Raw genomic sequence first — 69,426 nt, 5'->3', positions numbered from 1 at the left:
GTCCGTTGAGACTTTAAAAATGATGAAGCTATTGGAAATGAATTGGTATTGCAGATGTGATCACTTTATTGTTTGATCAACGAAGATATATATATATATATATATATATATATATATATATATATATATATATATATATATATATATTCTCTTTATTCATGAATGAGTTTGGGTAGAAGGAAATCTAATAGGCTTGCTCGGCCAGGTTCACTCGGTTGAGCGCCGGTCGCGCTCCTTGGTTTTGGGGCATGACAAACTTGGTATCAGAGCCTAAGGTTTTAAAGTGTCCTACGATGTCTCGGAGCCGTGTCTAGTAGAGTCCTTATTATCGATGTGTTGTCGACCACATCTATAATTAGGATGCTACATGGGCATTTAGGAATAATACCCTTCTTTGATATTCTGAATCGTGCGATGAAACTGGTTGTGAAATTGTTCTTCTTCTAACTCATACGTTGAGGTTCGAGGTAAGGTTAAATGTTCTTTTGGTTTATTCCAAGTAATGTTGTCATGTGACATGACGAATGGGTAAAGGTATGAATATTAAACATATGGCACATGTATCATGTTGAATGAATGGTATGGCCATATGAGACAAGTATATATTACCATGAGCATACTTTATATGAGAAGAGTGCTAGAAGTGATTACCCACCTCCAAAGAGGCATTGACGTGATAAATGAGACCTAAGCTTAACTAGTACATGTGAATAGTGTGGGAACCATGTGTATGATTCTAAGATGTAAATTTGTTACATAGGCACGTGATATATGAAAGGCATGGCCTGGAGAGTAATGATAAATGTGTAGGTCTCGCACGGGAGACAAGAAGTTATGAAAAGAGAGTCAATTGAACTTACAATGAGAAGACCCTAGCACTATGAATATTATAAAAATCTCAGGAATGTGCGAAGTGGTGTTACACTCCAAAAAGCATATTGATACGAGGGATTTGGATCCCAGGCATGTGTGGCTGAATAAGAGTAAAGAACTTATGAGGTTAATACCATGGGGACTTAAATCTCCCTAATAGTCAATCATATACAAGAGAACTAGAGATGTGAAACATGTGTCCGTCAAATTGCTAAATTCAAGACTGATGTCGAAATGTGAAACATTCACCCCAAGTGGGGAAGGGAGGACCATGTTGAGGGTACTTAAGTGCAATAAAACGAGAGTAGAGCCATGTAGCTATGATGTTTGGATATTTTGTTGAAGACATGTGTAGTTTAGAAAAGTGGTAAGGGATAACGTGATTCTCTGAAAGGAAATGCAAAAGATAAACCACTAGTACAAAAATAATATGAAAGGTTAAGAAATGTAAATTCTTCGTACGTGGCAATATATATGACAAGGTCAATGATTCTAGAAACTAAGAGTAAGGTTTGCAAAAGGGTTTTATACTTGTTAGAGAGTCAGGGACAATGAAACCCAAGAAAGTAATATAAATTAAATGAGAAAGGCTTGCGAGTTCATAGAATGAGTTAATCACAGATTTGCGATTTAGCTAAAGTTCCAAGGCTTTAAGAAAGACAGAACGAGTGTGAGAGATAAATGTGATGTTATAAGAACCCAAGAGTGCATTTGGGTTTGATGGAGAGTCTCTTAAAAATCTTACAAGCAAGGAAGTGTTAAGTGATACACGGATGAACACACTTTCCCACGGATATCCCAACAAGTGTCGAGAGGCAAGCAGGATGAATTCCCAACTAAGGGAAAAGACCACGTAACATATGGAAGAACGCATGGCTATTCACTAACTAGGAAGAATGAGGCGAGAAGAATTGGAAGAGAAATTTGATATAGATGTTCCACTAATGATGAAATATAGCAAGATGATCATTTATGCCTCTAGGCAATTCAAGAATCATGAGAAAAACAATCCAACACATGACTTAAGACTTGCGGCTGTGATTTTTACATTAAAGGTTTAGTGTCACAAATTGTATGGGGTCCAGGTGGTCATATTCACAGACCAAAAGATCCTTCAATATATTTGCAAATAGAAGAAATTAAATCTAAGGTGGAGAAGATGGCATGAGTTATGTAAGGATTACGATATCAATATTCTATATCCTCCGGGGAAGCCACTATTGTAGCGGATGCTCTTACCCGGAAATCTATGGGTAGTTTGGCTTACTTGGAGGCATGTCAAAGGCCGTTGGCCAAGGAAGTTCATCGATTGACTAGTTTGGGAGTTCGTATTGTGGACTCTAATGAAGGAGGGGTAATTGTACAAAGTAGGGCTGAATCATCGCCCGTTGTGGAAGTCAAAGAGAAGTAATACAATGATCCATTTTTGGTGCAATTAAAGGAGGGGATTCAAAAACTTAAAACAATGGTTTTTCTCTTGGCATGGATGATGGTACACTAAGGTACCAAGGACATCTATTTGTTCCAAATGTGGGTGGTCTCCGGGAAAGAAAGCTCACACTTCTAGGTATTCTGTACACCCAGGTTCTACAAAAATGTATCATGATATTAAGGAAATCTATTGGTGGAATGATATGAAGAGAAATGTGGCGGACTTTGTGGCAAGATGTCCGAATTGTCAGCAAGTGAAGGCCGAACACCAAAGGCCCGGTGGGTTGGCACAGAACATAGAAATTCCAATGTGGAAGTGAGAAATGATTAATATGGACTTTGTGGTATGATTACCGTGCACTCCGCGCAAGTTTGACTCAATCTGGGTTATTGTGGATCGACTCACGAAATCTGCACACTTTTTTCCGGTTAAGTCTACCGACACAGTGGAGCAGTATGCTCAGTTGTATATCAAAGAAATAGTCAGGTTGCATGGCACCCCAGTTTTCATCATTTCTGATCGGGGAGCACAATTCACTGCTAATTTTTGGAAGAAATTTCAGCAAGGTTTGGGTACTCAGGTGAATCTTAGTACGGCCTTTCACCCGCAGACTGACGGGCAGACAGAGCAGACTATTCAAATGCTTGAGGATATGTTGTGTGTTGGACTTCAAAGGTAGTTGGGATGATTATTTACCACTTATAGAATTTGCATACAATAATAGCTATCATGCTAGCATTCAGATGGCACCATTTGAGGCTTTATATGGTAGGAGATGTAGATCTCCCATTGGGTGGTTGGAAATTGGGGAAACAGATTTGATAGGGCCAGACCTTTTGCATCAGGCTATGGAAAAAGTTAAAATCATTAAGGAACGGTTGAAGACTGCTCAAAGTCGTCAGAAATCCTATTCGGATGTTCGTCGTAGGGATTTGGAGTTCAAATAAGATGATTGGGTATTCTTGAAAGTTTCCCCCATGAAGGGTGTAATGCAATTTGGTAAGAAAGGGAAATTGAGTCCGAGGTATGTCGGACCATACAAAATCATTCAGAGGATCGGTGAGGTGGCGTACAAGCTTGAGCTACCACCTGAGATGCCATTAGTACACCCGGTGTTTCATGTGTCAATGTTGAAGAAAGTAGTTGGAGATCCGATACTCATTGTTCCGGTTGAGACTATTGAGGTAAATGAGAAATTGAATTACGAAGAGATTCCAGTTTCTATTATTGATCGGCAAGTCCGAAAATTGAGGAATAAAGAAATTGCCTCAGTAAAAGTGTTGTGGTGAAACCAACAGGCTGGAGAGGTTACTTGGGAGGCCGAGGAAGAAATGAAGAAAAAGTATCCTTATTTATTTGAATGACCATGTATTTTAAGTCGTGATCTAGGAAAATTATAAAACTTACTTTTTATGAATTTTGTATCATGTGAACAATTGGCATTGAGGGTGTTCCTTTCTGAATATATATTGCTTATGAGACCACATTTGGTGTTGTTTTGTATTATATTACGTCGTTGGAATACGTATATGTTGTTAGGATATGTTTCTGGGGCTCTCTGACATGTGGATAGGCCTAGTTACAAGGAAAACTCTGGCGAAATTTTTGGAAATTTTGGGAGTTAGTCAAATTGGGGCTGCTCGAATATGGTATGAAACAAACTGAGTAGCGTAAGAAGCTAATGATGGTTTTTAGCCTCATTCGAGGACGAATGATCCTAAGCGGGGGAGAATGTAAGGCCCCGAAAAACTTTTCTAACGATTTATTATTTTAAAGTACGCCAACGGTATTTGGGAATAACGTGTTAGAGTATTAAAAGAGACCCATGGGATAGAACCACATTGTTTCGAAATGAAACGTATATGTTTAAGGTGTGTTGAAACATACTAAGGAGTTTTGTGAATGGAAAGAATTCGTGTGGCACAAGTAGGATACATTAAGTGGAAAGGATGTCTCAATTCGCACAAGATCCTACTTCAAACGTATGCTGCTACCAAAGTATAGCTACTTATGAGGTGATCTACCTATAAAATTAAAGCCCTTTGAGTCTAGTTTCTAACGCTTCAAACCGTTTGTCATTCGGACATTCCTACAAGAAGTTATAATCAAATTATTAAAGGTTGGCGGAGGAGCCTGCGGATGCGAAGCATCCAAAGCCGCGTCCGAAAGAGAAGCTGGCAGTGAAGTGTTGCCATAGCGTCCAGGTCTGCATCTGAGCTTCAAAGAGGAGTGAAGTGGGGATGCGAAGCATCCAGGGCCGCATCCGAAACCTAGAAATCTGGGCCTATAAATACAAGGTCGGGGAAGGGGAATATTTTGAGTATTTGGGGGTTAGGGTTCTTGAGGTGAATGGACGATTTTGAGCTCAAATCAAGTCCAATCAACCAAGGTAAGTTGTTAATGATGTTTTGCGTTGATTATTACTCAATATACATGATTTCTAATATCATTCTTACATCCAAATACAAGATCTCATCATCAAATCCTCAAGAACACAAAAATCACCAAAGTTGTGATTTTTCAAGATTGATCTACTAGAGGTAATTCCAATGCTTCAAACTCGTTTAATATGAGTAGTTAGAAGTATTTGAAGCATTTGTTACAAGTTTTAAGGGTTGAAAGATTGGATTATAAAAATCTAGTTCATGACATGAATAGTACTTTTGAGAAAATAAGGGAGAAGGTGAATGGTAATCTTGGCGATGAAATTTATGAATACATTGAACCTATGGGATTTGTTACTAATATTGGTCTCATTGGATGTTGTTATTGTAGATTGAAGTTGATTAGTGTAGTGCATCGTTGTAGTATCATTAAGGGAAGAATTTGAGGTATGTTGGCTAAACTCTTCTTTAAGAGTTGGAATTCTCATTATTCTTGAGAGTTCCGATATGTTGATTATAAATCGAGTATTCCGATAAGTTTTGTGATGAAGATATATGTCAAATTTGTATTTCAAATGCTCTTATTATATTGCATTATAAATTGAGGATGTGTCCCAAACCATGGATTACGTATCCACATGTTATAATTTCTAGTCGTGATTTATGTGAAAGGTGTTATGTCAAGTTGTGTAGAGATTTTGATTGTGATACACCTCCACCCGCATGCATTGGGGTGAGGCGGCATGACCGCTTTATGTGGGGATTATGGTATAGAGATTGTGATTGTGATACACTTTCACCCGCATACATTGAGGTGAGGCGGCATGACCGCTTTGTGTGGGGATTATGGTATAGAGATTGTGATTGTGATACACCTCTACCCGCATACATTGGGGTGAGGCGGCATGACCGCTTTGTATGGGGATTATGGTATAGAAATTGTGATTGTGATACACCTCCACCCGCATATATATTAGGGTGAGGTGGCATGACCGCTTTGTATAGGGATTATGGTATTGTGGGACTGCACCTCCACCCGCATACATTGGGGTGAGGCGGCATAGCCGCTTTATGTTGGTATTGGTATCGTTGATGCATTTCCACTCGCATACATTGGGGTGAGGCGGCATAGCCACTTTGTGTTGGTATTGGTATCGTTGATGCATTTCCACCCGCATACATTGGGGTGAGGCGGCATAGCCGCTTTTTGTTGGTATTGGTATCGTTGATGCATATCCACCCTCATACATTGGGGTGAGGCGGCATAGTCGCCTTGTGTAAGTTCTTAGTACTGTGGTTATATATCCACCCGCATACATTGGGGTGAGGCGGCATGGCCGCTTGATTAGAGTTGTGGTATTGTACGTACACCTCCATATGCATACATCGGGTGAGGCGGCAGGGCCACTTTGTGTGAAGATGGTTACATAGGATCTCATCTTAAATCCTATAAATGTTGTTGATAGCTTTTAATAAGCTTTCTATGGTTGAGACAGTTATCTACATTATTCTATTGTCGCACTAGTTCATCATAATTATCTTGTATTTCTAAATTCTTAAATTGGTATTTAGTTTTCATACTAGTACTATTCGACGGTACTAACGTCCCTTTTGCCGGGGGCGCTGCATCTTTAAATGGATGCAGGTGGTTCCACAGCAGGAGACATTGATCAGTGATAGCAGTACACCTTCTTCCCAGCTGACTTGATGAGCCCCACTTCATTACGGGGTCATGAATCCTTTGTTCTTTGTGTATTTTGTTTGTGGTATAGCTGGGGCCTTGTTGCCAGCATTATCATTGTACTCTTCTTTATCTATAGAGGCTCTGTTGACATAGTGTGGGTTGTGTATTGGTGCTGGAAAAGACAAAATATGTTATATTGTGGTTGTATTACCTGTCCGTTGAGACTTTAAAAATGATGAAGCTATTGGAAATGAATTGGTATTGCAGACGTGATCACTTTATTGTTTGACCAACGAAGATATATATATATATATATATATATATATATATATATATATATATATATATATTCTCTTTATTCACGAATGAGTTTGGGTAGAAGAAAATCTAATAGGCTTGCTCGGCCGGGTTCACTCGGTTGAGCGCCAGTCGCGCTCCTCAGTTTTGGGGCGTGACAAAAGGAAACTCTTACATCACATTCTTCAAGAGAATATCCTATTGACAATTTATGGTAATTCTAACCATTAGGAATTATCCAATGAATCGGTTCAATGATCATATCTCTATATGTATCATCTATTTATGTTATTTAGTTAATGAGATCAACTAATCTTTATCCCATAAAGACGATCACATAAATATTGATCTAACCGGATTACTAATGTCCAAATTAATAATCCTACGATCAAGAACAATATTTAGATTAATTGTAAGAGACTTTACTCTCATTATCATGATCTCCATCATGATGACAAGTCTCAAAATTTAATTAAGGACTTTATTAAATTAATCAAGCAATTAATAATAAATATGATAAACGAATATCAAATGCCATATATTTTTATAAATAACATTCACAAAAATATGTTCAAATCATCAAATATGAGATTGTATCTAGGACATATATAATATATCCCTAACAGCATGAGATTTGAGAAATGCATAGTGACAACTCTTTCTCTTTTCCAAAATTTGCACGATTTCTCCTGCAATTATGAATGAACACTCGTTAAAAAATGGAAAGTAACAAGAAAAATCTCCTCAACATAAAAGACAGGATGATTCTTGACAAGGTTTTTTCTTCAATATATAGATGATCAAGCAGTGAACTAGCAAATGTGATTTAGAACCCAATTATGAGTATATGAAGTGCTTGTTTTATGGCACTTTACAAAAAAATCATTTTGCAGTAGCATAGTTTGTTTCGTATCTACTGATTTTTCTTTAAAAAGATAATGACTTAATAATGATGTTATGGCCTTGGTTTAGTAGACATTCAGCTTTGATGGGATATCTGTTTCGAAGTTTTTTATTTTTTCAATAACTATGGACACCATAGTCTTCCTTCGATCCATTCAACAAAATAGAAGTTTCAAATTTAATTTTCTTCTTTACCATGGAAGCTTTTCTTCTAAGGTTCATGGTCGCCGTGGAATTTGAATGAGTTTAGCTTTTACTGTTGGATTTTTGTTTTTTAACAGTGACACAAGAGTGGCATGTGTAGTCACCGTTAGATTTTAACCAAGTACCGTTAGTAAGACATGCTCCACACAAGGGACTAAAGATGCTTAGGTTAATATTTAAAGGATAAAAGTAGATCTCCTTTTCAAAGATAAGGGATAATTTTGGTTAAAATACGATTTTATAATTGTATTAAAATACGAACCTTTAAAATTCTCTATATTATCCCACGACCTCCTCTTATTCTACTATTATGTTGCATTTCTCAATTTCTTTCTATTTAAAATAACATATCCTTAGTGAAGACTTAACTAAAGAGGGACCGTTGCAGTTGGGTGCTAGGTGTTCCTCCGACTTAAATTAAGGGTTTTATATTCGAGCCTTGAAAATGAAATTATTTTTAATATTTAACCCAAAAAAAATACTTTACGTCTAAAATGAGAATCCTCAATGCGAATTAAGATTAACCTGACTCCCAAAAATAGACCAAAAAATAGGACTCAGGATTAATTGGCTCCCAAAAATGGGTATGAGTGAGAAACCCCAAAAAGAAAAAAAAAAAGGAGAGACTTAAGTAGGAACTTTTGGGAACAAATGTTGCGTAGTAGATTTTAAGAGACGTTAGCTTATTTGGCCAAGTTTCTCCAAGTTTAAAAGTATTTTTTTTAAAATTTGAAGTGTTTGGCCAAGTTTTCAGGAAGAAAAAAAGTGATTATAAGGAGAAGCAGAAACAGTTTTGGAGAAGTAGAAAAAAATTGCTTCTTCCCATAAACTCTTTTTTTATAAGCACTTTTGAGAAAAATACACTTATAAGTATTTTTTAAAAGTTTGATCAAATACTAATTGCTGTTTAGAAATACTTTTTAAATTAATTAACCAAAAATAAACTGCTTCGCACCAAAATACTTTTCCGGCTCGGCCAAACGGGCTAATGATAGAGAAATAACAAAAAGTACAAGGCTCTGTGGATAAATATTGCAACTTCATCGGATTTTTCCAATCTGTCAGGAGTCTTATTTCATCTACACGACAGAGACGAGATTAAGACGAAGCAAAACAAGAACTTAGTAGAGACAATACGGCGTCGTAGAAGATCGCAGACCACCGTCACATACTCTGATACCAAGCTGTTCCTCTTCTCTTCGCCGTCGCATCTTCGAGTTAAGCATCAACACGTGCCTTATTTTATGTTTAATTAGTTAATCAGCACTTTCCAATTCGCTGAAGATTGGGGATCGGTGAATTAGTTTGTCCAAATCGGTGGATTAAAATTATATTTTACTCCACTGGTTTTGATTTTTTGCTAGTTGACTTAATTTAGTAGTTTTCTAGATCACTCTTTGTTTCTCTATGTCAATGAAACATATATATATATATATATATATATATATATATATATATATATATATATATATATATATTCGAGCCTCTAGTGTATAGTTCTGGTACAATTTGTAACATAATTTAGTAGTTTCCAGATCGCTGTTTGTTTCTATATGTGTGATTGAAATATATATTCGAGACTTTTGTAACGGAATGCTGGTTGACCATAGGGCTAGAGGCTCATTAGAAAGCTTTTAATTTCCAAAATCAACTTAGAACAAGATTAAGTTGAAAAAGCAGGACTGCAATATTTAAATTTGAATCGCCAAATATTCTGACTTAAAAGGTTCATACTACCTTATGCTCAAAAGATTTCGACAATGCAGGGGATAAATGAATAGCTTAAAAGTTAAGAAGGTCTATCAAGAAGTATGCATGCGAAGTAAACTTCTGTGAAGATAAACCATATGAAGGTAGAGTCATTTTGGAATTTTTTATTTCCTGGAAATGCTTGAGTATTGCAATCTTACTTCTGAACATAAAAAATAATTTAAGTCCTCGCAAAGTCACTGATTGTCCAAGTAACACATTTCTCTGTTCAGTAAAGAGGATTTTTGGAGTGAAATTTTGAGTCCTTATCATATAAGCGGACTTATTATTGCGTTAAGTTAATTGTAAGATTGTTGATGAGACTAACTCAATTTCCAACCTTAATCTCTATCATTGTAGATGTCCATCATGCTTGTATGAATAGGAGTCAATGCCACCAACTCACCAGCACATGAGCATGAGCACATGTATATGTACAAATATGCATAGATGTTTTGGTGTAGAGAGAAATCCCAGTGTGTTGTGATAGTTGGCTTGATTTTTGGAATGATTAATTGTATAATGAATATTGATATACTTTAAAATGTACATATGCATAAATGTTAGTATTATTTGATTTCAATGTGTATTAACATGGCTCTTTTTTTTGCAGCTTCCTTGAATCCTTTGTAAGCTGTGAGGTATTCCAGTCCATGCTTGCTGATTAATTCTATCATTGCACTGGAGAAATTAGGCCTGGTGTAATGGACTCAGGATCTGCTGATGTATCAGATTCACAACCTGTTACGGCATCAAATGCAGCAAGGTCTACTGCAGTGGATTCTGCACCAGGCCAGTCAACAGAGGAGGTGCCTTCAAAGCTCTCTACTTCAGGCATCTCCTCATGGGCCAAAAATTTAAAAATTCCACAACCGTTCACTGGGTCCCAAGATGAACAATCATCTGGAAATGCTGCCAAATCAACCTTTGCTCGTTTCACTGGTGGGTTTGGAATGCGTATGTCCCCTAAGTCTCCTACAGATGAAAATTCTGAAGGAACATCAACATCGCCATCCAGTTTTATTGGAACATTCACCAAAGGATTAGTTGACTCTTCGAAGAATGCAGTGAAGGCTGTGCAGGTTAAAGCGCGACATGTTGTATCCCAGAATAAGAGAAGATACCAGGTAAGCTTTTTATTTCTGTTAATGTTTCAAGTGTTCTTTTCTCATTCTTACTATTTTATTTAATTTTCATTTTAGGATCATCAACTAGTAAGACAGTTTTGCCTCTTCCTTATCCAAAAAAAAAAGAGAGACTGTTTTTCCTCTTTTCTTTTTCATTGAACTTCCTCTCTTTGCAAGACCTCTGTCTGTAGGCTGTAGGTTAGAACACTTACCTAATATAGGATATTGCACATCTATGCAAGACGCATAATTAGGATCAAACTAACTGCATTCTTTTATGGCTCAGTGATGCCAACACATCATTCTTGGTCTCCAATTGTAGGAATCATGAATGTTTCTGTTATATGCCTTTGTGTGAACTATTGACTATGTGACACAGAACTCCTTGCGGTGGATGATAGCCTGATAAGTAGTAAGAAATATTGGTACAATAAATTCAAATGGTCTGTACTATAAAAATAAATAAATAAATAAATAAAAAAAATAAAAAATAATAATAATTCAGGTGGCATCGTATAAGAGCGGGGTGGTTGAAATGGAGGCTTGCTTATGGTATTTTGTGTTACAGAAATGTGCCACCTAAACTTAAGGGCAAGTTCTACAAAGCGGTAGTTAGACCGGCCATGTTGTATGGAGCCGAGTGTTGGCCAGTCAAGAAATCTCATGCCCAGACGATGAAAGTAGCAGAAATGAGGATGTTGCAATGGATGTGTGGGCATACTAGAAAATATAAGAGTGAATGAATATATTAGGGACAAAGTGGGTGTGGCTCTTGTGGAAGAGAAGTTGAGGGAATCGAGGCTGAGATGGTTTGGTCATGTGAAGAGGAGAGACGCTGATGCCCCAGTTAGGAGGTGCGAGAGGTTGCCCGTGGCGAGTCAGAGGAGGGATAGAGGGAGGCCTAAGAAGAACTGGGGTGTGGTGACTAGGCAAGACATGGCTATGCTCCAACTTACCGAGGACATGACCCTCGGTAGAAAGGTGTGGAGGTCGAAAATTAGGGTGGTGGGTTGATAGACAGTCTAGAGTTTTGCCTTGTCTTACTAGTAGTAGTAGTACTATTCGGGTACCTTCCTATTCCTAGTCCCTTGTTTCTATACGGTATGTCAGTATTAGCAGTAGGATTGGCACTATTCTTGTAGTTTCATATCCCTGGATCTCTGTCATTATTCGTTGTATTATTTGCTTACACTGTCTTATTACATTGTTGTTGCTATTGTTTCTCTATTGCTCCATTTTTTTTACGTTCTTGAGCCGAGAGTCTTTCGGAAACAACATCTCTATTTTCATAGGTAGGGGTAATGTCTGCGTACACACTATCCTCCCCAAACCCTGGGTTGTTGTTGTGTTGTAATTCAGGTGGCAACCCAATGGGCATAATGGAATATGGTAATCACGGCCATTAAAGCTGGAAAAAAAAACAATAGGGTATGTTATTAAAAGGACTTGCTTACCTTCCATGCGCATGGTACCATTGGATCCTCTTGGATAGAACTTTTCCTGTGGGAGCAGACCGCAGTAGTATATATCTTGGTCTCTGCGCTACATAGTATTATTAGCTTTCTTGATCATTTTGGCATTTGCGGGAATTCTTCTTGTGCACCTTAAAGCATCTTGCAGTTACGTTATTTAGATATTTTGCAGTTTTATCTTGGCAGATCTAAATTAAATAAATAAAATAATACCCTCTATAGTAGCTTAAGCTTTTAGATAAGATGGTCACATGATTCAATGTTGTATTAGAGTAGGCAAAGGACTTAGATTCGAGTCTCTACGCCGTACCCATGACTTCATGCTTGGCATATGTTAGGCCCGCATGTGACGGGACATGGTGAAGACCAAATAAAGATGTCCTCTCTCTAAGTGTTAAGTTCTTTGTTGAGTAGTCGCACAAATCAACACAGATGTTCATTCTTTTTTTGGAATATATTTCTACTTTATATATTAACATGGCAGTATCCTTTTACTAGGAAGGAGGATTTGATTTGGATTTGACCTACATAACAGAGAATATAATTGCCATGGGCTTCCCTGCTGGTGATATGAGCTCTGGCATTTTTGGCTATGTTGAGGTCAGGAAGCCTTATTCTTCAACTGCTTGAAGTCAAATAATTATCATGTTATGTGATTGTTCCTAGTTTGATTACATTAAATTTGATATCCAGGGGTTCTACAGAAACCACATGGAAGAAGTCATTAAATTCTTTGAAACTCATCATAAGGTAATAACTTCGAAATCTTTGTATTTTGCCGCAGTAGCTTCTTGATACTGCTTTTTAATAAAGTCTTACCTTATCAAAAAAACTTGTGCAGATCTCTGGAAATCCACTTGTCCTTTTATTTTATTGTTATATTGTTATATTTGAAATACTCCGTATTATCTATCACTTTGGTTTTGCAGGATAAATACAAAGTGTACAATCTTTGTTCTGAAAGATTGTATGATGCTTCTCTGTTTGAGGGAAAGGTGTGTCCCATTCTTTCATCAAGTTTCTTATTTTTCCTGTTTACTTTTCCTTACTTTCATTTGTATGTGCACGTAATAAACACATACCCTACTTTTGTTCTTCATGAATGTACAGTGAATATGTGAATAATGATTTACATTTACTACACTCCTTTGCATTCTAAGCAACCATTCTAAACAACACATTTCCAGTAGTTCAAGAAGTTCCAAAATGTTTCATATGTTAGTTTACAGCTATGTATATAGTGTAGTCTTGTCCCACATTGGAATAGGAATAGTATGTCCTTGTATAGTATAGCTATAAATAAGGACCTCTTGTATTGTATTGAACATCCAATATCAATAACATATTTTCTCCCGTGCCTTCTCACATGGTATCAGAGCAATTGTGAGAGGTTTATCGCTGTGCATAAATTCCAGCGATTCCGGGAAGAGAAATCAGTCAGCGGAAGTCTTTTTCCGGCGACTCTTTTTTAAGGCTGTTTTGCGTCTGCTTCGTCTCTGTCAGTGTTGTGCAAAATCCAACACTACCACAAGAGTCGTCATTGTCCGGCGACCAAACCCCAGTGAAAATCTCCGGCAGCAGCCTCCTCACGCGCCTCCGCGCGCCACCAGAAGCTCACGCGCGTGAGCTCACGCGCCTGCGCGTACGACCACTTCCGGCCATTTTTTGAAAAACTTCCTTCAGAACAATTGGGTCGTCTGGTAATTCCGATCCTACCCCTACTGTTTTCATTTCATTCCGACCACTTTGAGTTTTCCGGCAGCTACAGTACTATTCCGACAGCTACAGTAAGATTCCGGCAGCTACAATATTTCATTATTCTGTTTTTGTGTTTCCTTACTCTGTTTCAATGGATTACAGTTGATTCTTTCTCTTATTTGGTAATAATTTGCAACAATGTCTTTGGGATTTGATGCTTTTGGGTCTAGAAACATGAGTTCTGGAAGCTCTAGTGCTATTATTACCTTGGAACCTTTAATGGGAGGTTCAAACTACTTAGCTTGGGCTTCATCTGTCGAGTTGTGGTGTAGAGACCAAAGTGTTCAAGATCATCTAATCAAACAGTCTAGCGAAGGAGATGAAAAGGCAATAACACTTAGGGCAAAAATCGATGCTCAGTTATGTAGCATCTTGTGGCAATCTATTGATTCCAAGTTGATGCCCTTGTTTCGTCCATTCTAGACATGTTATTTGGTTTGGGCAAAGGCACGCACCTTATACACTAATGACATATCTCACTTCTATGGTGTGATATCGCGGATGACAAACTTAAAGAAGCAGGAATTAGATATGTCTACTTACTTGGGTCAAGTACAGGAAGTCATGGAGGAATTTGAGAAGTTGATGCACGTTTCTGCTAGTGTTGAAAAACAACAAGAGCAGTGACAGAAGATGTTTCTCGTTCTTACCCTCGCTGGACTTCCTAATGATCTTGATTCAGTACGCGACCAGATTTTGGGTAGTCCGACTGTCCCGACAGTTGATGAATTATTCTCTCGATTACTCAGTCTTGCTGCAGCACCAAGTCACCCAGTGATCTCATCACAGATACTTGATTCCTCTGTTCTTGCATCCCAGACAGTGGATCATCTCAAACTATGGAGCATAGACTAGGAGGAAGTCGTTTTGGAAGACCTAGACCCAAGTATTTTTATTGTCACAAACTTGGACACACTCGTGAAATGTGTTATTCCTTACATGGTCGTCCACCCAAAAATGCTTACATTGCTCAGACCGAGACTACAGGTAACCATGGATTTTCTTTATCTAAAGAAGAATATAATGAGCTCCTTCAGCATCGAGCAAGTAAGCAGACATCTCCACAAGTAGCCTCAGTTGCTCAGACTGATACTTCTGTTACTGCTAATTCTTTTGTTTGTGTTTCCCAGTCTAGCACTCTTGGCCCATGGTCATGGACTCAGGCGCTTCTGATCACACTCCGGTAATATATCACTTTTGTCAAATATTGTATATTCACAGTCTCTTCCCACTGTTACTTTAGCCAATGGATGTCAAACTAAGGCAAAAGGAGTTGGACAAGCTAATCCCTTATGTCCCTGGCTGTCCTTTTAGTCTTGCATCTGTTAGTCGTTTGACTCGTGCCCTCCATTGTGGTATATATTTTATTGACGATTTTTTTATACCCTCCATTGTGCCCTCCTTTTATATTCGCATTTTTCGCAGTGATAATGCCTTAGAATATTTATCTTCTCAGTTTCAACAATTTATGACTTCTCAAGGAATTATTCATCAGACATCTTGTCCTTATACCCCTCGGCAAAATGGGGTTGCTGAGAGAAAGAATAGGCACCTTATTGAGACTGCTCGCACACTTCTAATTGAATCTCGTGTTCCGTTGCGTTTTTGGGGCGATGCAGTTCTCACAGCTTGTTATTTGATTAATCGGATGCCTTCATCTCCCATCAAGGATCAGATTCCGCATTCAGTATTGTTTCCCCAGTCACCCTTATACTCTCTTTCACCCCGTGTTTTTGGGAGTACATGTTTTGTTCATAACTTAGCCCCTAGGAAAGATAAATTAGCCCCTCGTGCTCTCAAGTGTGTCTTCCTTGGTTATTCTCGTGTTCAGAAGGGATATCGTTGTTATTCTCCAAATCTTCGTAGGTACCTTATGTCAGCTGACGTCACATTTTTTGAGTCTAAACCTTTCTTTACTTCTGCTGACCACCATGATATATCTGAGGTCTTACCTATACCGACCTTTGAGGAGTTTACTATAGCTCCTCCTCCACCTTCGACCACAGAGCTTTCATCCATACCAACCGTTGAGGAGTCTAGTGTTGTTCCTCCTAGTTCCCAGCCACAGGAACACCACTCTTGACTTATCATCGTCGTTCGCGCCCTACATCAGGCCCAACTGGTTCTCGTCCTGCCCCTGACCCTGCTCCAGCTGCGGACCCTGCTCCTAGTACACCGATTGCACTTCAGAAAGGTATACAGACCACACTTAACCGTAATCCTCATTATGTCGGTTTGAGTTATCATCGTCTGTCATCTCTCCATTATGCTTTTATATCTTCTTTGTCTTCGGTTTCCATCCCTAAGTCTACAGGTGAAGCGTTGTCTCATTCAGGATGGCGACAGGCTATGAGTGATGAGATGTCTGCTTTACATACAAGTGGTACTTGGGAGCTTGTTCCTCTTCCCTCAGGTAAATCGACTGTTGGTTGTTGTTGGGTTTATGCAGTCAAAGTTGGTCCCGATGGCCAGATTGATCGACTTAAGGCCCGTCTTGTTGCCAAAGGATATACTCAGATATTTGGGCTCGATTACAGTGATACCTTCTCTCATGTGGCTTCAGTCTGCCTTTTTCTATCTATAGTTGCGGTTCGTCATTGGCCCCTCTATCAGCTGGACATTAAGAATGCCTTTCTTCACGGTGATCTTGAGGATGAGGTTTATATTGAGCAACCACCTGGTTTTGTTGCTCAGGGGGAGTCTCGTGGCCTTGTATGTCGCTTGCGTCGGTCACTTTATGGTCTAAAGGAGTCTCCTCGAGCCTGATTTGGTAAGTTCAGCACGGTTATCCAGGAGTTTGGCATGACTCGTAGTGAAGCTGATCACTCTGTGTTTTATCGGCACTTTGCTTCAAGTCTCTGTATTTATCTGGTAGTCTATGTTGATGATATTGTTATTACTGGCAATGATCAGGATGGTATTATCAATCTGAAGCAGCATCTTTTCCAGTACTTCCAAACTAAGTATCTAGGCAGATTGAAGTACTTTCTAGGTATTGAGGTTGCCTAGTCTAGCTCAGGTATTGTTATTTTTAAAGAAAATACGCTTTAGACATTCTTGAGGAGACAGGGATGATAGGTTGCAGACCTGTTGACACTCCGATGGATCCGAATTCTAAACTTCTGCCAGGACAGGGGGAGCCGCTTAGCGATCCTGCAAGCTATAGGCGGTTGGTTGGAAAATTAAATTATCTCACAGTGACTAGACCCGACATTTCTTATCCTGTGAGTGTTGTAAGTCAGTTTATGAATTCTCCCTGTGATAGTCATTGGGATGCAGTTGTCCGCATTATTCGATATACAAAATCGGCTCCAGGCAAAGGGTTACTGTTTGAGGATCGAGGTCATGAGCAGATCGTTGGATACTCAGATAATGATTGGGCAGGATCACCTTCTGATAGACGTTCTACGTCTGGATATTGTATTTTAGTAGGAGGCAATTTGGTGTCCTGGAAGAGCAAGAAACAGAATGTAGTTGCTCGGTCTAGTGCAGAAGCAGAATATCGAGCAATGGCTATGGCAACATGTGAGCTAGTCTGGACCAAAAATTGCTCAAGGAGTTGAAATTTGGTGAAATCAGTCGGATGGAACTTGTGTGCGATAATCAAGCTGCCCTTCATATTGCATCAAATCCGGTGTTCCATGAGAGAACTAAACACATTGAGATTGATTTTCACTTCGTTAGAGAAAAGATACTTTCAGGAGAGATTGCTACAAAGTTTGTGAGGTCGAATGATCAACTTGCAGATATTTTCACCAAGTCTCTCACTGGTCCTCGTATTGGTTATATATGTAACAAGTTCGGTACATATGATTTGTATGCACCGGCTTGAGGGGGAGTGTTAGTTTACAGCTATGTATATAGTGTAGTCTTGTCCCACATTGGAATAGGAGTAGTATGTCCTTGTATAGTATAGCTATAAATAAGGACCTCTTGTATTGTATTGAACATCCAATATCAATAACATATTTTCTCCCGTGCCTTCTCACACTCTTTGCACAAAATGATATGAGTAACTTGAATTCTGCTTAAACTATTACACCTATTGGAATTTCCTTTCCGGCCTTTTTTTTGGAGCTACTACTAGTATGACATGCAATTTTAATCTTATTTCCAATCAGATTGTGTGATATAGAGTAGGAGATAATTAAAGGAGTGTATGGTGGTGGTGAACTTAGATCGATAAGTCTATGTTTTTTTTTAAAATGAAGTGTAATGTATAAAATATGTATAGATATTGGGTAAGTGCTTAGTATTGAACTGGGAACTGTCAAAGTAGCCCCACCAAACTAAACCAGACTGAAATAGTCAACTTAGTTTTCAAATTTTTGGCTTTTCATGACTTAGAAATTTGTGACCCATTTGAGCAAACTAGAACTGATTAAACTGTCCAAAATCCCACTCCTATATTTATATAGTGCTGACCGTGAAGTTTCTTGATTCTCTTTTCTTTTCTTGTACAGGTTGCTTGTTTTCCATTTGATGATCACAACTGCCCTCCTATTCAACTTATTATATCGTTTTGTCAAAGTGCATACTCATGGTTGAAGGAGGATATCGAAAATGTTGTGGTTGTGCATTGTAAGGCAGGAATGGCAAGAACTGGTTTGATGATCTCTAGTCTTCTTCTATACTTGAAAGTAGGGCTTTCATATTCTTTTGATTCAATAAATCGTAAGATTGTTATCGGGTCTTGTGTTCAGTGTTAAGACAGTTAAGTTTATATGGTCTTCTTGCAGTTCTTTCCTACGGCGGAGGAGTCTATGGATTACTACAACCAAAAGAGATGCGTAGACGGAAAAGGACTAGTTTTGCCGAGCCAGATTGTATGTTACATGTTACTCTTTTTTAATTCCCATGCGCCTCCAATTGAGTACTGACAAATGATCTGCCTTTTTTGCTAATAGAGATATGTCAAGTATTTCGAACGTATCTTAATGTACTTCAATGGAGAAAACCAGCCTGGCCGCAGGTACAACCCTTAATCCTTCTTGCATCAAATCAAGGCCGGCTACCGTTGTAACTAATAAGGCTTGTGTCGTAGGCCCCCAAATTTGGAAGGGGGGGGAGGGGGGCTTTTTTTTTTAGAAATAATAGGTTTATAGATATTGAAATAAAATAAAATATAGTTATTTTAGTACAACAGTAGATTTTTTCATGTAAAAGGAAAGAAATTTTTTTAGACATGTAAATAAAGTAACTGTTTAACTTACTTAAAAATGGGTTGTATGAATAGTTTTTCTAACGTGTGAATTAGAATTGATTTGACAAGGTAAATAGTATAAGTAAAAGATACTATATACTCAATCAATTAAAAATGTTGATTCAATTTTTTTCAACTATTATTGCTTATAGAATAATGTTAACAATTCCTATAATAACTCAGTGGAAGAAGTTTTTCAAAATTAAAATTGATAAAATCTTAGTTATGATCAACAATGTATCAAGAAAGATTAAATACTATACTATCAATTGAAAAGGAATTTTTGGAAGAATTCGATTTTGAACAACTTTGTATCTCAAAAAGCTAGAAGAATTGACTTCAAATACACACCCACACGCACACACACACGCACACACACACACTTTGGCTTTTAAATTAGTCCTCATATTAAACTTTGGCTTTAGGCCACATATGTGCTTGAGCTGCCCCTGCGTCAAATGCACTTTTGGATTTTCACTCTGATATAATTGCAAGAGGAAAAATGTGGTCAAAGATAAAGGATCTAATTTTACTCCTTGTCAACTGCACTCTTACAGGTGCATGCTCAGAGGATTTCGCCTCCATAGGTGCCCTTATTGGATAAGACCTTCTATTACAGTATCTGATCATAATGGTAACTTGCATCCTTTTTCTAGATTATTATTTTAAGTTAAAATTATACTCCTGCAAAGAGATAGCTACATCCAATGTTAATTCAGTAGTTGCTATCATTTGCCTGATGTGATTTGAACGAGTTACTCTCGGCATTGAATAACCAGTATCCACTTGGAGTCTGAAAAGGCTGGCAGAATAAGTTCTGAGATGCCTACGAGTTACAAAGAAGTGTTGTGCAGAATTTTCCTAATATTGTGCTAACAGTTTTGGAGTTTTATCTGCAGTACCTTCTTTTGTTGCATTATAATCTCTGCTGTGCGTTTCCTTCATGATGGTTTCTCATTGGTGGTTCATTTATCTGCAGGTGTGCTCTTCTCAACAAAAAAACATCCAAGAACCAAGGATCTATCGGTAGGTTTAAGTAATGTGTTGTGTCATGTTACTGCCTACATATTTATAAACTACTACAGCATTGAGGTCCATACTAGTATTGGATTCTTAATGAGGGGTCGAAGCTGCTGTATTAATTTCTGATATCCCCGAGGTACTAGTGTAGCTTGTGTCTCTTGTTCACGTACATCTATATTCTTAAAGAGGTTAAAAAATAAGCCTTATACTTGTGTACCTCCTCATTTGCTGCTAACAAGCTGGTCCTAACAAGGGTATCAATATCTTTATAAATTGTTGAAGCTGCTCTTCGTCCAGCAATTAATACCTTTTAGCTGGTGCCTATAATTGTTCAAGCTCATCCTCTTTGTTTCTCTTTCTCATTATTATATTATGTGTTTCTCACAGCCTGAGGATTTTTGGTTCAGTGCACCAAAGAAAGGGGTTATGGTTTTTGCTCTTCCAGGTGAGCCTGGCCTTGCAGAGTTAGCTGGGGATTTCAAAATCCATTTTCATGACGGTCAAGGAGACTTTTATTGGTAAGCTTACCAATACTTAGAGCTTGAAGGAAAATTGCATGCTTTTATGGACCATTAAGTCAAATAATAATTCTTAAGGACCTTAAGTTCCGTAGTATCTTCTGGGCACTCCTACAACAACATCAACCCAGTAGTAATCCCACTAGTGGGGTCTGGGGAGGGTAGAGTGTACGCAGACCATACCCCTACCCGGGGTAGAGAGGCTGTTTCCGGGAGACCCTCGGCTCAGAGACAAAAGACTTCTGGGCACTCCCGATTCCTGTAAAAGGATATTATATTTCCGAATTTTCCCTTTCTAATCTTATGCATAATGGGCTATTGCTTGCAGCTCTTTTACAATTCTTTCGAACTACAAATTTTATTTGCATAGGGGTGTGCAGTGGCTCCTGTATTCAAGGGGTGTCAAGTGACACCCCTTCGTCGGTACTTGACACCTCTTCGTTGGGAAATTTCCCTGTATAACTGGGTAAATTTTTTTTATGTATATATACTACATATTGACATCCCTTGGCTTTTTCGTTGGTTTACTTCTTTATATTTCAACCCCCTTAATGAAAAATCCTGGTTCTGCTGGTTCTGCCACACTAGGTGTGTGCTGAATATTGATAGTAAAGAGGTAGTTTTATTGCTGAATTCCACCCTTTGTGCCACCTTGGCATGCTTTTGCAGAAATCATTCTGTACAACTTTTACAAATTTTACTGTATGATATCTTTTGCCTCTCAGTCCAGCTTACTATCTATGGTTTCATTGCTTTTCTTCGACTAGTAACAGTACCACCATAGTGGGACAGAACAAGTACTTCTTTGTTAAAAGAATGGTCATGAAATATAATAAGAACCATTCAAGCAAAATACTATTAACATGATGCTGGATAAGTCGAGTGTATATTGTCTATGTTAACAAATTAGGGCTTATTAAATTACAAATTTTCGAGTTATATATTTGTGACTCTGACAACCAATATTAGTTAGAATCCCAAATTTGCCTTTTACATATATTGGTGTTTATATGCAGCTTTAAGTAGTAAAATTAACTTAAAAAGTTTTAAGTAGAAAAAAATTAATTTGAAATAAGGACTTGGAGAAAATTTGTGTTTATAAGAGTGAGGACTCTTTGGAATAAGGGTTTGGGAAGTTATATTTTGCCATCACTCATCAACAAAGGCTTCATATTGTACTTGACATTGGGAAGAAAAGGATGAACTGGGATTTGTCAGTACATTTATGTGAAACCTCTCTGTTTGATTTACTAGTTTTCATCCCCACTGCTTAGCAAGACACAGGGGCTTGCCTCCTAGGTTGGAACTCATATCCCTCTCGTGATCTTTCAGTTGGCTGAATACAACAATGATAGAGAACAGGAAAGTTCTAACCACAGGCGACCTTGATGGTTTTGACAAGGTAACTTCTTTAGTCAATTCAGTGGATTTTGCCAATATTACTGATTTCAGTAATATTGGAATTCAGAGCACTTCTTCCATCTCTCTATTATATAATGTCTTCATTGCGTGACTGTGTGATATGCTGGCCTTATTGTGCAGAGAAAATTACCATCACCTGGTTTTCAAGTGGAAGTAGTCCTTGTGGACTATGATGCTGCCTTCCCTGCTCGACCCCAATCAGAAACTGCCACCAAAGAATCAGCTGACAGTTCAAGTGCTAATCCTGCCCCTGGATCCAATCCTACCTCAGGCGGTGAGCCTGCTGCCAGAAGTAACACGAACCAACACCCTGGGAACAGTGACAAGGATGACGTGTTCTCAGACAATGAATCTGAGGAAACTGGAATGTCAAAGACTAGACAAACTAAAGCTGCTTCTGAAGCTAGTGCTCCTGCAGATGCAAAACCCCTTGGGTCCAAGAACAATAATGATTCAGATAAATTATCAAGCTTGACACATAAGACAGAGCAAGTCTCGTTGGGAGGCACAAGCTCTATACACAGCGAGCCTAAAAGAGATGGCTCAGTTGGAGCTACATCTGGTGTTGAGGTTTCCAATCCAGTTGGAGGAGTGAGTGATTTCAAGGTAGTTGCAGCTGATGCATCTGTTTTCTCATTTGGTGATGAAGAGGATTATGAAAGTGAATAAAAAGGTCTGATGGGCAAATTCATCAAGATGTACATAATAGCTTGTGGGTGCTAGGATCTAGCTTGTTGGATTCTGTTCATTTCATTTATTTTACTAGCATTTTACTTGTTCATGGTTTGCATTTGATTATCAGTTTGATAAAGCTATGCTGGATGTGAAGTTGTGTTTAATTTGCAATAGCGTTATGAAATTTGTAATAGAACTATCAAATGTACTTTACACTGATTTCCATGACTCTGAAAAACTGGCTCCCTTTCCTACAAGGCTGTTGGTATTTGGAGTGCCAAAATATTGATGTGGCTGAACTGGCAAAGATAGTGCTTCAATTAGTGTATTCTTGTAGGAAAGAAAAAGTGAGCCCAAATAAGCATATGATATACAGCTCAGAAATATGATTAGCAGCAGCATATATCGTTTTAGTATACATGTATCTTAAAAGCATTTGTCGATAATTCATTATCAAAAATCAAAATATACTGTCCATAATTTTCTACCCCGACTAACCTATAAATTGATTTTAAATAGTTCCCTTGTTTAAATTATTCTCTTTCAATTCTAAGGGTGTGTTTGGTATGGAAGGAAAATATTTTTCAATTTTTCCATGTTTGGTTGGCTTAAATATTTTGGAAAATATTTTTCTCATGAACTCATTTTCCTCCAAGTGGAGGAAAAATATTTTCCCTATCAAGAGAGGGAAAACATTTTCCAAAACTCTTCTTCAACCTTCCCCATCCTATTCTCCATCTCCACCAATCCCCCCCCCCTCCCCCCCCCACACCCCCCCCCCCACCCTTAACCCACCCACCCCTCCCCCAACCCTGCCCTACCCCCACCAGGAATAGAAACCCCCCCCCCCCCCACACACACACACACTCCTCACGCGCGCTCTGTACCCCTAACACTCCCTCCCCCAACCTTGCCCTACCCCCACCCTAAATAGAAATATTATTAAGAGTACTTTTTTTCACGTTGTAGATAGAGTATTTTTTTTTTTAATTTCAACAAAATTAGTATTTTCTTTTCATGAGGTAAAAAAAAGTATTTTCTTTCATTCTAACAAAAAAAGTACTTTCTTTTTATGATATAGAAAAAGTATTTTCTTTCATTTCAAAAATAAGTAAAAAATATTTTTGTATTTCAACAAAATGAGTATTTTCTTTTCATGATGTAGAAAAAAAGTATTTTCTTTCATTTTAACAAAATGAGTACTTTTTTTCATGTTGTAGAAAGAGTACTTTCTTTTTTAACCAAAAAACAAAGGTATTTTCTTTTAACTTATGTAGCACAAATTTCAACGTTATTTTTGCGTTAAAAAATAAAGCAGCACAGTAGTCCATTTGGGTTTGAGTGAATTTTTAAAAGAATAATCAAATTCTTAAAGAAAATAAAGTCTAGAAAACATTGAGTATTTGAGGTTGGGGCATAAAAATTATTTTTCTAAAAAATATTTTTTACTCTCTAAACAAACACTAGAAAATATTTTCCGAAAATTATTTTTCACTCACCAACCAAACAAGAGAAAATAAGTGATAAAACTACTCATTTTCGAGAAAAATATTTTCCTTCGTACCAAACACACCCTAAATTAAAATTATATACCCAAAGTCATTTCTCACAAGATTTGCAGGTAATCAAAAGGCCTGCCACAACCAGAACCAACCCAAACTTCACGAAGAAATTTACGAAAAGCAATTATTTTGTTTCATGTAGTTAACGCCTTATTAATTTATTTTCCGGAAAAGAAAAGTTCCTGCGAAAAATTAAAATATTTTTCTTAAGGCAATGGTTCTAATCAAATATCTTGAAACTCTGAGGTAATTACGAATTAATGAGCTCGCATATTGGTGAGAATATAGGGAGGGAAAATCATTCTACCTCAAGCTACCCTATGATAAAGTAACATGTACAATGCTGTTTTGTACAGTTCCATTCAATTTCAACTTTATAGTTATTAATTACATAGTATATGATAGAACGACCTTAGTCTTCTTATAATGATGCAGACCTTTCTTCTTAATTAATCTTGGTGAAATGACCTGAGTCTTTATTTATTTATTTTAAAGATGCAGATATATGCCTTCTCCATCATATTATTTGATGGAACATTATTAGACCAATATTATCATTTACCAAGAGAAATACAAAATACTCCATCCAAATAGATCAGATAAAATTGGAATGATATGCAAAATATTACTCCAATATTGACTCTATAAATCGAGAAATGATCTAAATTTAAACTTAATCAATGTTGGCAATTTGTTTCAAAATTGCTAGCTACTAGTATAAAGTATTTACCAAAATAATTGATGAATTTCCTTGTAATTTAAAAGGCGTATATCTCAATTAATTCAGTCACGCGGATAGACAAACAAACTGATAAAACTGCACACGCTTTTCTGTTCCTTGGCCGTGTTTGCTCATCGACGACGAAACCGCCACCCGCCAGTCTCCGCCGCCTTAAATCCACGGCAGAAAGTCTATATATACGTAGCGTAGGGGGTATTTCCCAATTAACTTGTGTCAATATCAGTAGTAAAGAACAAACCCTTCAAATTTTCCATTTTCCCGTTACTTATAGTTCCCTGTCATTTTCAACCCGTTTCTTCTCAATATTTTTCCTGTTTATCCCTATAAAGAAATTCTATCATTTTTTCTGATTGGAAAATTCCTAAATAGTGATAATTATAATCTTCATTCTTCCATGTCGATGATATCTGGCATCCAAGGCCAACTTCTAGAGGTTACGGGTATGAAAAGTTTCATGAATTTATGATAAAAGAGAATTACCCTTATATTGATTTTTGATTAATTAATTTGGTTCGGAATTTGAAATTATTTTTGCAGTGGTTTCATGCAACAAATTGAAGGACACAGAATGGATATCAAGGCAAGATCCCTATGTTTGTCTTGAATATGGTAGCATCAAATTTCGTACTCGTACTTGCACAGGTTAATATTTTTTTTTAATTATATCTTGTAATTGTTTGTTCTTTTGTATTGTAATTTGTGAAAGTTTACTCCTTTTGTTATTGATTTGTTCTGGAATTAATTTGTAGATGGTGGGAAAAACCCTACATTTCAAGAGAAATTCGTGTTTACGCTCATTGAAGGGTTGAGAGAGATTAATGTTGTGGTTTGGAATAGCAATACCCTTTCCTATGACGATTTTATAGGGAGCGGAAAGTAATTTTCTCAAATTTGTTTAAATGTTTGTTTCACGGAGAGTAGAGTACTAATATTTGTTGAATTTCCTAATTATAGGATTCAACTACATAAAGTTCTCTCACAAGGATATGATGATACTGCTTGGCCAATCCAGACCAAGACCGGCAGGTAAATTTATCAGCACTAATTTTTCCTATTTGCTCTAGTGACAATGTGTGTTTCTCTTTTTGTTAAGTTTGTATATTAATGATTGGTTTTGTTGACGAACTCAAGCTTTTGTAACCTTAGGATCACTGTTAAATCTCTTCATTTTGTCACCTAAACTACTACTAGTAAAGATTGAATAACTACTTTGATTTCTTCTTGCTGCTTTGCCATTCATAAATATTTGAACTCAAAGTTACCTTTTTCTTTATTACGTTAAATTAGTATTCTTGTACATCCCACTTTGATAAAACTTAGTGTTATCTCCTACTATTATATTCTATGAACTCTTTTATACTAATGAGATTGGTTTCTCCTAACATAACAAAGTACAAATCTATTGTTAAGAACACCTATTCTGAAAGAGCTGCATCGCTTAAAGCAGAAGAGATTTAAAAACAATGAAAATTTGGTACAAATCCCCCCTGCATTACTGTGATCAAAGGCAAGTATCATAAAGTTATTGAGAAATCTGAAGGGTCTAGGACCCTGCTGTAATTGCATTTGAACCATATAGGAGAATATCTTGTTAGTCCAACGCCAGGAAAATAATAACTTAACTAAAGACTTACAGAAAGTCATTCCATCAATTTTTCTGTTTGCCTACTTCAGATCATTAACCTACTGATTGTAATAAACATTGTCACTTGTGCCAAAGTCAAAGGATATAAGGGCCAAGGGGCGGTAACGTACTGTTTTGCTTTTTAAAGGCCTGCGAGCTGGGAGTGGGTTAAGTTAGTTGATATTCATATCCGGTCCTTTATTAATAGTGATATCCTTCTATGTTCTTCTGTTTCTATTTCTGAATGTACTTTATTTGTTGGTATGGAAGATGTATGATCAACCTCTTTAAAAGACTATGAGATGGTCTTTTGAGTCCATGAATCAGGGTTTTGACTGATCCATCTCATTTCTTTCACTTTATATCTTGCGAAGTATTTGACTAGCTGTTTGCTGCAGTTTAGAACCTTGCTTATATTTGTTTCATGTTAGTGATAAGCTTGTATTATTTCTGGTTTTTACCTACTTGGGCTAAGGGCCTAGAGTGTTTGTAAAATTTAGCATTTTATAGTGTAATCTTTTGCTGAAAATTATTTAGAACTAGTGCCATTGCTAGAACTTTTTCTTCCTACTAGGTCATGAATTAGTCATTTTCACGAGTTAAAATCTATCCCTTTAGACGTGCATTCTGTGTGGGCAAAGACCAATGACAGACATGATAGTTTATCTTGCGGGCCTGGGGAATGCCTCAAGTCAGAAGTAGAGTTGAGGTTTTATATTTATTAATCGTCGGGAAGAAATTCTTAGTTGTTGTTTTGGCCTTCTAAAATAAGCCAATTCAACCAGATGGATAAACTTTTTGGTGATCCTTGGCATAGAACTGGTAATAGAAGTCGGTTGTTTACGGTGCCAGCTCTTGACAGATTCTTGAAGGTGAAAAGCTGGGTTTCAATTTTCTGGAGTATATGATTCCGTATAACTGATAGAAGAGAGCTATTTTTTTTGGATAATCTGTATCTTTCCTGATGTGGAGTCAAAAATATTCCCCTGGGGAGTGCGTGTCTTTTATGTGAGGAAAGTAGTAAACGCAAAAACATCAGCATGCTTTTTTTATCTATTGTATGAAGAACTAAAAGCAGACAAAGAGAGTTTCACCCATAGGCATCTGCCTCTTTTCCTAGATGAATTGCGCTCTTATTTTTTTCTCACTGTAACCTTGGGGGCACCCTTGCTGTCTCACTTTTTCTAGTTTCAGATTTGTGACCCTTACTTTAGCAATCAAGGTACCTGCAATTAGACCTGAAATTTTATCTCCGACTATGAATCTGTGTGTCATATGGAACTCGAGGACACCATTGTGATTAAAAGGAACCTTCATATAGGACTCTGTAACTATCTAAATAAGCAATCAATTCAATTTTGAGATTCTCTATATTTATCTCGTTAAATTGAGTGGATGTTCGGTGGTCATTTTGTATTGGCTCTTGGAGTTGTAATTATTGTAGTCTCATTACTTGCAGGCATGCTGGAGAAGTTCGACTGATAATGCACTATGCTAATGCCAATGTAAGTAGTACTGTGATCTGCGGAACTCTCAAGAGACCCATAGTCATCTTTCTAATATATTTTTGACATGCTTGCTCTTTAAATTCCCAGAAGCCAGCAACAGGTTATGCTCCATCAGCTCCACCATACGCAGCACCCCAACCTCAAGCACCTATGTACTCCGTGCCTCCACCACATTTAGCTTCTTATCCACCAGCAGCGGCTTATCAAACACCATCTCCATACCCTTCCTACCCGCCTCATTCAGTTGCATATCCACCAACCCCATATCCTCCTCCTCAAACGACTGCTTATCCTCCAGCTTATCCACCACCTTCGGCATATCCTCCCGTATCCTATCCACCACCATCGCAGGACTACTCTTATCCTCCAGGTGACTGCTTGACAGTTAATTTTTTCCCTTTTCCCTCTTTCCTAGTTTCTCTATAAAAGCTGATTGTATCTTTTAATTTTCTTATCGATCAGGTCCATACCAGGGAACATATCCTCCTCGACCTTACTGAGGCCACATTCCGACAAGCTTTGGTGAAGAATGTGCATAGTTGCTTGTGGGGAGAAAAACAATAAGATATGAAATGTGCATATAGGTTTTTACTGAAAACATTTCGCTTAGGCATTTGTATTTTTGTCTAACATCGAAAATTCAAGGCTTGGATAACTTGTTTGTGGTAATTCTGTCGGACAGTAACCGATCTTGTAGTTTACTGGGTTCAATCATGAATGGTAGAAGATATTCAACATTCAGCGACCTCTATAGCATGTATACAAACAATATGTGCCCAGTGGGTATTTGTTCTTTGCCATCTCAGTTTCTGTTTGCTTCAACTAGCATTCTATTAAGAAGGGAGCATCACCACATATATGCGAAATATCAACTTTGGGGGAAAATAAAAACAGCGTTCCAAATAATAGCATGTTCTCCTAAAATCAGTTTATTTTGAGAAGTGTTTTTTTCCAAAAGCGCTTTCCTCAAAATTACTTTTGGTGCGAAGCAATTTGTGTTTGGCTAATTAATTTGAAAAATACTTTTAAGCAATGTAAAAAAATGCTTCTTAAGTGTATTTTTCTCAAAAGTGCTTTCAGAGAAAAAATATTTTTTTCTGCTTTTCCAAATTTAAAAGTTTGGCTAAACACTTAAACTTTAAAAACAAAAGTACTTTTTCTTAGAAAAACTTGGCCAACCATGCTATGCTTATAAGTTTGGGATGGCTGTATGAATCTTTGTTGTTGCCCCCATTTAAATGCAAATCACTTACTAAAGATATTATCAATGCTTGCATGTTTTCTTTCTCAGAACAATTTATGATGATGATAGTCGCGTCAAATCATGTTGAAATTTGCAATAATCCGATGAATAGACATATGAACTAGAAAAATCAAATGGTCGTTTTGACCATGTTAAACCACTATCAATTGGCCATGTTAAACCAATTGGCCGTTTGGTTAGCAGGAAGAGATAGACAAAGATAGGTTTGCGATATCTTATGGGATTAGTTGTCCTACCTTGTATCATTTTAATTCAAACTGATTTTCCGGACTAATTAATAATCATAATTAAATGTAAGATAAAATAATATGGCATTTTTTCCGAATTTGTTATCCCTATTTTTCCAACCAAACGACCCCTAAAACTTTAAAGTCTTTCTTCTCGGGAGAGATTCAACATTTCACTGTGTAAAGTGCTGAGATGGCTTTCGGTGTTCCACTATCATTGCCCTTTCAAGTGAGTTGTGTCCCATTACACCAAATATATTGGATTCAAAAGTCTTGAGTAGTCAACCTCAGATGGTGCTTACTATTTTTCGTAGTTAGTAAAAAGCATACCCCCTTCTGACTTTTGTCAAATTCTCATGTGTGCTCGTGACTTTCGTTAGTATTTCCTTCAGTTTTACTTGCTGAGGGATGAGTTAAATGAGAATCCATTTTGATATAGCCTAGAAAAACTTACATTTTAACTACATATGATAACATGGCAGATGCATCAAGAAATTGAAACGCCAAATAAATATTACAAGTAATACCCATTAAGCCTTTTGTATCCTTAATTTCTCTAACTCTTACGGAAACGGATTGAGTTAGTAGTGCCTAGAAAATGGTACTAAATTCATCAAAGAGGGATGATGATTGCTCTAATTTAAAGTTTCTTGGTGTAATTCACTTGAAATTTTTGTAGGTTTATGAAATTCAAAAGATTATGTTAGCGTCTGTTAAATCCACTTGAGTGCATATACGCTGGTGGGAAAGAAACAAATCAAAAGATTTGATGTGCGTTAAAATTAATATATACCAATTTAAGTTATACACGTTAACCTATTATAATATGTGACTTACCATAAAAATTTACGTGTAATTTGCTTATAAATGTATTAATTGTGTAAGTATCTATCATACCGCCAATGTATCAAAATTAAACTCTTTGTGACTAAATTACTCATTGGTAAGTCAGGAGCATGATAAATCAGGTTCAACAGGGAGCCATAGAGATTTGGAAGGTAAAAGAAATGATGGAATGAATTTGGCATAGGCGATTTGGTACGGTATTTTGGAGTGAAATGAAGCAACAACCCCTCCGAAAAAGGGACCTATTTTGACTTTAGAAAAATAATGATGCAATAAGATGGGTCTTTTTTGTGTTGATATGTTAGTGATTGCCAGGCATTATCACTATTTCATCTAAAACTTAATGATGGCATTATAACCTTAATTAACACTATAAAACAGCTGTATAACTAACTCTGTCTCTCTTTTTTACTTTCTTAGTTGGTTTAGGCTGGCCATTACCTCAAGAATGACCCCATTATCCTACTCTTCCGGTACAGATCCAGGATTTCAAGAGGATGTGTACACTGTTGTGAAAAAGTGTATCTAGAATTTGTATTTGACAGGGTTTAACTTTAGTCTCTTACCATGAATACACTTACACTTTTGAAATTATAGGTTCAAAATTATATTTTTTTTGAAATTTTAATAATTTTCACATATATATCTATATTCTGTGCCGAAATCAAGATCATTCAAAGTGGGATTTGAACCGCCAATTTTAATTGTAGAGGTGCACCCAATAATAATTGCACCATAAGAGTCTTTGAGCATGGGTTTACGCACATAAATTTAAGTAATTTAAAAAAAATATAACATTATTATACATGGTTTAGGGAGAGGAGTATGAGTTCACATGACCCTATATCCATCAACATGGATACGCATGTCTCTGTTCTCTTAATTGCAAATGCATTTAACTAATAGACCCCTAATCCATTCTTTAACCATGAAAATTTTCTGTGCAATAGTTGCAACGAGAATCATATGTCCAAAAAGAAACATAAGGTTAGAGCAATAAGAAAGTCTACCCTAGAAGGAGAGTAGAACAAGGAAATGTAATTCCATTAATTATCACTAGAGTATTATTTACCAATTTTTTACTTCATTAATTATCACTAGAGTATTCTAGTAGTACTACTACTATGATTCTGTTGATGCTAACATAAAAAATTCCAACCCAACAAATGCTGCAGAGAGTACGTCAAAAAGACAAGAGTACTGCCTGCCAAAGACGAAATCATTTATGACTTTTGAACTAGGACGAAACACACAATTTACTTTTTAGCTTATTTTATTTAATTCTTGTTTGTACAATTATAATTTCCCTGGTAATTATTGCTTGCATAGAACCTTATTTTTCTTTCCCTAAGACACGAGAGTAGCAATTTTCTTAGATGATTATTAAAAGCTTACTCTTCTAAAGAATAAAAGCAAATCATAATGCAATTATTTGTTGAAGTACTAAATATAAAATGCCTTAATTAATTTTGAAAGATGTGATTATTGGGGGAAAACGAGACACCCTAACGGCAGCTTTGGAAGCTACTCTTTTGCCTATTGCCTCTATTAACTCTACAAAGTACAGGACACTTAAAATCAATCAAAAATCCCTCTTTTCCCAACACCATTCCCCCTATTTTCGACTTTTCAGCTTCCTCTACTAAAGTTAAATCCTCCCTATCTATGTGTATTCCATGTTTCATGGAGTATCTATCTACATATAATACAAAAGAGTATAACTTATATACATTGTGTATACGAAACTTTTAAGGTATGCAAAAGGATATTTCTAGATTAACTTTTTTAAGTTATAAAATTTATAATCTTGAAAGTAAGATAAATTATTTGCTAGAACAAATACCGAATAATACAAAATTTTTTATGTTATGTTGATGGTATATATAATTTAAACTTAATACAAAGCATACACGTTGGAGAAAACAATTCCAAAGTATTTTCATGAGAATGTAATACTGAAGTATTTCCAGTTTAGTTAAAATTACCATTCCCAGCAAAGGCTTATCCTACGCTTGAACGGGTCAGTCAATATGGTTAAATAAGTAGTAATATAGTAATGCTATCATGAAGATAAATATACTTCAATATATGGCACTCGTGTTAAACTTTGTCTTCTTGCGGATTCCAATATTGTTTAACTGAGGTCTATTGGCATAATAACATGATGTACATTTTCATTATTCTTCTTCTTATTGGAAATCAGGTTAAGGAATTGATCTTTACCCAACTAGAGCATGTTTGGAAAGCACCAAAGAATGTGATTGTGCGGTTAATTTCGCGACCGTAGAACGGTTCTGCGGACAGCATAAGCATCGTAAAGTGGAGCAGAGAACGAACAAATGTTGAAAAAATCATTCTGCTATCACATAATCGATTCTGCTGCCCACGCAATCGATTATGCTGCCCACATAATCGATTCTGCTACCACATAATTGATTATGCTGCCCACGTAATCGATTATGTTGCCCACATAATGATTCTGCTACCACATAATTGACTTCAGGGATCAGTTTTGAAAAATTTCTTATCCGACCCTATTTTGATATAAGACCTTAGGAGGTCATTTTACAAGGTAAAATCTGAATTTTTTAGAGAGAGAAGAGAGCTATATTATAGAGAGAAGAAGAAGACCTAGCATGCTAATCATCCATTATTGCCCCAATCTTCAAGAATCAAGGAAGCCAATCACAAGATCTTCATCTAAGATGTAAGGTTCTACTCCCTAACCCTAAATTTTGGGATTTAGACTGAAGGTAATGATTCTTAGGTGTGGGAGTTGCTCCTTGTGCATGAATGTAACCATAAGGGTGGTAGGGAGGTTATTTAACTAAAATGAGTAAACTCTTGGTATTGAATTGGTTGTGGGGTGAAGAAAATCTTGTAGAAGAACCTTGTAATCAAATTTATACACCAAGTGTTTGATAAAATACTTAAAGGAGGTGAACCCACGAATATCTTCCTAATTATAGTTCAATTTTGTTATGTTTCTAAATAGATTGAAAATGCTAGGATTTCTTGAACATTGTAGTAATCTAAGAAAAGCTCAAGCACAGTATGTTGGCTAAACTACTCTTTTAGAAATGAATTCCATGATGTTCCCGTAAGTTTCAAGCATTATTGACTCAAGTTTCTTATTCCCATGTTGCGAGTTGTTCCCAATAAATTTGATTGTCCTGAGTAAGCAAGTGTCGAGAATTATGTATTCAAAATGTATTGCGAATATTCCTATCACATTATGTTATCATTCATGAATGTGTTCAAGAATGATATGTGTATTAAAATGTTATGGCTTTGAGTTGTGTTTTAAATGAAAGTCCATTATGCTTAACTAGGAAAGAATACCCCATGCATCTAAAACTCCTATTGCTCATATGTGTACCTAAGGTCTTGAGTTGAAATGCCTTGTTGTTGATAATCTATAAGGATACTTGAAAGTAAAAGAAATGGTTTGTAGATGTAAATCGTGGCCACCGTGCCCATAATAAAAGTTGTACTTGTAGCCAATGGTGCTAAGAAAATGAAATGATGTGAGAAAGGTTATGAAATGAGCCTTGACTCAACTGTTCCAAGTTGACTTCGAAGATAGAATTACCTAAAAGTTTATGTACTCAAGTCATGCACACATGTGGTTGTTTTAACTAATGCTATGTTTTGTGAGTAATTTCAATGTGTTTTGCGTTCTTACATATTCGTGAGTGGAAATTGTGTACTGCCCTTTTTGGGGAGAAGTATTTCAAAAATAAATGGTGTTACTCATTTATGATCTTAACTTGTGCTTTGATTACCAATTATTTTACTCCATTTCTTGGAAATTTTTTTATTGTATTTAAAGCCTTAATTACTAATGAACCTAAAGTTGTGATCTCCGAAATATTCTATATGTTGATATTTATGATAATGATCCATAAAAGGAAAGATATGAAAGTGTGAAATATAAAATACGGCCATTGTGCCACGAAAGAAGAATCATATGTATGGCCAAGAGAGCCAATGAAATAATGATATTGTAAGTGGTTGAAAGTACGAATGAAGTGATATATGATGTGAAAGGTTATGATATGAAAGTATTTGTACTTTTGTTTCCAATGTGTTATAAGCTCCTACGTTCTTATGAATAAAGGCGATGTTGTTCCTAAATATTTTAAATGCTCTTAATGTTCTATGATCACCCTTGGCAAGTACAAGTAAGTGATAATATGAACATGAAATGTGGTCGCTTGCCAAGATGAGAATTGTGAGGCATTGTATGTCCCAATGGTTTCAATCATAGTATGTATGCTTCTAAAATAATCAATACAAATAACTTTGATGTTAAGTCCCCAAGAGTCATGAACTTAGCTAATGACCTCAAGATGTCAAGTGAGTGAATAACGAGATGAAATGAAAATGTCATATGCTAAATGATGATGAAACTTAAGAAAAGAAATTGGGCTCATGTGCCATAGAAATCGACTAATTGATTTACCATGCATGTGCTAATGTAATGAGTTGTGTTTCTTCATGATGAGTATGAACATGAAGTATTCCAATGATATGGGAAATTACGACCATAAATGTAATGTTAATCATGTCGCTTTGAGTTTATATATGGCATTGTGATATACCTCCACCCGCATATATTGGGGTGAGGCGGCAGGGCCGTTTTGTATAGAGATTGTGGTATTGTGATACACCTCCACCCGCATATATTGGGGTGAGGCGGCAGGGCCGCTTTGTGTAGAGATTGTGGTATCGTGATACACTTCCACCCGTATATGTTGGGGGTGAGGCGGCATGGCCGCTTTGTGTGAAGGTGGTTATAGAGGATCCCCGACTTAAAACCTAGTAAATGTTATTGGAAGTTCTTAATAAATTTGCTTGACTTTAACGGCTATCTAAGCCCTTTTATTATTACCATGATTCATCATATTCATGTTGTATTTTCAAATCCTTGAATAGGTGTATTGTATAAGTGAACACTATGGACAGTATATGAGACGCATATGTGTATAATATGATATGTGAACACTAAAGGCGGTCTATGAAATATATATGTGTAAAATAAAAGAGGGATATGGACTGTCTAGTGAGACACATTGTTAACATGGACAATAAGTTCCACTTTTATTGGCCTTGTTTGTACATGTTGTATCAATTTTATTATATTATGTATTCCACTCATAATTCATATGGCTCAATTGATCCCAAAAGATGTTCAAAATGATGTAAGTATAAAAAAAATTGAAATTTGATTCTATGGGATGTTTCGTAGTTTCTTGATGTGCTTTATTTGCCTCTTATTTGAGTTATCGTATCTTCATATATTGTTTTGTCTGCCTTGCATACGAGTACTATTCCACCTGTACTCACGTCCCTTTTGTCGGGGGCGATGCATCTTTTAATGGATGCATGTATACTTCTACAGGATGATATGGATCTTTGATAGGGATCTTCTTCAATACTCAGCTTATGGTGAGCCCGCTACAGTTCTAGTGGGTGTTTGGGTCTAGTTCATTTTATGTATTTAGGTATATATTGTCATAGAAGCTCTATGTACATTGTGGATTATGTGCTTAAAGATTTGAGTTTTGTCATGTGTTTATGTTCACAGTTATTTATGAGGCTACGCACCCACCATGAAAAAGATTATAGGCCATTGAGCCAAATGTATTCAATTTAAAAGTCATGATCTATTGATGTTTTGATAAATCATGAATGAGTTATAATGAGATGTTTATGTAAAGTAGGCTTGTTCGACCAGGTTTACTTGGTTGAGCGCCGGTCGTGCTCCCCAAGGTCGGGGCGTGACACTTATTTTTAGTAGTATTGGCTTGTTATTTCACATTGCATGTTGTTCATTTTTAGTTAGAATTGATAGATTAGTTTTGTCAAATATTTGAATAATGTTATGACATTATATTTATAAATATTAATTTATTTTATCAAACATGCATTCCATGATATTCTTACAAAACGTATGTTTTTAGTTTTTGTAATTAATTAAACAAAGTATTATTAATTTGGAAAATATATATCAATTATCTTTACAATATTAGTTATAAACATATGGTTACTAATTAATGTATATTCAAGAAAAAATATGCATCTTAAATACCAAATCTAATATCATTTATACTTTAAAAAAATCATGTATAGGCATTTATTTATTATATTAACTTTTAAATTTTAAATTTTGATAATTAATTCATTTAAAATTTAATCTAACTGTGTAATTATACTTGTGCAACCAAATAACACGCTTGTAATTATACTGTAATTACGTTATGGCAAACAAACAAGTCGTCGTAATTACTATATTGTGTAATTACTAGGTTGTGTAATTATTACCCTACTAATTACACCAATTCCAATTATCGGATGACTTTCCAGACATACCCCTAGTGAATCAAATTAATGCGGAGTAGGATAAATTAGGAGAGAAAGCGGCTGCTTCCTTTAAATGGTATATACCCAATTGACATCGAGAAAAAAGAGAGGTTGAATTGAAAAAATATATTATATGTATCTTTATATTTTTACCTTAAATTATTAACTATCATAAATAAATATTATTTAATATAAACATCAAATGTTAATAAATATTTTCTAAGTCTATAAGGGATCGTTAGGTTCAAAACAAAATTATCTTAGGATTTATCCTAGGATTATAATCATGACTATAATGTCATCTTTTATCCGTGATAGATAATATCAATAGCTTGGTATAATATTTATCTAAACGATGGATAAATGCAATCTTAAATCTAATACTACGGAATTAGTATCCTAATCTAATCTAGGTAACCAAATCTATTATGAGTCGTTTGGTTGGGAAATAAATTATTCCAGGGTTAATTATCTCGGTATTAGTTATTTCGGGATTATTATCCCATCATTTCATAGGGATAAAAACAATACTACAATTTCAGGATAACTAATTTCGGAATTAATTATATCACAATTTTATCACAACCAAATGTTTGATAAACTCATCTCAAACATAAGTAATCCATGATTAATTTTTTCAGAATTAGTTATTCCGAAATTGTTATCCTACTCTCTCATAGGGAAAAAAATAATACTATAATTTCAAAATTAATTATACCGTAATTTTATCTCAATTAAACATGAACTAAACTCATTAAATTCAATCTCGTGATTAATTATCTGTTTATTACCAAACGAGCCGGTGTAAGATGAGCCTTGCCTTTTCAAATTCTCTGTCATGAGAAGATCCGGCTTGGTGTGTGTGCCTTTTCTCCATTTTCTGCAACATACTATTACTACTACATAGTATATAAAGTATGTATATATATCCCCTTCTATTTTGTATCTTTATACATATCCTACACTGCTACTAGTTATTATTTTATTTTTACCATTCCAATACCAAGAAAGTGGAGTATAGTAAAAAAACCCAAAGCCCCCAAACAAAAATCATCGAAATCTCCTCCTTTCAGTCCCAATCTCAAATCAAAATACATACTCCTATTACTACATATAAAGAAAGGACAAGCGTGACATCCACTCTGATAAAATCTCTTTCTTTTTCTCTTCCTTTATCTTTCTTTCTTTTTTCTTTCTATTTTTGAGAAACGAGTCTCTGAGTAGTACTCCTCCTATAGCTTTTCTCTCTTCTTCACTCTTCTTCCCTTCACACCTCCCACAACACACAATCAGACAAAAAAGAGAAAAAAATAGAGATACAAGAACATGAAAATGAGTATGGTGAAAAAGTTCTGTTTTGTATAATGAGAAAAAGAGATTTATATACATCTCTTCTTCTACTCCCTTCTTACTAGAAGATGGCAATAGAAAACAATGAGCAACAAGAACTATCTCAATCTTTCCTTTTAGATGCTCTATACTGTGAAGAAGAAGAAGAAAAATGGGGAGATTTATTAGATGATGAGACTATTATTACACCACTCTCTTCAGAACTAACAACAACAACAAAGCCTAATTCTTTATTGCCTTTGCTTTTGTTGGAACAAGATTTGTTTTGGGAAGATGAAGAGCTTCTTTCACTTTTCTCTAAAGAAAAAGAAACCCATTGTTGGTTTAACAGTTTTCAAGATGACCCTTTACTCTGTTCAGCTCGTGTAGATGCTGTGGAATGGATTTTAAAAGTGAATGGTTATTATGGTTTCTCTGCTTTGACTGCCATTTTAGCAATCAATTACTTTGACAGGTTTTTGACTAGTCTTCATTATCAGAAAGATAAGCCTTGGATGATTCAACTTGCTGCTGTTACTTGTCTTTCTTTAGCTGCTAAAGTTGAAGAAACTCAAGTTCCTCTTCTTTTAGACTTTCAAGTAATAGCCTTTTTTTTTCTAACTTCTTTATTTTACCAAATTCTTGAAATTTTCATTTTATAAAACATGTTGATTTTTATAGGTGGAGGATGCTAAATATGTGTTTGAGGCAAAAACTATTCAAAGAATGGAGCTTTTGGTGTTGTCTTCACTAAAATGGAGGATGAATCCAGTGACCCCACTTTCATTTCTTGATCATATTATAAGGAGGCTTGGGCTAAAGAATAATGTTCACTGGGAATTTCTTAGAAGATGTGAAAGTCTTCTTCTCTCTATTATGGCTGGTAATTATTGAACTCATATCAGTTTTTTTTTCTTTTTGTTCTTTTTTGAATAACAGTTGTGGAATCTTATTTTGACTAAAGATTAGATTTTTCGATGATAACAAGTAAAAAGAAAAGTAACAGAAGAAACCCCTTTTGATTTTTGGACATCTTTGCCTAATAATACAGATTGTAGATTCGTACGTTATATGCCGTCTGTATTAGCCACTGCAATTATGCTCCACGTTATTCATCAAGTTGAGCCTTGTAATTCTGTTGAATACCAAAATCAACTTCTTGGGGTTCTCAAAATTAGCAAGGTTAGTTCTATTAATTTGTCTTTTACCATTTTCTTGATTGTTACTGTTTTTTTTTTTTTTATTCTTTCATGTTACACCCCAACATGGTGAAAATTTAAAACAGCCATTAAGTATTATACTATGAGCATATTCCAGAGAATTAACTGCAACCATTTACTGCTTTTACTGTACACAGGAGAAAGTGAATAATTGCTTTGAACTCATCTCAGAAGTTTGTTCTAAGCCCATTTCACACAAACGCAAATATGAGAATCCAAGTAGTAGCCCAAGTGGTGTAATTGATCCAATTTACAGCTCAGAAAGTTCAAATGATTCGTGGGATTTGGAGTCAACATCTTCATATTTTCCTGTTTTCAAGAAAAGCAGAGTACAAGAACAGCAAATGAAATTGGCATCTTCAATTAGCAGAGTTTTTGTGGAAGCTGTTGGCAGTCCTCATTAAAATCAATCACCTAATTTATCTTCTCTTTCTTATTACCAACTATGGTGGTAATAATATTTATTCTATTCAGAAGTATTTACCTTTAATGTCCTTTTCAAAAATTACATGATAATGGAAAAAAAAGAGAAAAAGAGCTTAGCTGGTGGTTGCAGTTGGCAGAGAAGAGGACTGGCTTTTTTGCAGCAGTGTAGTCTACTACTGGAAAGCAAAGAGAGAGGAGAAAAGACAGAAAATCTGCACTATTTGTTTTTTCTCTATTCATATCAATCCTCTCTTAGGTCCTTTTCATGCATGCATACTTTTGATGGACATATTTTATATATTTACTATAATCATAAATTCTTGAATATTTTGTTAATTTTCTGTATACCCCTTCTCCCCTTTAATATCCTTCTATATCACTACAGAACATGTGAATTAGAATCTGAAATGCCAGGAAAATATTGACGTAGAAGTAATAAGACTAGAGTTTAACTCAGAGTCTTTACAATCAACATTGCAAAAAACTTTTTACACTATTAGGTAACCTGTAACACTATAAAAATGTGATATGTAATCTTGATATAAGGCATGTTACTTGTTACGATAGATAATGTGACATGGTAGTGACATGGTAGTGTACATTTTTTTTACACTGATGAATATTTAGTTAAACTCATAATATTATAGAAATGAATATAATTGCCTAACGATTTAAGTTATGTACTTTTTACTTGAATTGGGCAATTTATCTAGTCATAGTATATTCTCACTTTGTTCTTAAGCTAATAAGAACATAGAAAAGAATTGACAAGTGAAGATTTTTATAATCTTTTGGTAATTTAAATGTTATTGTATATTATCCCTATAATTTTCACGTGGTAAGGTTATATACAATCGGTGTGATTGTATTTTAAACTTTCTAACATGATTTGAAGATTTATTTATTATTGTATGTCAATTTCATTAGTGTACCAAAACATGTATACAATGTTGTACCACAGAATTTAAAATCATTGGAAAAAAAAAATGAAGTTGCTCAAATTCCTTAGGTCCGACCAATTTTTTGCCATAACATGCTAAATATCAATTCGAGCTTAATATGTCAAACATCTTTTGTAAAGTTGCCCTTCACAAAGAGTCACTAAAAATGATGTTAAGGTAAACAAATTTCGATTGCTTCAAATAAAAATACTGTTATGTTATAATGACTAATTTGAGACACTACTCTAGAAAAAAAGTAGATGTCAAATGTGAGATCACAATTTCAACTGATTACTTTGTACGTAAGCCGAGTTTTTTATATGGTAAAAGGCCAGGCAATCAACTCCATGATGTTTCACAATAGAAATAGAAGAGGAATGATAAAAAGATTGTTTGATTCTTAAGATAGATAGGAGTGATAAAAAAATTGTTTGGTTCTTAAGATAGATCATGCGTTGAACTTACAAAGGTTTTGAAACTCTTTGACCACTAAACTATGCTTTTGAGTTGTTTCAAACATAATATATAGAGGTAAAAAATATATTTTATCATTATATACAGTGTAATATTTTGACGAAGGGGATTCGGGTGAACCCCCTTCCGTCCCCCTAAATCTGCCCCTGACACTTGGTCGCGTGCAACAAGAGTTTAAGTGTATACATTATTAGTCTAAGAAATTTTTTCACCCTCTGATTATTTTAGCAACCAATTTACCTTATTTTCAAGGTTATAAATCTTCAAATTTTTAAGAAAGCTTAACCTGTGAATATTTTTGAGTAATATGATAGTACAAAAATTTCCTACATTATTGATGTATATCACTTAAACTCGTGCAACAATAAGAAGATTTTGTGCAAGAATAAGAAGATTTTCTTATGATTATTGGGTAAATTGTGGTATAGGGGACAAGCAAGCATGGCCAGGATACGAGAGAATTAAGCCCAAAGTAGAGAGAAGAATATGTTTGGATGTGAATGGGAGACAAAGGGGTTTTGTCGGACATTGGTTTTTTTTTTTACTTTTGTTTTCTTATTCTTTTATTTCTAGAAACTAGAATGATGTGTGTGTATGTCTCACTCTCAGTCGAATGGAGACCTTTTGGAGGGATTTTATTTGTAGTTATCAAGTGGGTTTGACTTTGACCTCATTTCATTATTTGCCCCCTCCCTCTTCCTTTGTTTTTGGGGTGTCCCATTTTTTCTGTTTCTCTTTAGCTTTTTCCATTTTTATGTCAACTAATAAAACAATATTTTATTTTTCATGAGAACAGAACTGCTTCACTATCTCTGCAAGATAAGAATAAAATTTAAGTATATAATATTATTTCTGGACTCCACGCTATTAGAATACACTGAATATGTTATTGTTAAAATAAAATAATATTTAGTATAAAAGAATACCAATATATAAGTTTAAAATAATTATACTCTTCGATTGGAATTGAATGAGGACTCAACGCCTTCCTCTGCCTTAACTTGGTAATAGATTCATTGATGTAACATTATTCATATTAATTGTGGAGAAATAGAGCATAAATTTGGTGCTTTTGAAAAAGGGAGATTCCACTCATCGCCTTTTTGTTTATTTCAAGGGAAAAAGAAAGTAGAGCAAACAAAGGTTACTGATATTAAAAACAAAGTAGAGTGCAAAAGGATTACTGAAACATATTACAATCACTTTAATTTTTAATTGAATCATCTTCCAATGAAGTTAATCTCTGATCGAATTTTTACTAGCTTGTACAGATTGTGTAATCCTAATTACAAAAAAGTCAGGAGCCAAATTGGATTCGTGAATTTCTAAAGAAAAATATTGTTTTTAATACTTAAAGCAAAAAAAAAGAAGAGGAAATTTAGCAGCCTTAGGAATCTGCCAGGAATTGGAAATACAAAAAACTACGACCAATTTCTCATTGTTTCAAAAGGATTATGTCATTTGTCATCTCAGACTTGCATGCTGGACAAAATCATCAATTGCAATCAAGTAATTTCTTCTTATATTTTCCCCTTCTCTTTCAGTTTGGTAAAAGAAATTTTATCTGTATATGATTGTGGTATTACCTAAAGAGTCAAACCTTATGGGGAGTTACAGTTCTTTCTGTGTGGGATGTACAAATGGAAGCTTTATTTCAAAGAATGTATGAAACAATGCCTTATTTCACACGGAAAAACTGATATTTTGTCCTTGGACTCCAGATGTTGTCCCTCTGTTTGAGATCGAAATATTAGTAATTCTTTTTGAGCTAGAAACTGTAGAGCAAATTGAAATTGCTTGAAAACTAAGAAAGGAATGAGAAAAGTAATTCATATTAAGCTGCTAAATAGAATGATTTTGTCGCTCTGTTTGTGATAGAAATTGAATTACAAGTTACAACTGCCAAGAAATACATCAACTATCTTTAAATTAAGCTGCCGTATAAAATGAAATTTCCAAGCAAAAAAATACTAAGTGATATTTTTTTATATGTTCAAGTTTGGTGGATAAAGTTATTTGATATTTGGGATCATGGGATAACATATACTTTGGAAAATTAGCACAATTATTTCGTACACGATAATATCTTTACATGTGCAATTAGACACGGGAGTAGTAATGTCATGTGACAGTGCGCCATCGTCCAAATAATATTAATAGTAACAAAATCCAGACCCTTAGGGGTCGTTTGGTTGCCAGTTAGAGTTATGCAGGTATTAGTTATACATGTATTAGTTATCGATGTATTAGTTATACATGAATAAGTAATGTATGGATTAGTTATGCATGTATTAGTTATGTAGGGATAAGTTATGCAAGGTTGAGTTATGTTGAGATTAGTTATGCATGGATTAATTATGCGGAGACTAGTTATGCGGTAGTTATATAAGAATTAGTAATATAAATATAATGTGAGTGTTATTTATTATTTGCTTACTTTATTTTATTAAAATTGTTAGTATAGTTTAAATATATATTTTAAAATAAAAAAATACAAGTTTGAATAAAGGGTATTCTTGTCATTTTGTATTTTAATACAAGTATTACTAATACATGTATAAGTTATTCCACTTTCTACACTGCATAAATAATATATAGATTCCCTCATAACTTATACATGTATTAGTTATGCGGAAAAGAAAAACATGAACCAAACATTGTATTAGCAATGTTATATTTTATGTGGAAAAGAAGAAAAAACAATCAAACATTGTATAACTTATGCTAGCTTCTACGTGGAGATTATTTTTTCCCCTTCTTTTAACCAAATAATGTATAAAGTTATCCTAGTTTTAATACATGGATAACTTCTCTCTAACCCGCTACCAAATGACCCCGAAGTGTTTAGCCTCAAAATCAGATAACAATTAAATTTGTAAGTGGTTTTAAGGATACGTGGATTAACTTGACACAAAGCGATAAATTAAATTGTTATTGAGTAAATAAAGATAAGATAAATTCAAACCACACGAGTTGGATAATTTCAGCCTTAATGGAATAATTGCCCTCGAGCCGGGTTCACCACGACCAATGTCGATAAACAAAAGAACAAGAGCTTAAAGACAGAGAAAATAATAATGTATTACTTTTGAGTGCGTGTTACACTGTGTCAAAATGAATTATTAGACCCCCTTTATATAGTAGGGGAGTCCTATTTTAGGTACAACTCTATAAAAGGCAAAATATCTTTGGATTCACTGATTGCCGACTCCTTATCGATACGTGCCGAGATCCCCGCCGTAATATTCGGCCGGTCCCGGATATTTCGGTCTTCTGTTGGCTATACTGGATTGTTTGACATTGTTCTTCGAAGTCGCTCGAGGCGAGGACCGATTTCGGGATCATGGCCTCGATATTCTCGAAGGTAGGCGTCATGCCCCCGGGTTCTAGTCCGGTGGGACTTAAGCTCGATTTCGGTCCCTTATTGCCATATTTCAAGCTTGACTTATCTTGTCGGAGGATAAGATGCATCATGAGCTCGGTTTCACCCGTATACAGATAGTCTCCTCATTTTTTGAAGAGTAAACGATGAGAAACGACATGAGCTTCTGACTCTTGCTTCGATGCATCGTGACAGAAACGACAAAAAAACTGAAACGTCTCGTCAGTCAAGTCTTATTGACATTAAATGCATGTCAGCCTCTGGTCGGCCGTCCCTGGATGCGAAACGCATCTGAAATACTATAAATACCCCCTTCTTTGTTCATTTTAACTTTATATCCAAACCTTCTACCCTCGTACCTTTAAGATTTCAATACTTTCTAGCACTTTTACTCCGGTTTTTTGAGATCCTTCGCAAGAATTTTTACCCGTCTTCATCTTAGGCCATCAAGTCCAATCTTTCAACTTTCTTTCTTTTTCCACCTTTCTTGGATTTTTCTCCATTTTTTAAAGAACTGGCAAAGACTTCAAAAACCGTTCCCCAGGAAGAAAACCCTTCTACTTCGCGGTCGGCTACTGAGACCGAGGAGACCGTTTAGCGCGCTGTCGTCGACAAACCAGTACCTGAACCCCCCTTTGAAAATGTTTATCCCCGGGGAATACTTGGTCAACGTCGATTTCAAGGTTGAAAAACCTTCCTCCTTACAAGGCCGGTATGAGGAGGTCTCGAGATACATCTGCTCGATTACTGAAGAAGACCTCCATTCGGTCCGAAAAGACTGCAACTGGGCCGATAAGGACATAATGATCCCCGACCCCAATGAAGCCATTACCACCCATGTCGAGGGATACCTAAGTGTTTATACTTATCCCTTTACATTGGGTTCGGTGGACCCGGTCATCATAGATTTCTGTAAGAGGCACGCGGTATGCCTCTGTCAGATTCATCCTTCACTCTAGACGATCGTGATCCTCCTCCGGTTCTTTGAGAACAAAGTCGATGGGTGCTCCTTCACTATCGACCATCTTCTTCGCTTATACAATCCCCGAATCTTTCGGGGGACTGATAAAGCTTGTGCGCCGGGCCAGTAAGGCCCCGTTTTCAAGTATTAATGAGGACCGGGATCGGGGCTGGCAAGGCCGTTTTGTCCGAGTGAGGACTTTGGACTTAATCTAAGCCGAGTGCAGACCATTCCCCGAGAAGTGGAATATCTCACGTAAGTATGACTTGCTTTCGAATGTCGATTTTACACTTACTTCTCTTTTTCTTACCGATGTTTTGTGGTGGTGCAGCTGTTGCTCGGGTACCGAATGCCGAGCGCTCGTGGCGCAAGCTCTCGAAGGACCGTTGGGAGGCCCGTTCCATGGTGAGACTTCTTTCCCGAGTAAGCAGTATTAGGATTCCTCTTTTAATATTAAGCCCTTACTCCGTTTACTTCTTTTTGCAGGCTTATCTAAGGATGTCGAGCTGAGGTCTCTAGCCGGTGGTGAGGACTTACCTACCGAGTCCCCAATTCCGAGACAGGCCGAAGAGAAGAATAGAAAAAGGGCTCCGAGTTCCCCGAGCTCGAAGAAAAAGAAAAGAAGAAGAAGGCTGGTGCGTAAGTCAAAAGAAAGCACCAGTGCCCGAGCACCATCTTCGGATTCGCTCTATCGGCTGCGAGACAAATCCGAAGAAGAAGAAGAACCCTTTGTTCTGGTGGCCTACGTGCCGTTGCAACTTGAAGGGTAGGGGGCCTTAAAACTAAAGAACCACGAGGCCGATCTGCCTTAAGCTAAAGAGGTAGACGAGGAGGCCTGGGCCGAAGCTTCCCGGTATGCGGGCAGTTCTCCGAAGGAGGCATTCGGTGTGTTAGACATCACCGAGTCACCCTCGCTTACTGAGTCTATGTACAACAAGGCCCAAACGGCGAAAGAATGCCCCAACGAGGGGGCCCATGGGGAGGACGACCCTTTTCGCAACTTTTTTGATGACGTGGATTCCACTGCCACGTAGGACGTCACCGGATTGGGTGACTTAGAGGTACCGAAGAAGAGTCCATCTTTTGGAGCAAGTTGGATTACCTCGAGCTAGAAACTGATCAACCGGTTCCCTGCCCCGAGTGTCGATCCTAACCTGAAGCGATCCATCATCATCTCCGTTCCGGAGGATACCCGGGTTCTTTCTGCCCCCCGTAAGGGTGGCTAGTTTCCTTTGGTGCGTGGTGACCGAGGAAGACCAAGCCAAAATGAATGAGGTAGACACGCCCTGCCTATTCAACAAGGCACAACAGGCATTGAACCGAGTAACTTTAGACAACTCTCGATGATTTCAATTCCTCCTCTTATACTTGAACTAATTCATTGATAATCCTTATATTCTTTTTCGTATTTGTAGGCCTCGGTGCTTCACCATGAAACTTTCCTCCGATATCAGGATGAGTTGAACCAGCTCAAAGCCGAAGTCAGAGGGATTACTGAGAAGAGAGATACCTACAAACTTCTCAGCAAGCAGCATGAAGGAGAGGTTAAGAGCCTTCGAGCTGAATTAGAAGTGGCCCGGAAGGAACATGCCGAGCTGGTTGAACAGGTAAAAATCTTTGAAGTTAGTGACGATGAGCTAAACACGATGACTAATGATCGGAACCTGCAAGTCCAGCAGAAGATTTATTGGATTGACCAACTTCGAGCCGAGATGGATGCAGTCAAGGTCGAGGCCGAAGAGTGGAGAGGCAGGATGGACCGCCTGGCCTCGGAAAAGGAGACTGCCCGGGCGTAGTTGGTCTCGACGGAGGCCCAACATTCGAACCTTCCTTGGGCAGCAGTCCCCGAGTGAGGTGTCCCTTGGGCTCGATGTCTTCGGGGGATCAAATGTAAGAAAGAACATTTTTTAAGGGGAAAAATATTTATCCGCAAGGTAGAAACTTTCTTTCAATGTTGTGAATAATATACAAAGGTACACATGTGTTTTTCAAGCATTGTGTCCGGGCTCGAGTGGTCTATGTGGTCACGGTTCATTCGATCGTTTGTCCCTTACAGTAAATCCTATCCATCGAGCCTAGACTATTCGAGCACAAAGTTTCTTTCCTTGCCAAAATCATTTTCCAAGGGTGATGCCCCCAGTGTTCGAGGTCGATCATAAAGAAGCCTCATTTATTGTTGACAACCGATCTTTGATTCTAAGTTAGCACGATCCATTGTTGCCTCGTTAAAAACCTTGTCGGAAAACCCATTTGGGACAAAACCGGTTCAAGGGAAAAAGTGCAACACGTGCTTTCAGGCCTAAAAAATTGTATTGTTCTTTGAAAGTTACCTCCAAGTGTTAGTCAAAAACGTAAATAAATAAAAAAAGTAAACGAGGTCGTACCTTAGCAGTAATATCGTTTTAAGTGAGTTATGTTCCAGTTGTTCGGTAGTCGCTCGTCGTTCATTGCTTCGAGCTTGTATGACTCTTTCCCAATGATCTTGATAATTTGATACGGACCTTCCCAGTTCAGTCCCAGCTTTTCTTCGTTCGGGTTTCGGGTGTTTAATGTGACCTTCCTCAACACTAACTCCTCGATATTGAAGTGTCGAAGGTTGGCTCTTCGATTGTAATATCTCTCAATCCGTTATTTTTGGGCTTCCATCCGGATGAGGGCGGCTTCGCGCCTTTCATCTAATAGTTCCAGGCTCATATTCATGGTCTCGTTGTTTGATTCTTCGGTTGCATATCGAAACCTGAGACTCAGTTCTTCGTCTTCGACCGGTATTAGAGCTTCGGCGTCGTAAACCAACGAGAACGGGGTAGCTCATAGGACGTCGGGAAAGATTTCTTTCTATTTTCTTTTGGCGTCGGTCAATTTCTTTCTGAGGTTTTGGAGTATGGTTTTGTTCGTGGACTCCTCTTGCCCGTTCCCACTAGGGTGATAGGGTGTCGACATAATTAATTTGATCTTATGATCCTCGAGAAACTTGCTTACTTTGCTGCCGACGAACTGCTTCCCATTGTCACACACAATCTCGGTCGGTATTTCGAACCGACATATTATGTGGTCCCAGTTGAAATCAATGACTTCCTTATCCCTGACTTTCTCAAACGCTTGGGCTTCCACCCATTTAGAAAAATAGTCAGTCATAAATAATATAAATTGAGCCTTATCAGGTGCCCATGGAAGGGGGGCGACGATGTCCATCCCCCATTTCATGAGTGGCCGGGGTGACAAGACTGAATGTAGTAGCTCCCCGGGCTGATGAATCATCGGAGCATGTCTTTCACATCCGTTGTATTTTTGTACGAAGTCCTTTGCGTCTTTTTCCATGTCGATCCAATAATAGCCGGCTCTGATTATTTTCTGAACTAGTGATTCGACGCCCGAATAATTTCCGCAGGTGCCTTCGTGGATTTCCCTCATAACGTACTCGGTGTCTCCGGGTCCTAGACATATTGCGAGTGGGCCATCGAACATTCTCCGGAATAATGTACCGTCTTCGAACAGGCTGAACCGGGTTGCCTTCGTACGCAGTGTCCTCGATTCTTGAGGATCCGAGGGCAATTTTCCAGTCTTGAGATATTCTATATATTTGTTTCTCTAGTTTCAAGTTAGGCTTGTTGAGTTTATCTCGGCATGACCTTATTCCACTACGGATCTCATGAGTTGCACGACCGCCCCGAGTTGAACTCATCATCATCGACCGACGATTCCAAGTTAGCAAGGGCATCGGCTTCGCTGTTTTGATCTCGAGGCACGCGTTGTAGAGTCCATTCTTCCAAGGCCTGTTTGCATTCCATGGTCCATGAGAAGTTATTCTTTTTCTTCAGCAGTGAGAAGAAACGGTGGCTCTTGTCGAATGACCTCGAAATAAATCACCCCAAAGCGACTATACGTCTGGTTAACCTTTGTACGACCTTCACGTTATCCACAAAACTGATATCTTCGATGGCCTTGATTTTATTGGGATTGATGTTGATCCCCCGAATAGATACCATGAACCCGAGGAATTTACCGGACCCGACTCCAAATGCACATTTCTCGAGGTTCAGCTTCATATTGTATTTCTTCAATATGCCAAAGGTTTCCTGCAAATGTTTCAAATGGTCCTCTGCTCGTAAGGACTTAACCAACATATCGTCAATGTAAACCTCCATTGATATTCCTATTTGTTCTTCAAACATCCGATTTACTAGGCGTTGGTAAGTGGTACCGACGTTTTTTTAGTCCGAACGACATCGCGTTATAGCAGTAGGTGTCGTACTTGGTGATGAAGGAAGTTTTTTCCTGATCACCCTGGTCCATCCGAATTTGATTGTACCCGGAATAGGCGTCGAGAAAACTGAGGATCTCATGGCCGGGCGTCGCATCGATCATGCTATGGATGTTAGGCAAAGGGAAAAAGTCCTTGGGACACGCTTTATTCAGATCATTATAATCCATATACATTCTTAATTTGTTCTCTTTTTTTGGGACTACTACTATGTTTGCTAGCCAGTCCGGGTATTTTACCTCTCGGATGGATCCTATTTTAAAGAGTTTAGATACCTCGTCCTTTATGAAAACATGTTTGATCTTGGACTGGGGTCTCCTCTTCTGCTTGACCGAGTGGGACTTCGGGTCCAAGCTTAGCTTGTGAATGGTTATTTTCGGCGGGATTCCTGTCATATCAAGGTGGGACCAAGCGAAATAATCTTCGTTAGCTATAAGAAATTGAATGAGTTTTTTCCTGAGCTCGGGATTCAACCCCATGCCCAAGTATACCTTTCGAACGGGCAAGTGTTTGATCAATACGACTTGCTTCAATTCCTCGACCGTCGATTTGGTAGCGTCGGAATCATAGGGACCTATGAAAGACTTGGGAACCCCGTAGTCGTCGTCCTCGCCCATCTCATGCTTCTCCGGTTGGGACGAAGTCGGTGTCAGTAGTTGCAATTTGGTTTCTCCCTTGGTGACAGGACCAAGCTCCTTCGGTGTTGAAAGTGTGGATATCGGGACCACTTCATCGACTGCGAACATCTCTTTTGCGGCCGGTTATTCTCCTTAAACTATTTTTATTCCTCAACGGCATTGGTAACTTCAACACCTGGTGCAGAGTCGAGGGTACCGCCCTCATGTTGTGAATCCATGGCCTCCCGAATAAAGCATTGTACCTCATGTCTCCTTCAATCACATAGAACTTTGTTTCTTGAACGGTTCCGGCAGTGTTCACCGGTAATGTTATCTCTCCTTTAGTGGTATCACATTCCATGTTGAACACGTTTAGGACTCAGACCGGGGGCACAATATGATCTTGCAGACCGAGCTATTCCACGACCCTCGATCTGATGATGTTGACCGAGATACATGGATCAATTAATACACGCTTAACTCGAGATTTATTATAAGTATTGATACTACCAGTGCGTTGTTGTGGGTCTGCATGATCCCTTCATCGTCTTCGTCATTGAAAGACAAGGTTCCCTCCGTCACATAATCTCGAGTTCATTTTTCCCTTGTGATAGATACTTTGATGCGCTTCAGCATCGGCCCCTGGGGAACATCGACCTCACCGATGATCATGTAGATGACGTGCTGAGGTTCCTCCTGTTCAGTCTGTTTATCAGAATCTCTGTTCCTAAAGTGGTTCTTGGCTCGGTCGCTCAGGAACTCTCGAGGATGCCCATTATTGAATAGCTGAGCTACTTCCTCTGTCAATTATCGACAATCTTCTGTCCTGTGACCGTGAGTGCCATGATATTTTCACATTAGGTTACGATCCCTTTGGGCTGGATCGGACTATAAAGGTCGAGGCAATTTGGTGTTTCTAATACATCCAATGGCAGATATGATGACGGCGGCATCGACATTAAAGTTGTACTCCGATAGTCTTAACGCTTCTTTCGGCCCGATGGGCCTGTCAAACCCGTTTTTGCTCATGAGTCCCCGGTTGTTTTGACGTATCACTCCTTCTTTCACTCTTCACGGGGTTTTGCCAAGATCCATCGCTTCTTCGGTCTCCATTGTATGGCTGATACCGATCCCTGTTCGACTATGGTTCACGATCAATGTCTCTCACGACTCTGTCAATTGATTTGACGAGATAAACGGACCCTGAAGGGGCCCCAATTTGGTCATCTTGACCCTGATTTTTGATTGATACCAATTATGCACGTTTACCCAAGTGACAGCTGCGAGCTTCGAGCATTGAGTCCCTAGGTGAAGGCCTGAACGGCCCAATCATCCGCTACCAGAGGCAAGTCTATCCGTTCCATTTGGAACCGGGACACGAATTCTCTGAGCATCTCGTTATCCCCCTACTTCACTTTGAAAAGGTCTGCCTTCCGGGTCTCGACCTTGATAACCCCGACGTGTGCTTTTACGAATGAATCCGCAAGCATAGCAAACGAGTTAATAGAATTTGGAGGTCGGTTGTGATACCATATCATAACCCCCTTGAATAGAGTTTCCCCGAACTTTTTTAGCAAGACAGATTCGATCTCGTCATCTTCCAAGTCGTTCCCTTTGATGGCGCATGCATAGGAGGTCACGTGCTCATTTGGGTCGGCTATTTTTTTATACTTAGAAATTTCGGGCATGCGTAACTTTTTCGGGCTCGGCTTCGGCGCTGCGCTCGGAGGAAAAGATTTTTGGGCAAATTTCTTGGAATCGAGGCCCTTCAATATTGGAGATGCTCCTGAGATTTGGTCGATCCTGGAATTGTAGGTTTCCACCTTTTTGTCATTGGCTTTAATTTTCTTCTCCCCGATTCTATCCGTTTTGTCAGTTCCTCAAACATTTTTATGATCTCGGGGTTAGTCCCCGATTCATTTTCATCCGGCCTCTCCGTGATCGGTTAGTTTCTGCGGGTGACTTCCCGGGATGGCTTGGGCTCAACCCTGATCGGTGCTCGGCTTTGGTTCTACAACTAGGCTATCGCCGCATATTGATCCTGTAACATTTTGAAGCTCACTCGCAAGCTGATCCGATCATTTTCACCATCGTGCGTATTTTGGGCAATTGATCGGACTTCCCTGCGTAAGCTATTCTCGGGGTCGGTAGGCAGATTTGTGTTGATGGCCACATGCGAACTGGCATCGATGGGACCTTGTAAGGCCCCGTAAAATTTCGCATAAGAAAATAATATTTCGTGGTGCCAAATTGGGCTTACGTGTTTGAAAATTGTATAAATTCTACGAGGCGAGTTTGTGAGCCGCGACTCGAACTTTTTTGGTTGAACAATGCACTGAGGGATAAAGAAACATTTTTGGCAGAGAAATGCATTTCTGCGATCCATTATACGACCGCAGAATCACTCTGCGGACCGCATAATGGCCGCAGAGTGAGGCAGGAGAGGGGCAATTTTGGATGCCATTCTGCGGTCGACTATGCGACTGCAGAACAGATCTGGGGGCCGTATAGTGACCGCAGACCCAGGCAAATTTTTGCCTGTTTTGGACACCAATTATGCGGTCCGCATATCGATTATGCGATCGCATATGCAATCGAAGACGTTGTTCCGGAGCTTCATTTTTTGGGTTTTTAAAACCTGACCCTACTTCGTTAAATACACGCTTTGGGGCATTTTTGAGCTAAAATCTGACATGTTAGAGTGAGACAGAGTACCCTAGAGTGAGAAGATGTTCCTCAATAATTGTTCTTCAATTCTTGCTCGAATCTTGGAAGATTAACAATGATAACCCACAAGGTCTTCATCCTAGAGGTAAGATTTTACACCCTACCCCCTAATTTTGAAATTATATGAAAATGGATAATTAGCAAGATAATTCTTGGGCATGAGAGTTGTTTATTATATGCACGTGATATCAAAGGGTGTGGGAAGATTGTTGAACTAAGGATGGTAAAGAATGGGTTGTGGGACAATGGAATCCTCCATAAAGGACCTTGAAACCTTAATGTACACATAATATTTGATAAAATGCTCAAATGAGCTAGAACCATGATCATCTTCCTAGTTTTGGTTCAATTTATTATATTTCTACAATAGATTGAAGTTGCTAAGAATTCCGGAATATTCTAGAGTTTAAGGAAGCTCAATTGAGGTATGTTGGCTAAACTCTTCTCTTAGAATTGAACCCCATGATATTCATGTAAATTATGTAAGTCCCGAGTGGTTCATTATAAGAATTGGCTATTCTGAGTAAGATTGGGTTGAAAGATATATGTTTAACAAGTATCCCAAATGCTTTATTTATGTTATTTTATCAATTGGGGATGTGTTAAAAATAAGGGTTGTACAATAAAAATGTTCGATTTCAAGTCAAATTCAAACGAAGTCTATTATGCCAAATTTTGTGAAGAATCTCTATGTGCCTTAGACTCTTAATTGCTCACATGTGTACTACACACTTTGATTTGAATTGTTATTGTTGGTGATAATGATGTTGATTTTGGAAAGTGAAAAGATGAGCATGAAATACTAAATACGACTAACGTGCCAAGAATGATTTATAATTATGGCCATTAGTGCCAATAAAATGAAAAGATGTGAAAGAAGTATGAAATATGATGATTGATATAAAAAGGTTGATGTCTCGAATAAGACAGCCTAACCGATCGGGTCGTGATCGGACACCATACCGTACACATGGTGGTGATTGTGCTGGAAATTGTAATTGAAATGGTGATTGTGGTCGATGTCCCTAATGGATAGCCTAGCCGATCGGGTCGTGATCGGACTCCGGGTTAAAGACGGTGGTATTGATATTGAAAGTAATTATGATTGATGTCTCTAATGAGATAGCCTAGCTGATCGGCTTGTGATCAGACTCCGTTCTGAGAGTACAGTGGTATTGGTATGGTGAATAATGGTATTGCGAACAATGGTATATTCTTGTTTGTATTATTTATTATTCTATTGAGAGGGTGTTTTGTCATTCATACTAGTACTATTCCATATGTATTAACGTCTCTTTTGCCGGGGGCGCTGCATCTTCAATGGATGCAGGTGGTTCCACAGCAGGAGACATTGATCAGTGATAGCAGTACATCCTCTTCCCAGCTGACTTGGTGAGCCCCACTTCATTTCGGGGTTATGTATCTTTTGTTCCTCGTGTATTGTATTTGAGGTATAGCCGGTGCCTTATTGCCGGCATTATCATAGTACTCTTTTGTATCTATTAGAGGCTCCGTAGACATAGTGTGGGTTGTGTATTGGTGCTGGGAAAGTCAAACTATATTATGTTGTGGTTGTATTACTTGTTCTATTTGAGACTCTAAAAATGATGAAACTATTGGTAAGTGAATTAGTATTGTAGACATGAACACCCATTTGTCTAATTAATGAAAATATGTATTATCTCCATTCATGGATGAGTTAGGTAGAAGGAAATCTAACATGCTTGCTCGGTCGGGTTCACTCGGATGAGCGTCGGTCGTGCTCCCCGATTTTGGGGCGTGACAGACCTGCTACCGGGACTCCGCCGAGATCGACTGGGGAACCTCGTTACTGGGTGCTGCATTGTTGTTTTAACCATGGTGGCTGGAATCTGTATCCGTGTTTAGAGGGACAAACTGTGGGTTTGACATTTTGATTTTAACCTGGAATCAAATACATTTGAAAGAATAAGTGTAAAATAGTGTGTGTTACGAGAATTTATATCAAATTACCGCTATTATCCTCGGCCCCACGGTGGACGCCAAACTGTTTAGCCTCAAAATCGGATAACAATTAAATTTGTAAGTGATTTTAAAGATACACAGATTAACTTGACACAAAGCGATAAATTAAATTGCTATTGAGTAAATAAAGATAAGATAAATTCAAACCACACGAGTTGGATAATTCCAGCCTTGATGGAATAATTGCCGTCGAGCCGGGTTCACCACGACCAATGTCGATAAACAGAAGAACAAGAGCTTCAAGATAGAGAAAATAACAATGTATTGCTTTTGAGTGCGTGTTATAATGTGCCAAAATGAATTATTAGACCCCTTTTATATAGTAAAGGAGTCCTATTTTAGGTACAGCTCCATAAAAGGCAAAAAATCTTCTGATTCGCTGATTACCGGCTCCTTATCGATACGTGTCGAGATCTCCGCCGTAATATTCGGCCGGTCCCGAATATTTTGGCCTTTTGTTGGCTATACTGGATTGTCTGACAATGTTCTTCGAAGTCGCTCGAGGTTAGGACCGGTTCCGGGATCATGGCCTCGATATTCTCGAAGGCAGACGTCATGCCCCCAGGTTCTAGTCCGGTGGGACTTAAGTTCGATTTCGGTTCCTTATTGCCATATTTCGAGCTTGATTTATCTTGTCGGAGGATAGGATGCATCATGAGCTCGATTTCACCGTATATACTAAGTAACGTGGAGTTTTCTATTTGATAGATGTGTCTGTAGAGGGAATGCATTTGACAAAATTTTATTTTGTTTGTTGTTTTCATGTGTTAAACACATTAATAGCAGTTAATTTTAGTGAGCCAACGTATTTAGCAATTGCATCCGTGCCAAGTGGCCTTGAATATCATTCATCAATCATTAAAAAGACACGTCTAACAATTTTCCCTTTGTTTAGTATATTTCTTTTGTATCTTCTCGAATTTTCGCGATTGCTATCAACATCCAAACAAATTATTATACGATTTTCCACTTACAATATTAAAATATTGTAGGAGCATTGTCTTTTACTCAAATACAAAATAAAATAATACACGTTTTTATTACTATTTCAAGTAAGTTGAAGACATAAAAGTTACGTGACCTTTAATTATTGGATAGGTTTTGATGATCGTATCCTACCTATTCTTTTTGTGTCGATTTTGAAAATCAAAACATTCTTAGTTTTGCGATTGATGCAGTGAAGTAGGTTGCATTTGTAACTAATGATTAAAGAAGTGTGAGGTAATTACAGTAACTTAACTACGAAGGTTTTAAGAACATTACTGTACTTGATTACCCGCGCACAACGGGAGCTTAGTGCACCGGAATGTCCTTTTTACTGTACTTGTTCACTAAGCAGAATCAATATCACAATTATTACTAGCTAGAATAAAATATTTTCAGATATTAATTCAAAATCTTTTAACAGTAAAGCTAAGTAGATCAGTATCTTTAAAAACTCTTCAAATAGTATTCTTATATATCCAATATAAAGCATTGTATCAGCGGTGTCAATGGTTTGATTCGGCCGGTTATTTTATAAAATTTGTACCATATCAATTTTTCGGTTATTCTATTATGTATAACCAAAATTAAATTTTTAGAAATCGTACCAATTATGTCGGTTTCTCTTCGGTATCAGTACGGTTCGGTATTTTTTTAAATGTCATTTAAAAGTCACTAGTAGAAGCAGAATGCAATAACATACGTACTTTTATAGGACTTACCAAAACTCTCTAGATATTTTTACTATTTAAAGGGTGATGAATTAAAAAAAAACATAAAAGATGGCTAGAGTGTAGATCTATCAAGCGTAAAAGAAACTAAGCAAAGACAAAGAAAATATAAATCATACGGGTGGAAAGATATTAAGCAAGCTGGGACTCAAGAATAAAGTCTATAGAAGATTAAATATTCGAAATTATAAATTTAAATCATACGAAGGAGACATATTCAATACATTTAGTTTGCTACTCATAATAGATAGAATACCTTGTGTCTTGCTATTGAATATGCTAGAAATAGTTTAGTTTCAATAGGAGTAGTATAATAGGTTTGGAAATTAGGATTATGAGTTTAATTACTTGTTGCCTTGTAACCGTTTTCATAATACCAATGCTCAAGGAAAACTTTAATGTTTTAATATTTTTAAACTTAATATATAAATATAGTTTTTCCATGTAAATTTATTCGGTCCGGTTCGGTATTTTTTCGGTTTATTTTCATAAATGAAAAATCTACCCTAATTATCGGTACGGTTATAGATTTATATAAAAACATACGGCTTTATTAAAAGAAACCTAAAAATCGATTCGGTGCGGTCGATTTAGTCGATTTTTAAATATCCATTGACACATGATACATATTTTTATTCACCCAAGAAGCTTCGATCTTCATTTAGACTTATTGGGACGGAGCCACTCTTGTCCACGGTGTATTCATCGAAAAATTATATTGTGCAAATAGTTAATTTTTTTTAATGTATATATACTATATGTTAAATCCAGTGACTTCTTCATATATTTACTTATTTATATATTAACCCTATTAATGAAAATTCTAACTCCGCTAATGATATGTGGACTTACATTGGTTTCTTGTTTTGCTTTGAGGTTGGTGATGTATTATCAACTTTGTGTGTACAGATCTAGCAGAAGATGGTGCTCTGGTGCGTGCTACTAGATATCATGAATCATGATATATGATCCATGATAGGAGGAAAAGGTCCTTTTATTTGTTCCTTCGTTTTTCTATTTCTCTTTGGAGCAGCTGGGATAATGCAGTGTGAGCCTATAAAGTTAAACATTAATAGATATATCAACTAAAACCCAGCATCACATTAACATAATTATAGTATAAATATATAGTAGTAGCTTCTTACACACAGATCAAGAGATGTTGATATAGATGATAATAAAACAAGTACTCCATATAAATACATAACTCGTGTAATATTATTATTTTAAAGAAATGTGATGCCATATTAGTGTCAATTTCTTTATAAAATGCTTCAATTTGATCATATAGTGGACTAAACCTATTCTTCCAGACTTATGAAACTTGGTTACGGGTCTGATAGAGGTGCAGTGGATTCTTCTACAAAAAGCTAAGATCAGGTAATTCAAAGGGGTAATTAACATAATTTGAAGTTGTTGGAACAAATCGTTTGCTTTATTAAAAAATGAATTATTAGGCTGTCTTTGTTGGTCCTCTATTTTCAACTACATGTTGGCATTGACCAGCTTTTCAATATGTATGAGTGTTTATTTATCAAAATCGAATTCCTCTGCATTCTGCCGTAGTCTATATTTAATTTGTCCCTCCATAATGATCGACTTTGTTATCAAATTAGGTTACTCGTTACGTAAACAGCACAATTATAAGAGATTAGCAAAAATAAAAAAACGTCTCTCTAAACTTATCAAATATGCAATGAGATGAGAGGCGAGTATCTAGTCTCCCACAAATAATTGTTGAATAATACGATAAGTGGTTACTTCTTTTTTCTTTCAACCCCCTCCCCCTCCCCCAAACAAAGACTGGTCTGAAGAAAAAGGGAAAGGAAAAATTTTAATATAAGTTTTGATATTTTGGCTCTACTCAAACCACCAGCTGTCTTCCACGGTCTGTCTTCCACTGCTATATCGGTTTTCCCAATAATAAAATCAAATCAAGTAAGTAGGTTCTTAAAATCTTAAAACCAAACCAAACCAATTAAGTCGATTTTTTAGCAATTCGGTTTTTGTTGGTTTTTATCAATTTTTCATTATTTATCGGGTTTTCTTTTATCATGAGACTTACACTACCAAACACATATTCCAGCGGCTATATTTTCAACGTAACACTATTAAATCAATTGCTCTTTGAGAAATCTATCATTTACCATAATAATTGAATCAAATAGTGATAATAATTTAAATATTCAATTAAAAATCAATTATTTTTAACATGAAATAATTCTTGTACCTAGTAAAAGCAAACTACCAATCAAACTAGAATGTAAAGATAAAAAATTAGATTATTGTAATAGCAAAGAACTAAACTTAAAATAAAAATGACTAATATGTACCATAACATTTTAGAAATTTTATATAAAAATATACATATACATATGTGTAATAATAAATTTAAATAGCTACTTCTATAGTCGGTTTGATTCGATTTTTTCGGTTATTTTTTGATTAAAACCAAACCAAACTAAATTTGATCGTTTTTTAAAATTTAAAATCAAAACAAAATCAAACCTAAAAAATATCGATTTTTTTGATCAGTTTGGTTGGATTTTTCGGATTTTCACAAACACCGCTAGCTGTAAGCTTTGCTTGCTGTCTTTTACTTGTTATTGTTTCATAAATAAAGCAATGCAAAATCTCTCCGCACTACAAAAGTAAAAGTAAAAACAAGCCTTCTCTTCTCTTTGCCTTAATTTCCCAATTTCACATACCTCTTTTTTGCTTACAGCTGTAAAGGTAAAAAATACAGCATAACAAAGGGACCCATTCCATGATCATTTTCTTTTACCAAGAAAAGAAAAGAGAAAGAAAAAAGAATGCTCAAATTTTGACCTTTAGTTGAATTCTTATCATATCTACCGCTGATGTAGAAAAGGTGATTCCAATTTGACCTTTGTAGTGAATTTGTAATATACTAACAGCTCTTTTGTCTATATCTATGTAATGTAGTACAAACAACTATTACGTCTGTTTATTTGTTTTGGTGCCATATCAGTAATATCATTATGGGTGATTTGGTTCGCATACTAGTTATACGTGAACTATAACATAAATATTATTATATGGAACTATTATGTAGTGAATGTGATTAATAAAAATTGCAATACATGGATTATTTATTTTAAAAGAGTTTTTTCGTCAAATGGTTTCTTTATAAGTATTGTTAACAACTTAACATATATATTCTTATTCCATATTTTATGGAGCATAACTTAATACTTATACTATTATTTAATATTATCAACCAACCGCAACATTAGTTATGCAATAATTAATTTGTTACGCGACCAACCAAATACTAATATTATTTTATGCGAGAAGTTATATTAAGATTAATTATCAAACCAGCAACCAAACTACCTCAATGTATCCTATGTAGTTATGGACCAATGGTACTTAGTATAGTCGTTGGGGAGCAGACATGCAAGGTTCCCTTGAACTTCTGTGACTTGCTAATATTTTCTTTTAAACCTTGGATACCAAAAAAAATCCAGGAAAAAGAAAAGGGAGAAGCAAACATTTATTAGCCTTAGTTTATCTATTTGTTTCATTTTGTGATTCAATTGAATATGAACAATCTCAGCAAGCCTGGCAAGAAGTTGATGTAAGGAAATGAGTTTCAAACTCTGCCTGCTTTCTAGAGACAACATAAATATATGCTGACATTCACCTACTTATAATTTTGTGTCAACGGTGTTGCTTTATTGTCACAATTTAATTTTCAAGTGATTTGTGTTCGGGACTCTGATAGTTCTTAACTTTGTTCAAAATTTATATTTACTGTATATTAGTTTCAAGCGTCGTTGAGGAAGTATATACATACAAAAAAAATTAAGAAAATATTATTTACATTTATGAAACGAAATTTTTTAAATTCTGCTTGTATGAACTTGTTCACATTGTCAGTTTCGAGCTTAAATAAGAAAGGATGGTTAGGGTAGATTGATAGCCAGCTGAAAACGAGTGGAATTTATGACAAATCAATCCAGCTGAAAACTAGTGAAATTATGATAAATCATCACGATAACGAATAAAAGCTTATATGGAGCGACATGATTTGTTAGAATTCGCATTATTGATCCCAACTTGCTTGTAATTGAGGGGTCGTAGATGTTTATGAGCAGCATGCATGCAATCATCATCATCACTCGTCACCATGGAAGATGCAATAGGTCTCGAGAAGCAGAAGCTTTAGTTACTATTGAACATTATCTCTATCTGTGGGCCTTGTAGAATTTAAACCAAAAGATGAAAATTGAAAAAGAAAAGGACCCCATCTCTCAACATTAATTTTACAGAGAAAGAGTCCAACTTGCTTACATTGCATACACTTCGCGTGAGTTATATTATTGTCTCCAAGTGAAAAGATACATTAATATGGTGCTAAATTTTTGTCCTTCCATTGCAGTTCTATCTCTTTCTTCTGCTACTCAGTTATTGTTTCTCAGTTTCCATTCATCATTCATCCCACAGCATCCAAAGCAAAATCTGTAGTGAGTATAATTTTAAAATGAAGTTGTCGTAGCTAGAAGTAACGGTAAAATAAATATGTATACTGAAACACATGTTAATCATTCAAGATTAAACATGTGACATTTAAGTCACTCTAACAAGATGATAATTTGATATCATGTAATTCTTGGTCATTGTTGAACCGCATTTGCTCAAACTGTTGTTTGTTTTATTTACTTATTTACGTTTTACGATGGTGATATTCGAGCCATATAGCATGCACCTTTATAATTATGCTTTGTTATTTGTTACCTTCCATCCCATGGAGGGCTTCAGAACGGTTGTGTGGCTCTTACAAACTTGTTTTTAGTTTTATGATCCTATTTTTTTTTTTACACATGTGAGATTTACTTTTACACGTAATAGAGATTTAAAAAGATCATTTTCTTAATTTTAAAATTGTAAAGGGACATGATGTATAAATAACACGCTTCAGAATTAGGGCTTTTTTAAGTGTGATTATCCAAGTGCTAAATATTCCATGACATCCTCAGTAGGATTTCAAGTCATGAATATCAAGAAGCACTTGAATTTCATTTGTGCGCCCCTTAAAGAGAAGGGAAAAACAGAAGTCACAAAAGGGAATAATTTAAAGAAGGGAAAATACCCAAAAAATGACATTGTGGTATTCGAAATGGATCAATTATAACCCCGTTTAAATTTGAATCCAAAAATGACCCTGCCGTTATAAAATGGGTCTAATAATGCCCTTGTGTTATTCAAAATGGATCAATAATGCCCTGGATTTTTTTTTTATATAAAAATACTTTTAAAAACTGAAAAATATATATTCTGTAAAAACTAGAAAAAGAAAGGAATTTGCAAAATATATATTTTTAAGTCTTTTCAGTTTTTTTAAAGTATTTGTTTTGTAAAAACTGAAAAAAAATAAAAATTTAAAAAACTGGAAAAAAAACTCTCCTAAAGCAGTGGACTACATATGCATTAGTTTTAAAAAAATAAAAATATTTTGCAAAATCTTTTTTTTTTCAATTTGACGGTTCAATATTTTTTTGGTTTATTTTTATAAAATAAAAAATCTACCATAATTATCGGTACAGTTATAGATTTATATAAAAATATACGGTTTTATTAAAAAAAACCTAAAAATCGATTCGGCACGGTACGATTATGTCGGTTTAGTCGGTTTTTAAATATTCATTTACACCGACATATAACTGTAAATGAATATTTAAACCGACTAAACCGACATATAGGTGTAAATGAATATTTAAAAACTGACTAAACCGACATAATCGTACCGTGCCGAACCGATTTTTAGGTTTTTTAAAATAAAACCGTATGTTTTTATATAAATTTATAACTGTACCGATAATTATGGTAGGTTTTTTATTTTATAAAAATAAACCGAAAAAATATTGAACCGTCAAATTAAAAAAAAAAAGATTTTGCAATTTTTTTTTTTTTTTTTTAAAACTAATGCATATGTAGTCCACTATTTTAGGAGTTTTTTTTTTCCAGTTTTTTAAAAAAATATTTTTTTTTTCCAGTTTTTACATAACAAATACTTTAAAAAAACTGAAAAGATTTAAAAATATATATTTTGCAAATTCCTTTCTTTTTCTAGTTTTTACAGAATATATATTTTTCAGTTTTTAAAAGTATTTTAAAAAAAATAAATTCCAGGGCATTATTGATCTATTTTGAATAACACAAGGGCATTATTAGACCTATTTTATAACGGCAGAGTCATTTTTGGATTCAAATTTAAACGGGGTTATAATTGATTCATTTCGAATACCACAAGGTCATTTTTGGGCCTTTTCCCTTTAAAGAATTTAGGTAACCATATGTTTTACAAACTGATTGACACTTTAATAATAAGACCGTCAATCAACAAAACATCCAATAGGGGCTAGCTAATTGAATATCCAGACATAAATGGGTCCCCACAAATTCCCATTTTGAGGTACATTTTAGATGTTAGAAGAAGTAGACGAGGAGCATTAAATACAGAAATAATGACTAAGTCCAGTATCTTGGATAGCGTGGTCCTATGATTTTGTTTTTGTTAAGTGAAGGATTGGTGTAGAATAGTTTTAACTTTTCTCCACATTTTGTGGCCATATTTTGGAGTTTTGGCAATAGAAATTCTCACCTCTTCTCTCTTTTATAAAAGGGTCAGAAGAAAAAACACATTAAGGGGATTGAAAGAGAGATTTTCAGGGGGTAAGTATTCATTGGACCCAATATCTGAGAAACATTGCTGCCAAATTGGAAGCATGTCTTGTTTTACAGACAAAGATCTGAGTAATCTCTTTGACAGTGGCTATGCTTTGAGTATGAGTTATTACCCCTATCTATATTGGTGACCACTTCCAAATCCCACTACCCCTCTTATATCATAATATATTTTCTTACCGTGTCATTGTTATTGGACCATGTAACAAATTATTATCATACTAGTTAACTCACTGATCTAAGGAAAAGCTGTGGAAAACGAGAGGGGCTGCTCAGATGGTCAGCATTCCTCCCCCATCCCTACAATTCTAGACTTGTGGATTCGAGTTACCAAATAAGCAATAGCTATGTCGTGCTGTCTTTTTGGAAGAACTAAATTAGTGGACTCTCAACTAACACTTTTTCATTATATCTCTTCGAAGAACACTTCGCGAATGATTTAAGTCACATTGTATGCTCGTCCTCCTAAAGATTTGAGTTTGATTTATTTGTCGCCAAAGACAGGACTTACATTGTTAATTATGTCCTACTATGACCTTGTAGCTGATTGCACGCAAAAAAAAAAGTGAATCAAAAATGTTTTAAATTAACTCACAAGAGTTGAAGTCATATAAGACCCTTATAAAACAAACTTACAGGTAAACTGTTTCTTGCTTCTTTTGTTATGCCTAAACGGTAAAAGCGTTTTTTTATCCTTGCAAAATATTACTATTACTACTATTTGAAAAGCCAAAAGTATCTATCTTGCCGGTGGCGTAAAGTTAAAGACATAGCGATCGACTGAAGAATAAAGATGAAAATGATGGTGACAATACGAAGACCCTGTCAATCTTAGAATATTTTCCATAGTAAGGTAAAAAATACAAACAAGAATTTAAAGTTGGAATGATAAGATTTCCAGAAATTGTTACCTACAGAAAATAATATTCCATTTCCATATACCTAATATGGTACATATCGAAATTTCGTGCCCGTGAACACTGTCCTTTTGTACCATGATATAAGAACCTCACTTAATTTTCTATGTACCTTCAATCAACTTTGAAAGCTTCTTTTCTGTAATTTTACCTAGCATTTTTTTGGAGGCTTTGCAATCTTCAATTTTTTTTAGGGTTTTCTAAGGGATAGATAGTCCAGTGCAAAGAGTCCACTATTAGAATGCAGTGTAACATGTTCCAGTCTCAGTGTATTCCTAGTCATTATCATTATTTAATTACATGTAAAAATGATCACATTTAAGTGAGTATTTTTGTTGGGCTTCACTCATAAGGTATCGTGAATTTACTTACTCGATTGATTCGGATTCGCGTCACGGAAAGTCCACTATAAGGGGACTGGGAGCTCCCTGCCGAAAGTATCTCATTTCCAAAGCATGAACCGGAAACCTCTAACCGCTCTTTACATGCATAAGGTAGGGGTAAGATCTGCGTAAACATTACCTTTTCGAGACCCTCTTTGTGAGAATAACTGAGTGTATTATTGTTGTTGAACTGGAGACCTCTAATTAAGAGCGAATAAATCTTTATCATTCCACCATATCGTTCGGTGATGTATATTTGATTAAGTGGGGGTGCCCAAAGACTTGAATTCAGCCCAAACTAATATGTTAGACATGTAGCCTTAAACATAGTACTGCCGTAGCCCATAAGATCTGGGCTTACTAGTTCTTGGGCTTTCTTCTCATCTCCTTATCAACTCTCTCAGATCTTCATGTAAAAATAGCACGGGCTAGCCAGTTTCTGGATTGGTAATTTAAAAATAATCAGCGTTTGAAAAATTATTAAAAAATAACCACTATTTTACTGCAATACGGACCAGTCCAGCATAATATACTAGAGATTAGTGCACTTGTGTATGAACTTCCAGCATATTATGCTTGAACTCCAACACGCGGAAAGTTCCAGCATAATATACTGGAGATTGGAGCACCTGTGTATGAACTTCCAGCATATTATGTTGGACCGGTATATTATACTGGAACTCCAGTATATTATGCTGGAGTTCCAGTATATTATATTGGAATTACAGTATATTATGCTGGAATATTTTTCGGATTTTGAATAGTGTTTTCGTTCAGATTTATCTTTACATGAAAAATGGCTAAATTTCGATTACTTTTGAAACTTTGGCTATTTTTCAATTACCACTTGTAAATCTGACTATTTTTGAATTTCTCCCGATGTTCATAGCATGCCCTAAAGAAAATTTGCTACTTTTGTAGAAAACCTAAATGGTTATAGCCAATGCTAGCACAGGTCCAACATTTATATTTTAAAGTGATTAGTTTTTCAGTGATTTGAAACGTCATTAGGATATAAAGTATGCCAATGCTGTAATTGCAGAAAATACAATTGAATGCAAGCACTAATTTTTGCATTTTAAGCTTTGATATTACAAATGATTAAATCATATTATCAGTTGAGTATACCGATTCCCGTACTGACTAAGAATTGGACAGAAAAAAGAGAAAAGAGCCAATGTACTCAGCAAACTCTCCTCATAAGGAAAGCCTTGACAAAACTGCTAGTTTGGCATGTCACAATATCCCCAATATTCAGCATTATCCTGTCACTGTCAAACGATATAAAAATGGAATTTTTTTGTCATTCTCTTGTTACTTACAATAGCAACGAATGAAAGCCGAATCAAAGAGACATACATTATCTTGGAGACACGGGGTTTCTGGAGGAAAGACATCAATATTCTACCAAGTAAAAACGTCTATTTATTTATTTTGTCCACAATTTGTAGCAACTTTCGAACAAAGAAAAATTGAACACGTTGTTGTCACGACCTAAAATCCTAACCTATCTTGATGACACCTATCTCAATACTAGACAAGTCGATAACCTCAATAAATCACAATAATCTCTTAAGTTTGAAAATATAATACTTGAATTCCATAGAAAACCTCACAATTTTAGATACAAAACACTCCCAAAATCTGGTGCCATTGAGTACATGAGTATCTAAATGATAACAAAGTATGACTGCTAAAAACACTGTCTAACAATATAGAACAATACAAAAAAAACTGAAAGGAAAGAGAGTCATGATCTGCGAACGCCAAACAGCTACCTCGATAATCTCCAACAGATAAAACTCCGAGAACTAGCAACCGCCGTGTCCAGAAGTACCTGGATCTGCATACGAGGTGTAGTATGATTACAACCAACTCAGCAAGTAACAATACTACATAAAGAGCTGAAGATAGTGACGAGCTTCACAGTTGAGTGCAATTACAATAATTTTCAACATAAGATTTAGGTATGCTTTCATGTTCAACATTTAATACTCAACAGTAATTTCATATCAAGTTCGACTGAAAAAGAAGATAATATCTTTCAGAAATTTCCAACACAGTGATATATGACAATCAAATGCATCCTCTCAGGACCACATTCACTCAGCCATTTCATTCACTCATCACTCGTACTCAGTAGGTACCTACGCTCTCTGGGGGTGTGTCCAGACTCCGGAGGGGCTCCTATAGCCCAAGCACTATAATCTGTACGGACAACTCACGTGCTATAATATCAATAGCTGGATCTGCACGGACAACTCACGTGCTATAGTATAATATCTGGATCCGCACGGATAACTCACGTGTTGCACGGACAACTCACGTGCTATAGTATAATATCTGAATCCGCACGGACAACTCATATGCTGCACAGACAACTCACGTGTTATAGTATAATATCTCACAATCAGGCCCTCGGCCTCACTCGGTCATAAATCTCTCCAGACTCTCGGGCTCTTAATAATCATGAAAAACAACCCAAACAACAATGATATGATGCATCAATAATGGACAATAGAGACTGAGATAAAATAAATAAGTAAACTGTGAATGAGTACAAAACAACAACTTAGCTGATAGTTCAACATGTACACGACTTTTGTGGGTCCCTACAGTGCCAACACATAATCTAAACATGATTTGTGGTTCAATTTCTCTATTACATAGAAAATGTACAGATAACAATAAATTATTCAACTACATAGTTCCATGAAATTTGACCAAGTCACAATTCCTACAGTGCACACCCATACGCCCGTCAGCTAGCATGTGTGTCACCTCAAAACCAATCATATAACACATAATCCAAGGTTTCATACCCTCATGACCAAATTTAAAACTGTTACTTACCTCAATCCGAGCAATTCTTTATTCCAATAAGCCTTTGCCTCGCCAATCGGCCTCTAAACATCTCGAATCTAGTCACAATTAATTCAAATTATAGGAATTAATTCCATATGAAAATATAAATTTTGCAACAAAAATCCGAAATTACGCCCAAAAATCGCCCGTAGGGCCCACGTCTCAGAACCCGACAAAAGTTACAAAATATGAATGCTCATTCAACCACGAGTCCAACCATATAAATTTCACCAAATTCCGACATCAACTCGACCCTCAAATCTTCAATTAGAGTTTTTGAAGAATTCTATCATTTTCAACCCAATATTTACCCATTTGAACTCAACAATCTTTCTACAAACCTTATTAGTACGTGTATGTATAAATAATACTCTTACACCCAAGAATCATATTCTTAATCCCCCATCTTTTACTCCAAACTCGAAATTGAAGAATTGGGGAAAGAAACTCTTACCTCTTTGAAGCCCTAGCAAGATCCTTGTGAAATCTTCAAACCTTGAACAAGAATTGATGGACAAATGACTAGGTCTTCACTTTCTCTCTCTAAAATACTCTCACCTTTCTCTAAAATATGATATGAAACCCTTCAAAATGACCCTCAATAGTATTTTATAAGAATGGTGTCGGATTTATAAAATCAGAAAAATGAAGCTCCGAAATACACTCTGCGGTCGCATATGCGATCGCATAATTGATATGCGGTCTGCATATCGGCCTCAAAAATTTAGTGCCCAAAACTGGGGGTCGCTTGCCTGGGTCTGCGGTAGTTATGCGGTCCGTAGACCTGTTCTGCGGTCGCATAATGCACCGCAGAACTGGTCTGCGGTCGCATAATGCACCGCAGATCTTCCTCCAAGCTACCCCGCCTCTGATTCACTCTGCGACCCTTATGCGGTCCGCAGAGTGATTCTGCGACCGCATAGTGGGCCGCAAAAATGATTTTTTCTGGCAAAAATGTTCCTTTACTCCCAAGTACATTGTTCAACCAAAAAAAGTTCGAGCCGCAGCTTGCAAGCTCGCAGCGAGAATTTCTACAACCTTTGTACTAATTAATCTACCTCGGCACCAGATAACCTTAATTTTCTTAGCAAAAAAATTATTCGGGGTCGTTACACATAAGTCAACATCCGGTCAACCTTTTCAACTTAAGTTCTAATCCTTGGAACTAACTGTTCCAAATCATTTCAAAACTTCACCGGACCCGAACCAATTACCCCGGTAAGTCAAATAACAACCGTAAAGCATAATTTGAACAGTAAATAAGGAAACGGGGTTGTAATACTCAAAACGACTGACTGGGTCGTTACAATTGTGACAGTGACAACAGAGAAATAATGATAAATCAAGATTTTTATAGTTGACGATATTTTCTCAAAATGCAACAAGAAAGAGTATGAATCGGCTAATGAGTCTAGACCAACATTTTCAAAAACCAAATAATCATCAGGACAACCAAAATATAGCTATGACCATAACCAGGCCTCGAAGCACTTGCACAACGTTATTCATCTACTTCCACTTAACATGCATGTTCATTCAGAGGCATCTATAACATGAAGGAGATCTCTCCAATTAAACAATATACAAGAATCAATATTGAGGGAAATCATATTTTATGTCGACAACAAGG

General features: G+C 36.5%; 3 protein-coding genes and 1 long non-coding RNA gene across 5 annotated transcripts in view; 3 read left to right on the top strand and 1 right to left on the bottom strand.

Annotated features, from left to right (window-relative positions):
* Positions 1-8,832: 8,832 nt before the first annotated feature.
* LOC104101113 (phosphatidylinositol 3,4,5-trisphosphate 3-phosphatase and protein-tyrosine-phosphatase PTEN2A) lies at positions 8,833-22,981 on the top strand. 2 transcript variants are annotated; one of them, XM_009608530.4, is made up of 14 exons: positions 8,833-8,994; positions 9,544-9,630; positions 10,140-10,653; positions 12,624-12,725; positions 12,819-12,875; positions 13,055-13,120; positions 18,347-18,523; positions 18,623-18,709; positions 18,791-18,855; positions 19,644-19,720; positions 20,066-20,112; positions 20,497-20,627; positions 21,960-22,029; positions 22,170-22,981. In XM_009608530.4, exons 3-14 carry the CDS (start codon positions 10,231-10,233, stop codon positions 22,716-22,718), a joined length of 1,851 nt encoding a protein of 616 aa, XP_009606825.1. In that variant the 5' UTR covers positions 8,833-8,994; positions 9,544-9,630; positions 10,140-10,230; the 3' UTR covers positions 22,719-22,981. The 2 variants fall into 2 exon arrangements, with proteins under 2 accessions (XP_009606825.1, XP_070040652.1); XM_070184551.1 differs by lacking the exon at positions 9,544-9,630 and having other exon boundaries at positions 8,838-8,994.
* Positions 22,982-25,075: 2,094 nt separating this feature from the next.
* On the top strand, positions 25,076-28,965 carry LOC104101112 (16 kDa phloem protein 2-like). The gene is made up of 7 exons (XM_009608528.4): positions 25,076-25,468; positions 25,566-25,670; positions 25,778-25,904; positions 25,983-26,054; positions 28,112-28,157; positions 28,248-28,530; positions 28,623-28,965. The coding sequence occupies exons 1-7, from the start codon at positions 25,423-25,425 to the stop codon at positions 28,658-28,660; spliced, it is 717 nt and encodes a 238-aa protein (XP_009606823.1). The 5' UTR covers positions 25,076-25,422; the 3' UTR covers positions 28,661-28,965.
* An 8,984-nt stretch (positions 28,966-37,949) lies between these two features.
* LOC104101111 (cyclin-D3-1-like) lies at positions 37,950-40,174 on the top strand. Its single transcript, XM_009608527.4, has 4 exons — positions 37,950-38,791; positions 38,874-39,075; positions 39,244-39,374; positions 39,550-40,174. Exons 1-4 carry the CDS (start codon positions 38,282-38,284, stop codon positions 39,814-39,816), a joined length of 1,110 nt encoding a protein of 369 aa, XP_009606822.1. The 5' UTR covers positions 37,950-38,281; the 3' UTR covers positions 39,817-40,174.
* A 26,355-nt stretch (positions 40,175-66,529) lies between these two features.
* LOC138898467 (uncharacterized) overlaps positions 66,530-69,426 on the bottom strand; it is a 4,767-nt gene continuing 1,870 nt past the window's right edge. The window contains exons 2-3 of the long non-coding RNA XR_011410831.1: positions 67,785-67,852; positions 66,530-66,774 (exon numbers count right to left, since the gene is read on the bottom strand). This is a non-coding gene — a long non-coding RNA (uncharacterized lncRNA). The remainder of the gene's footprint in view (positions 66,775-67,784; positions 67,853-69,426) is intronic.

This window comes from Nicotiana tomentosiformis, chromosome 1 (assembly GCF_000390325.3).
Source record: "Nicotiana tomentosiformis chromosome 1, ASM39032v3, whole genome shotgun sequence".
Classification (NCBI taxonomy): Eukaryota; Viridiplantae; Streptophyta; class Magnoliopsida; order Solanales; family Solanaceae; genus Nicotiana; species Nicotiana tomentosiformis.
The sequence above is the reverse complement of the archived record's forward strand: the minus strand, read 5'-3'. Positions and strand labels throughout refer to the sequence as shown.

What these genes read in the sequence shown, in the direction of transcription:
- LOC104101111 (XM_009608527.4), top strand. Translation starts at nt 38,282, where the DNA reads ATGGCAATAGAAAACAATGAGCAACAAGAACTATCTCAATCTTTCCTT. An exon ending in CTCTTCTTTTAGACTTTCAA is followed by an intron (nt 38,792 to 38,873) that starts GTAATAGCCTTT and finishes TGATTTTTATAG; the next exon opens with GTGGAGGATGCTAAATATGT. An exon ending in TCTTCTCTCTATTATGGCTG is followed by an intron (nt 39,076 to 39,243) that starts GTAATTATTGAA and finishes CTAATAATACAG; the next exon opens with ATTGTAGATTCGTACGTTAT.
- LOC104101113 (XM_009608530.4), top strand. Translation starts at nt 10,231, where the DNA reads ATGGACTCAGGATCTGCTGATGTATCAGATTCACAACCTGTTACGGCA. An exon ending in GCATTTTTGGCTATGTTGAG is followed by an intron (nt 12,726 to 12,818) that starts GTCAGGAAGCCT and finishes TTTGATATCCAG; the next exon opens with GGGTTCTACAGAAACCACAT. An exon ending in ACCTTGATGGTTTTGACAAG is followed by an intron (nt 22,030 to 22,169) that starts GTAACTTCTTTA and finishes CTTATTGTGCAG; the next exon opens with AGAAAATTACCATCACCTGG.
- LOC104101112 (XM_009608528.4), top strand. Translation starts at nt 25,423, where the DNA reads ATGTCGATGATATCTGGCATCCAAGGCCAACTTCTAGAGGTTACGG. An exon ending in CCAACTTCTAGAGGTTACGG is followed by an intron (nt 25,469 to 25,565) that starts GTATGAAAAGTT and finishes TTATTTTTGCAG; the next exon opens with TGGTTTCATGCAACAAATTG. An exon ending in GATTTTATAGGGAGCGGAAA is followed by an intron (nt 25,905 to 25,982) that starts GTAATTTTCTCA and finishes TCCTAATTATAG; the next exon opens with GATTCAACTACATAAAGTTC.